Source organism: Sycon ciliatum, chromosome 10 (assembly GCF_964019385.1).
Source record: "Sycon ciliatum chromosome 10, ocSycCili1.1, whole genome shotgun sequence".
In the NCBI taxonomy this organism is placed as follows: Eukaryota; Metazoa; Porifera; class Calcarea; order Leucosolenida; family Sycettidae; genus Sycon; species Sycon ciliatum.
In genome coordinates this window covers 7,220,681-7,281,868 of record NC_088652.1, presented here as the reverse complement: position 1 = coordinate 7,281,868, position 61,188 = coordinate 7,220,681, and the positions used below count along the sequence as shown (strand labels likewise).

The 61,188-nt window shown below is 48.5% G+C and overlaps 3 protein-coding genes across 3 annotated transcripts in view; all 3 read right to left on the bottom strand.

The window, feature by feature from the left end:
- Positions 1 to 5,906: 5,906 nt before the first annotated feature.
- On the bottom strand, positions 5,907 to 40,166 carry LOC135826528 (serine-rich adhesin for platelets-like). The gene is made up of 16 exons (XM_065339136.1): positions 38,926 to 40,166; positions 31,913 to 32,106; positions 19,063 to 20,947; positions 17,773 to 18,077; positions 17,206 to 17,334; positions 16,624 to 16,701; positions 16,150 to 16,257; positions 14,094 to 14,199; positions 13,718 to 13,799; positions 11,870 to 11,969; positions 11,378 to 11,445; positions 10,625 to 10,703; positions 9,294 to 9,505; positions 8,985 to 9,081; positions 7,396 to 7,504; positions 5,907 to 6,638 (listed from the first exon to the last, which is right to left on the bottom strand). The coding sequence occupies exons 2-16, from the start codon at positions 31,964 to 31,966 to the stop codon at positions 6,337 to 6,339; spliced, it is 3,714 nt and encodes a 1,237-aa protein (XP_065195208.1). The 5' UTR covers positions 31,967 to 32,106; positions 38,926 to 40,166; the 3' UTR covers positions 5,907 to 6,336.
- Positions 40,167 to 44,870: 4,704 nt separating this feature from the next.
- Positions 44,871 to 49,900, bottom strand: LOC135826581 (uncharacterized). The gene is made up of 4 exons (XM_065339186.1): positions 47,330 to 49,900; positions 46,703 to 46,734; positions 45,686 to 45,736; positions 44,871 to 44,910 (listed from the first exon to the last, which is right to left on the bottom strand). Exons 1-4 carry the CDS (start codon positions 49,898 to 49,900, stop codon positions 44,871 to 44,873), a joined length of 2,694 nt encoding a protein of 897 aa, XP_065195258.1.
- Positions 49,901 to 56,199: 6,299 nt separating this feature from the next.
- Positions 56,200 to 61,188, bottom strand: part of LOC135826415 (IQ domain-containing protein H-like) — a 39,034-nt gene continuing 34,045 nt past the window's right edge. Inside the window, exons 31-35 of the mRNA XM_065339029.1 lie at positions 60,758 to 60,904; positions 59,808 to 59,984; positions 59,179 to 59,240; positions 57,256 to 57,364; positions 56,200 to 56,657 (exon numbers count right to left, since the gene is read on the bottom strand). Of these exons, the coding sequence (XP_065195101.1) occupies positions 56,574 to 56,657; positions 57,256 to 57,364; positions 59,179 to 59,240; positions 59,808 to 59,984; positions 60,758 to 60,904 (579 nt within the window). The 3' untranslated portion in view covers positions 56,200 to 56,573. The remainder of the gene's footprint in view (positions 56,658 to 57,255; positions 57,365 to 59,178; positions 59,241 to 59,807; positions 59,985 to 60,757; positions 60,905 to 61,188) is intronic.

Here is a 61,188-nt window from a genome sequence, read left to right as displayed (position 1 = left end):
CATGTTTGGTATGTGGATAAAAAAATGGAGCAGAATTCGAGGAATTGCCCGCCATATGGTTTGTATGATTCTGCCAATTTCACTGCTTTTCGAGCAGAATCTGCCACCTTTTTGAGCAGAATCCACCGGTCCCTAGACAGTAGTACATAACATGAAATAACATTCTGTGTTTCTCCTCCTCCTCAAAAAGAGAATTTCCAGACATGATACCACGACGGCATATGCATTGCTGGTCGAGTTTGCCTAGCCAGCGGCGGCACATTTGTAAAAGTAGTAATGGCTTGCAACTGAATACCATATTTTCTCGTTTATAAGTCGACCCCGGTTCAAAATCGAAGTCCCATACATGGGACCTCATTTTCCCCGGTTTAATGGCAGTTAAACCCCAACAGCAGCGGAAGCATGTATAGCACGGCTGTGCATGTTGTACGCGTATCTGTGTTATTATTATTATTATTGGGAACAGAAGATTTAGCAACAACAGGAACAATAACAATGACAACAACAACAATGGTAACAAATTACCATCAAGATCAAAGGAGGAGTCAACGAACAGAGGTTCAGCAACGTGAAGCGAGCCTGGGACCGATCAGTGGTGATGAGGAGAATGACACGGAGGACGACACTGAGGACGAGTTGGAAGATGAGACGGGGGACGAGGTTGCGGTTGGTGGAGACGAGGAATCGGATGGTGATTTAGATCGTAAGAAGTCTGCCGTTTTTCTTCATCTGTTGTCTCACCCTAAGTGTCTGCAGGTGTATGATGATTTTAGTTTTTCTGTTCTTTGTCGTGCACGGTACGCTAGTCAGTTGAAAGTACTTGAGGCTGTTTGTATTCGTTTGCATAAGCCTGATCTTTGTAAGCAGAAGAAACATGTAGTTGCGTTAAGATTGTTTTCGTAGGTGCACAGCATGATTGTTTGTCTCACTACACAGTTCTAGCGTTGCAATTAGTTCCTCACCCCTGTTGCACTTAGCTCTCACTTTACTTCTATTGTCTCACCTTCCCTCATTCTATTTTAGCACTTTGTTTTGTTCTCGTAACACATTATTGAATGTATATAAATTATTGATTTGGCATGGTTATTCTTCAGTCACGGCTTTCCACTGATGATTGTGACAAGAAAATCGATTTTGGTAAACCTTCATGACTTTGTTGTAGTGTGGCGATGACAGCGGAATTTGTTCTTTTTATAGCTATTATTATTATTATTATTATTATTTGAAACTCGGATGTTGAGCCATAAAAAAATGTAGAAGAGAAAAGGACATATGGATACGAGTTAAGAGTAACTCTCCATCACTGTAACATGATACTATATACAGTCAGAAAGTACAATAACTAGGCACAAAACCGACAGAGTACTGAGCTTTGTGAAATATCGTACTGGTCTCGTCATCGTCCAGTAACAATCGACATTCTTTGTTCCGTTGGGACTGTAGATTTTGCTCGTTTTCGTTGCGCTTGCCTTCCCCTCTTTGGTCTTTCCATAACCTTGAACCTTCCAAGTTGGAAGGCTGTCGGTTAGCGCTACGGAGATGTGTTGAAGCTAGGTGTCAGAACGTCGAATGTCTCAGTACTCTGTCAGTTTTGTGCCTAGTTATTGCACTTTCTGACTGTATATAGTATCATGTTACAGTGATGGAGAGTTACTCTTAACTCGTATCCATATGTCCTTTTCTCTTCTACATTATTATTATTATTATTATTATTATTAAAACCCGATAGTAAGTCGACTACCCTTTTTTATCGCAATCAAGAGAACAAGTTAAACGGACATGTGGCTACTTCATATAAACGTTGTCAATATGTGGAAAACATTTTGCATTAACAAGAGCTCATTGACGAGTTGAAGATGCTTGGCATTGCTGACACTGCACTTGCTTGGTTTGCAGCAGCAGGCCGGTCTGGAGAAGGGTAGGTACTAGGTAGTTAAATACATGTAGGTAGTAGTTAGTTAGAGAAGTGTATACGTATGTAGTATGGCTGCAAATATGTCTGCAAAAGGTAGTTCTAACCTAAGCCGCGGTTCAGGCACCCCCACCGCTTTGGAGTCACGTCGAAGGAAGGCAATCACCCCTCCCGCTGCCCTGCGCACAGCTACAGGAGGTTCGTACAGTGCCTCGTTGTCTTCAGGAAATCATGAGGCCCCCGTGGACATGATGAAGGAATTTAGGACGTGTATGTCCGAGTTGTTAGACGAACGGCTGGCAAACCTGGTGACACAGGTTGCAGACCTAACCACGGAGGTGACAGCTCTGAAGGCAAGACTTGGTGATCTGGAGCGGGAAAAGACGGACCTTGCCGCCACGGTACGGTTTTTGACAGACGACGCCAGCAATACAGCAGTGCAAGGCGGGCCAGTTGGTGCACCATTGACCTCTGACGCGGCAAATGCAGGACCGGTAGTTCAACTCGAACCATACAACCTCTCCGACATCATTGCAGAGGAGGTTGAGAGGTCCAACCGTACTACCAGCGTCATAGTACGAGGACTGCCTGCATCATGGAATGAAACCCTATCCCTGCATTGCAGTACTCTGTTCAAATGTTCGACCTCTGACCTGCTGGAAGTCGAACGTTTGCGCCCACGCGCTACTGAACATGAGACTCCAGCGCCAGGTCCAGCTCCTGTCAGGGTACGCTTTGGAAACAAGCGCCTCAAGGCGTCAGCGTACAAGGATCGCCTTGGCCTGAAAGTGAATGGACATGATGTGTACGTCAACAACGACCTCACTCGACAACAGCAAACGAAGCGGAAGGCAGTACTACCGAAGTATAAGCAACTTCGAGCCAAAAAGGTCAAGTGCTCTCTGCCTTATGACGTCATATTGGATGACAAAGGGACACCTCTCTCTGACAATGCCATCCAGGATCTGCTGTCTGCCCAATAGGACACATCAGGGAACCCCCAGCCAGACAACCGTGCCGTCCTCAAAGTTGCTCATATAAACATCTGCAGTCTACGAAACAAAGTTCATGAAATCCATCATATCCTGCATGCCAATAAAATTCACATCATGTCAATTAATGAAACCTGGCTAGACAGCTCAGTATCAGATTCCCTGCTGAACATCCCTGGATATCGGATATATCGGAACGACAGGAACTTGAGGGGCGGAGGTGTGTGCTTGTACGTCATGTCTAGTCTCCGCGCTCGTCTCATCATGCCCGCATCCAACACACATCTGGAGTCGTTGTTTGTGTCAGTTCGCATTGCACGGGAGCCAGATGCGTGTAAGCTCCTCGTGAGTTCAGTCTACCGCCCACCGAGCTCTGGTACAGAATTCTGGGAGCAGTACAGTGCCCAGTTGGATGGCATTTTCGTGGACAGCTCTGACCTGCTAGTTCTGGGAGATTTGAACACGGACATCTTACAACCGACTCTACATCATAATCATCATCTACTTAAGCTTTGTGCAGAGCACCAGCTGCAGAACATTGTCCACGCACCAACTAGAGCGCCGTCAAACACGTGTCTTGACCTGGCTCTGTTGAACACTACCTTTCCATTGCCCAATCCAACGATCATTCCCATGTCAGATCTTACTGATCACCACCTAGTCCGCCTTGATATTGTAATACCGGAATGGAAGCCCCCAGCAACCCAGAGAACTAAGGTTGTGAGAAAACCAGGAATAGCTACTATCAACTACTCTCAGTTTAATGCTGACCTGAATGATATGCTCGAGGACTCATCCTCATTTTCAACATTGGACAGTCAAACTTGCCATCTTCTAACGTCTATCGCTGCTGTTACTGATACGCATGCTCCATCTAAACAAGTTAGACTACCCCTCTGTCCCAAACCTAAGCCTCAACCGTGGGCAACACCAGAGTTACGGAAACTGCTGCAGCGCAGAACTACTCTGCATCGAAGAGTCCTTTCGCAGCCTGGGAATATGGTTCTTAAGCAACAATATCGTTCTGTCAGACGCGAGGGGACGCTTCTGAGTAGGAGACTGAAATCCCGTTTCCTGATGCACCAGTTCTCGGCACTCCGACGAAATCCTAGAGGTCAGTGGGCTCTTCTTAACAGTCTGTCTGGCAGGCGGAAAGTAAGAAATCAGCCAATTGCATCTCTCAGTAGTCTGACAGAGACATTTGCTAACATAGTGCACGATCCAAGCCGGCCTGCTGACATATGTTTACGCCCAGCCACCCAACAGCCAACTACTGCTGCTCGACTGTCCCATTTTCGACCCGTAACTGTGGCGCACATCACCACACTGCTCAAAGCAACAAACACAAGTAAGTCACCTGGCTCTGACAACATCTTACCAGCCGTACTGAAGCATGGTCGTGATTCCATAGCAGTTTCTCTCACTGATATTATCAATAAATCTCTGAGCACAGGGTGCGTACCAGATATTTTCAAGAATGCCACAGTCAGCCCAGTTTTCAAATCAGGCGATGCAGAAAGCTCTACTAATTACAGACCAGTCTCATTATTGCCCATATGCAGCAAGATATTAGAACGAGTTGTCTTGGAGCAGCTGATTGCATTCTTTAAGTTACACAACATCATGTACGTGCCTGACAATCAATTTGCCTACCGTACCAACAGCTCGTGTGAGGACTGCCTAGCGCTAGTGGTCGACGAATGGCTCCAAGCCCTTGATAACAACGAGTACTGCGGCATAGTGTTTGCGGATATGAGCAAAGCTTTTGACCGAGTTAAGCATCAAGAGCTCATTGACGAGTTGAAGATGCTTGGCATTGCTGACACTGCACTTGCTTGGTTTGCAAGCTACCTGACCAGACGCGTCCAGCGAGTAAGAGTAGGACAAGAGCTAGGTGGGGCCCGCCCTTGCACAAGAGGCGTCCCACAAGGCTCCGTGCTCGGCCCACTGCTATTTTGCATTTACACCCGTGATGCACCACAGTGCTTCCAACATGCATTGAATCAACTTTATGCCGATGATATCACACTCTATATCAGGCACAAGTCCATCCAGATCATCACAACCCAGCTGAGTGCTGACCTTGCCGCTCTGGATCGCTACCTAGATCAGAAGGGACTGGTGTTAAACCCGTCCAAGACTCAGTTTGTCCTGCTCAGGCGACCGGGCAAAGAGCTGCCACCTGGCACCGCAGTCAACTGCCGGGGCACTTCCATAGCCCCATCTGCTTACGCTCGGTACTTAGGAATACTGGTTGACGAACATCTGTCTTTCTCAACCCAAGTGGATGCAGTATGTGCAACTGTCAATAGGAAGGTCGGAGCATTTGTCCATGCAAAGCAGAATATCAGCATTTTTGGCAAACGACTTTTCTATTTATCGATCATTCAGTCCACATTTGAGTTTGGCAGCACTGCATATATTCATTGCTTATCACAAACCCTATATGACAAGCTTCTTACTGCCAGCCGCGTAGCATTAAAGAGAATATTTTCGTTGGATAGAATGACTCCCACCACTCTTCTATACAGTCATACTAACTTGTACGCCCTTGAGAAACGCCTCAACTTCAAAACCTATGTATTTGTTTACCGCTGCCTGAATGGACTTGCTAGTCCTCTTCTGCGAGACCGCTTTACCTTGCGCGCCCATGGTGCTCGCACTGCAGCCACCACCCGTGGCCAAGTCTCTGCTGCTCTTGTTCTGCCCCCCGCTAAAACCCGATATGGCTTTAGTGCAATTTCTTATTTGGGCGCTGCCAGGTGGAATACACTTCCACCGGCTTGCCGCATGTCTAGTTCACCAGCTGAATTTCGCTCATCCATCAAATTATACCTAGGGTTCCCTGTAAAAAGGCGCTGACGCCTGTTGGGAATTCCCTAGTAAAAGAAGAATAAATAATAATAATAATAATAATAACAAAAGCCTTTTTTAGTGCCATTTTAGGTCGTAAAAGGTCGACATATACCGTAAAGTACAGTTGATCCCCCCCCCCCCCCCACGCCATGTCGCTTCCCAGCTGGGCTTTCGGCAGGGGGCGGGAATTAGATCAAAGCTGTCAAGTGCAGTACGATGCACAACAACGTGGAGGATCAGACTCGATGTGTTGAATTATGCACATGTTCACCCTGCACTGGCACGTATTGTGTACAGCAGTGCATGTGTCGGTTCAACATCGTATTTCGTTGAATACGCCGAGGTCGCTTCATAGACAGAAAATCGACAGGGGGCGGCAATTTACGGTATAAAGCGGGATTCACAAAAGCTTTTTTGCGATGCGACACGCGATGCGACAGCCGCGAAACCGGGAAATCCCCAAATCGCAACCATCGCAGACCCCACGCAACTGCCGCAACAGGGCCATCGCGGAAGTTGAGCTTGGCTCAACTTCTGCGATGCGACAAGCGATTTGGCGTACGATGTTGGCCTTTTCTACAGCAAAGTTGTACAAAGGTTCAAGAGTTGCCTATAAATTTGTACAAGTTGTACCAAACCGCACGAATACCATGGTGACGTACCCAAATCAGCAAGACTTTGTCGCAACGCTGACTTCTTCTGTGAATGGTATTTCGCGAGTTCGCATCGCACGCGTCCATCGCAGATCGCGTCGCATCGCGTGTCGCATCGCAAAAAAAGCTTCTGTGAATCCCGCTTTAGGGGGAAAATCGGTACAGTGCCGTGTTCCCGTTTGCGTACCTTGACTTTTCCGTGCTTGATTATGAACATTTCACGACCTAGAGGCATCACAAACAAATCAGCAAGTAACAGACAAGCGAAGGCCAGTGATTGGTAGGAACATCACCATGGAAACAGCACTAGAACATATCAGCAGCAGCAGCAGCAGTAGAATAAAGCGACACAGCATGAGGCAAAAAAAAAAATTCACGGTTCGCGTGAGACTCGGCCAAAGGCCCAGTTTTCCGCATCCGCAGGAACGCCACCACCCTCTTGGATCAAGGCGCAGATGCAGCTCCTGAGCGGTGGGAGGTGAGTAGATCAGACCCAAGGAGGAGCAAAATTAATTATTCAGATGCAGTTATTAAGCGTCAGGTCGTTGAATGGTCAGTATCTCGGTCAGTGGTGTGCTAATAGTGTCACGTTCTCACTCAACAGTATCCTGCCTACGGCCATTAGTGTTGGACAAAACGGATAATTTAAACCTATGGACTCGGATGAAGAGCCAAGGTTAAATTTATAGTAAAGACAAAAAAAGGACCAAGAAACTACAAGTTGCGTGATAATGTCCACTAACACCACCAGTTACTATCCAATCAGCTCATGCGATAACATTGCACGACACTGACCGATGGTACTGGCGTTCTAAAAATTAACTGCCTGTCCCTTCTTTTTTCATTTTAATCTTTCCCTCGAGTGGGTCTATTGTTATTAGGCAATTGTCTGTTATATTCGCCACTATTAATAAAATCCAATCCCAAAAAATCTGAGTCTCAAATTAATTGCACTAATAGGAGAAAACTAGCTATTGCGTACCAACATCTCCCTGTCGAATGATGAAGTCACCGGGCGAAAAGATCTGCGAGCGCAGCTTCAGGACCAGTTCCTTCAGCACGTGCGTCTCGAAATTCTGAAAGATTTTCACCTGGACAAAGAGGAGAGCGGGCAGAAGTGTTACTCTCGTAGAAACAAAAGAGATGTTGCCTTTGCATTGGCACCCGATTATTGTTATTATTATTATTGCAAATAACGCTGAGTAATTACACGAATGTATAAAAACCAGCATTTGCTTCCGGGAAGGATTCACAAATATAAGATAAAAACACCGTGGCTCAATGTAACTGCACATATGGAAAGCTGCTTCTATTGTCAAGTCCGGGCACCCGATTAGGGAGTTAATTGCAGCAAGAGTCGAGAATAGCGGAAGAGAAATGGACCGAAAAGAAGTAGACAAGGACTTACACTCAAATCTGTGAATTACAAAAATTATGAAAATGGGAGAACTGAACAATTTTAATGGGGTATTCACACGACAGGCACTTGCACGTTTTACAGGGAGTGACATACGAGAAAAGTGACTGTGTGGATTCACACAGCTGCACTCGACGACAGGCACGTTTGCATTTTTGAATGCTTCACCGACCAGTTGCCATGGGTATTTCAAATTTTCAAAACACGCATACAATGATTATCATGTTCTATTAAAGAGCCGCGTAAAAAATTCAAGTCTTGTTTCGCGCTTTTTGGTGTAAACGTACTCGTGCACGCCACGATTATCGTGAAAGTGGGCCCCCAGCTCGCTTGCACGTTTCAGCCACTTTCAGTCACTTTTCTCGTTCTAGGGAAAAAATACCATAGCAACGTTCCAGTGCACGTGGATGTGCCTGTCGTGTGAATACCCCATAATGAGAGAGATAATGACAAAGGGCAACAAGAACAATAGCAAACCATCCGCCTTTGATTTTACGGTTCAACGTTTCAGAGCGATGACCATTAGAAGAACTACAGACAAAGGAGTAGCAGTGGCCAGGATTGTGTACATGCAGGGCCGGTGCCACTGGTACGGCCGGTACGGCCATGGCCGTACCAACTTCCCAAAAAGTCGGTCCACGTGGAACGTCCAAAACCGGGGAGAAAAAGTTTCGATGTATGATTTTGTACCGGGAGTCGCCCAGAGTGCAGGATTTGCCGTCTAAATTCCAAATATTTTCGGGGGGGAGGACCCCCAGACCCCCTTAAAAGATGGCTCTTCGGCCATACCGCTCCGCGGAAGCTGCCTCCGCCGGCCCTGGCATAAGTACATGTACACTCATACCACGGCTATCCGGATCCGAAAGTTACGGGCACTTCGGTCTTTGCGCGAGTTTCAGTGGAAATATTACTACTCTTTTAAATTCTTTTCTTACTTTCAGTGGAAACAGCGACAAACCATGCGATATCTCTGGCCCTTTCCCCATCAAAATGTGTGTGATTCACGGCATAGCTACGGACATTTCAAAGTTACGGGCAGTGCACAGTCCCGGACCGCCCAGATACATGAGGTATGAGCACTGGAAACTTCGGAACTGGGAGCGGGTGGGGGTTGGGGGATTTCCCCTAACACACGCACAGATCATTCACCTCACCTTGCTCAGCGTATCCATGTGGATGTGCACGGCGATTTCGGCACGCAGAGAGTCCGGTAACATACCCAGCAGCGTGGCTTCATCGAGAGCTTGCGTTCTGTACACCACACAATTCCATACATAGATATCACTAACTGGTCCCCTGTTAGCAGTTTTTAAGGGGGTGCACGATTGCATACAATGTATTTATAGGATGGCTGGTGCATGTCATTCATGGTCATAACGGGCATGATGAGCCTAGGTTGAAATGGGGGGGGGGGGGGGGGGGTGCACGTGCCCCATGCGAGCTACGCGCCTGAAACACCTCACCTTGACCAGGAGTAGTTGAACCAGCGCTTGACGCGGTGCTGCAGAGGCTCCGGCACGCTGCGATGATGCATGTACTGCTTTATGCTGTCGATGCGAGACTGGAAGTCGGCACGCGCCGCGTTGGTGTTGGCGATGACATCGTTGACGTTACCGACGACGGCGGCGAAGATCATGACACCGACTAGGAACAGAAAACCAGTGAAGATGTATTCCTACACGGCAGTGGGAGAATGTTTTTGTTTTTTTATAAAGTGAAAAAGAGAAGAAACACACGAGAACGAGTTATGCAGCAACTGTCCACGACTGTAACAAGATGATAAACAGTCAGAAAGTGCGATAATAGGGCACAAAACTGACAGGCTACTTAGACATTCAGCGAGCCTCAGTATCCGAGTTTAAATTTTTTATAAAAGACAGATTGTAGGAGCAAACACCAATGCATGTGCTAAGAATTAACTTGCAAATCAAACAGAACAGAGTGCCAGTACGAGTACGAACAGCAACAAAATCCCCTACAACTAACGGGCCCGTTTGGCGAGACACATCATGCTACTTGAACACCGGTGGTATCAGTCATTAATGAGGTATCTTAGAGCAGGCGGGGGACTGCACACTGTAGAACCACTGGGGTACCACAGATGGGTGTGTTTCGGCAATCTGTAGAATGGCGCTTCAAAGTAAAATGGCGCTCTGGATTTGTTATGTCACGTTGTACCTTTTTATTTATTTCTCTCGTAAATTTTTATTCGGTCTGAGGGCCTGGTCAGACTGCGGCAAATTTTGGTTGCCTGACAAAAACAGAACAGCGTCCAGAATTTGAATCGCGATCACACTACACATGTGGGGAGAGTGAACATTCAAACTTCATTTCGAGCGTCAAGTGGTAATCTCCACGAACGACGTCAAATTCCTTCACCTTGGGGATCGCCAACACCTTCAGTGCAATCCTTGCAACCATCCTTATGAGTTTTGTTGTTGTCCGTGGCCAATTAGCTCCTCGATATCGAGATGAAAAAATCAGTGATTATCGGCGTCAATGGCTTATCAGCGTCAAATCCTGTTTGGAGCGGAAAAGCGTGGTCCGTTCTTGCTTTTTTTGGAGCGTTACTATGGAGATTCGGATTATAATCCTAGGATTATTTCGATTTTGCCGCAGTCTGACCAGGCCCTTAGCGAACCGTGAAATTTTTTATATTTTTTTCCCCGGAACCAGAAAAACACGTTTTTCCTCCGGTGAGAAGGCAGACTTGGCGGTGCTCTAAACAAATTCAAATAAACGAAACAAACCAGTTCCATCCGTACTCCAGCTGCAGCTGTTGTATATGGCTTACAGTGTTGGTCTCTGGAACGGAGTTCTCTCCAATCGTCGTCAGCGTCATCATAGACCAATACACACAGCGGATGTACTTCCTAATTTGGCACGGGCAGAGGCATAAGTGATAAAGGCATACAGACCCAACCGATTCAGGCACAAAGCTTGTTATTCTTTTCCAGCATATCCTCACGGAAGCCGCAGCATAATCCACCACAGCACACACAGACAGACAGACAGACAGATGGATGGACAGACGGACGGAGGGAGAGGCAACTACATGTCCTTGCCAAAACATTTATGGAGATCAGAAAGAAATGGTGTTTCCGAAGTACGAGCCATATATTAACCCATGAAATTCTTTGTCAGTCAGAAGTGAATATCCCCAACAGTCAGAAGGGAATTCCCCATCAGTCATAAGGGAATCTCCCATCAGTCAGAAGTGAATATCCCCAACAGTCAAAAGGAAATTCCCCATCAGTCAGAAGGGAAACTTCCCATCTGTCGGAAGGAATTTTCTTATCAGTCAGAAGGGAAACTTCCCATCTGTCAGAAGGAATTTTCTTATCAGTCAGAAGGGGATTCCCCGATAAGTCAGAAGGGAAATGCCTTCCAGTCACATGACTCAAACGCAGGCTATTCTATTGGTTGTGAGCAACACTGGCTCACACTCAAATCACTGCTTTTCACCAGAAAAATATTTTATTTCAACGTTTCGGTCATGAAATAACCATCAGCAGGCTATTCTGTCGGTATAACTATGATGACCTACCTTGAAAGCAGGCTGTCTTCTCCAGAGAGCTCTGGGTATGTCCAGGAAGTGCTGCCGAAACCTTCAAACTGCGAATGGAGAAAAGACAGTGGCATAGGGTACGTGCATGATTCGGTCTGGTATAATATGCAAGAGTATATGTGGAGAGTGTGGGTGTTAGCCAACCACCACAGATATCTACAGCTGAGAGAACCGGGCAGATTTTCTGTGGTAAACTAACGTTGTAACGTTGCAAGTGGACTTTTTTCTTCATTCCTGCTCCCTGCTCCGTGCCATCTCCACACTCGGACCACACGCGAGATTTTTACATTGGGAAGACGATGTATTACGAGTAGACGACAGAAACACCACAATACGAAGACTGCTTTCACGCAACAGCAACACGTACACGCATCAACACCATTATCTAGTATACACAATTACACATGGCGTACACAAAATACCGTACTAGAGCAGTAAGCTCAGTAGGTTTTAAGAGAGTAAACCGCGTACCTCGGACACCATGTAGTAGAGGCATGCCGTGCTGTGTATGGCGCTGGCTATCATGGAGGACATCTTGACGGCACGGAACGCATTCACGAAGCTGGTGCGCCTGGGAGGGAGAACCCACGGCGACAGAAACGAGAGAAGATGTACACAGGTGAGCGAGTGTACGCAGTTAGGCAGAATATCAACATTGTGAAAACAAGCGTTCTGTTAAGAGTAGAGCCCACACGCTCTCTTCCATTAACACTGCAATAGTTCAACTCATTTCACAATGATTATTCCAACGTTTCGGCAGATTGCCTTCATCAGGTTCACAATGATGTGCAAGCTCCCAAACCAGCATTGATAAAGGCCACCTCCCCTGGAGCGTTCTGTGCACATGTCATTTGTCAATAGGTTGATGACACGGTGCAAAAGGTTTCGAACGGCCAAGGCATGCGAAGGCGACCAGGCAGCGGGACCTTCCCATTGCTCTCTCCAGTCAGCATGGAACACGTTCTGGAATAGTGTTGTGTCTTGTATTAAAGCCTCTCTCTCGTGATACAGAAGTCCGTTTTTGAATACAAGCCTGATTTTCAAAGATACACTGTCGGCACACAAGCCTGGTTGCAGTGTTGACATACATAGAAATACCTGCTTGCAGTGTTGACACACATAGAAATACCTGCTTGCAGTGTTGACACACATAGAAATACCTGCTTTGACTTTGAATACAAGACGGTTGTGACTAGAAGCCTAGCCCTGACATTTGCTTCCACAAGAAAACGCCCGGCTTTAATAATACCCGACATTACGGGTATTGGAATGGAACGTACATGTACACGATAGAGAGGGGGGGGGGGGGTGCAACACATTATAAGTGAAAAGGAAATTCGGTATTTGTTTAGGGCAGTAACAGAAAGTATTGCAAAGTGTGACCATAAGCTAACATACAGAACAATGATAACATTGAGTGGTTCCGATGGCGGGTTTCACGAAGGGGATTTCGAACAGAAAGCAGAGGTACGTGACGAGTGTGGGCAGCCGAGGGCTACGTGAAGTCAAGCAGCATAGCAAACAACGCTCGCTGTAAAGACTCCCCACTGTACAAGTCCCTAGAATACTACAATGCCCTCCCTGCTAGCATTCGTGACGTCTCCTCCCGACCTGCTTTCAAACAAGAAATCTGCTCACTGCTGATTAACTCAATCTGCTCCTGCAGCGCTCACCCTCTCCCTTACTTGTAAAATTCAAAGTGATGTAAATCACTTTCCAACTGCATAACCCACAGCCCCACCCACAGCATCTTACCTTCTCATAAATTTATCTGTTTAGGGGCCGTCCGTAAATATCGATGTTTTTTCAAGACGATATTTGTTCATTTCTTCCCAGACCCCTCCCTCCCCCCTCAAAACGAACATACACAATGTGACATGTTTAAGCAAGGGATCGATATTTTTTAATGAAGTTCAATTTCCTCATGAAACGTGACCAGCTGCCACTCTAATTTCACCATACACCTAGGTTTATGTTGCCACGGTCGCACAACCTTGCCATGGCTATGCTCACGAGGTTGACTTTCACTTTGTGTAGGTCATAGACTACATGTTCGAACAGCACCCGTCCATAGATAGAGTTCGATATTTTTTTCTGCAAAGACGAGACGAACAGGGCCCAAACCCCCTCCCCCCCCCCCCCCCCAAACGAACGAATATCTTCTCTAAAAAAACATCGATATTTGAGGACGACCCCTTATTGGCAATGATGCCATCGTGATAATAAAGAATTCAAACAACGCCAATCTAGCCCTATCCCTCACACGATGGCAACACCATGGCAACACCAAGGTCTAACGGTAGTTGGACCACAACTCACCCATCAACCATGTCAAAGAACTTGAAGGCGACGTGCAGCTTGACATGATTAATCATCCGTGAATACAGATATGTGACACGGTCTGCAGTAGAAGTGAGAGAGCAGGCAGTGCATAATAATGACGTCATTGCAGACGCAATTACTTCATCAACTTCTGGAATGGATGGGAAATAGTTGACATCTAGGTCGTGAGGATCAGTGATTATTGTGTCCAGGAATTCACCAGGATCACACTATATCAAGCCTGAGTCATGGATGTAGATTACGACATAATGCATGAATCATGAATGTAAATGATGACATCATGCATGAGCCATGTATGTAAATGATGACATCATGCACGAGTCATGGATGCAAGCGATCACATCGCGCTCACCGGTACTGAGATACATCAGGCAGTGGATGGGGAGCACCGCAATGATGTCATACATGAAGGCGCCGTTCGACATGTAGTTCTCTCGTAGCTTCTTGCGATCAGTGACCTGTGGGGGGAGATGGAGAGAAGACCTTGATGTAAGCCGATGATACGTTTGCCGCACGGAATGATACAACACCAGGCGTGTAGCCCGCATGCGGCACAGGGGGCACGCACGTGCACCCCCTCCTAAACATTTCGCCCCAGGCTCAGCACATAGCGGTAATGACCATGATGACATGCACCAGGCATCCTACACATACTTTAAGTGCATGCATGGTAGCACAACAGAGAGTCATTTACACTTTGCGTTCTGGGGATACCGTATAGCAGGAAATTTTCGGACGGCAATATTTTCGGACAAAGCCAAATTTCGACCTTTCGCGCGGATTTAATTTTCGTACTGTGCTGCACGCTAAATGCACATGGTTGCATGCAGTACGCATGTATAGTGTACATAACGTCACATGAACAAATTTTAGTACGGAACATATTTTAGTACAAAAGAGGCTGCGTACGAAATTGTACGAAAATAAATTCCGTCAGAAAATTTCCTGCTACAGTCTACTCGCGATAAGTCACGCACTTTTAAGTCACGCACTCGCGATAAGTCACGCACTTTTTCATCCGGGACACCCATCTCAAGAATTTTTTTATTTTTCGGGATTTTGTGGATTTCGTGAATATTTGCGAATGATGTGGTTTTCAATGATGGAGCTTGAATACTGTAAAGGTAAGAATATAATTATTATGTGCATATTGTATGAGAGCCTTCTCCCTCAGGATCACCCACGACAATCCAAGTTTGCCAGTCACAAACTTCTCCCTTCGAAGCAAAATATACTTAACTAGCCGCTCCTCAATTTTCCCGAACTGGAAACTTCTGTTGCGGACTCCCTGTGGACCAGACGGATTAGCATCGGCGAGCTTGCCAGCTTCAGCACCCCCCACTGCCTCAGCCAGCCGCGGAACATCGCCTCCGGAACATTGTTCAACTTCGCAAATTTTCGAGCGGAGGTTTTCCACTCTCACGATAGAGACGAACCAAACGCAGTCGATCAGCCACTGTTCGCTGTTCTTTCGTTTTCTTATGAGAATGCATCGTCAAGCAAAGGGAAGCGAAGTGTTTACACGACGGAAACAGAAGTGCGTCTTGTCAAATCCCTACCACCATTGCAAAAGTAACGGAACGTCGTTACTTGTCTTTCTCGATCATGCCTTCATATCGATCATGGCTTCACGCTGTGGTAGATCTACGTCTCGTGTACAGCAGTGTACAGTCAGTGTAGACTACAGACAGTGTACCGCGCGCATGCAGCTCAGTGCTTGTACGCGTGTTCAGCACACATAATTATATGCAGAAGAAAACATGATGGCTGTACATATGCATGACGTGGTGCATAATGTAAGGCGCGCACTCGCGGTAAGTCGCGCATTTTCTATTCCAGGACACTGTGCGTGACTTATCGCGAGTAGACTGTACACAGTATATGAACCAGTACTGATCCAGACCTACTTGTTGCTGTTTTCTGATGGCCGCTTGGTGCGTGAAACTCGGAGTAAAAACACTTTTTTCATCCTCTTATTATTGTTTGTATGATAGTACAGCTAGCTAGGGAACTACGGCCGTGCCCCCCCCCCCCCCCCACCACCACCACCACCCCTCTAAAAGGGGGACCAGCTATGCCCCCTGAACACGGAGAACATATTTTAGCACAAAAGAGGCTGCGTACGAAATTGTACGAAAATAAATTCGGTCCGAAAATTTCCTGCTATACAGTATATGAGCCAGTACTGATCCAGACTTACTTGTTACTGTTTTCTGATGACCGCTTGGTGCGTGAAACTCGGAGTAAAACACTTTTTCGTCCTCTTATTATTGTTTGTATGCTAGTACAGCTAGCAAGGGAACTACGGCCGTGCACCCCCCCCCCCCCCCACCACTCTAAAAGGGGGACCAGCTATGCCCCCTGAGCACGGAGGAAATAAATGAAAACGGGGAAGACCGGCTGCTTACCTTTATGCCGTCTTCCAAGTAGGTGATGTGGAAGTGAACGAGTATGTCCGCAAAGAAGATCACGTCCGTCAGCATGTCCAGTGCGAAGAAGAGGCCATCGATGAACGCCTGAGGTGAACAGAGCCGGGAGAAAGACGAAAACACGACAAATGCCGTGAGTACAGTGCGCCGGGGCTGCATGCTTCCCTATTAATTAAGGAAGCAGGGTCAGTCAGGAATGGTGGGTTGTGGCAAACTTTACAACAAGGTTGATTCTGGGTCGGTGGGACCAGTATGGTTGGTCCGGCCAACCCTACTCAGACACATTCTGAGCAGACACTGAGCAGTTACTGTACAAATACTGAGCAAATAGCCAAATACTGAGCAAATACTGAACAAATACTGAGCAGACACTGAGCATGTGCTTTAAGTCAGACTCAGCAGAATCTGAGCAGACATTGATCAAGTACATGAACACAATATACTGAAACTTACATCGTCTCTGAGCTCCGAGAAGGTTATGCGCATCAGCACCATCCAGATGTTGTAGAAGACAGCGACAGTCACGACTCCCTGTATGAGAGGACACAGACAAAATGTATTGTCATTATGAAGGGACGGCGCCACTGGTACGGCCGGTACGGCCATGGCCGTACCAACTTCCCAAAAAGTCGGTCCACGCGGAACGTCCAAAACCGGGGAGAAAAAGTTTCCATGTATGATTTTGTACAGGGAGTCGCCCAGAGTGCAGCATTTGCCATCTAAATTCCAACAATTTTCGGGGGGAGGACCCCCAGACCCCCCTTTAAGATGGCCCTTCGGTCGCACCGCTCCACGGAAGCTGCCTCCGGCCCTGTTATGGCTCCACAGCGAGAAATGGAACACACACACACACACACACACACACACACACACAAACACACGCACAAGCACACGTTCTGCCCCGCCCCCACTTCCATCCAATATGCCACCGCCCCGCTGTGCAGCATCTGATGGTTCTGTGGTATTCAGTAAAAAAATTAAAAAAAATGCACACACACATGCGCGCACACGCACGAGCACAAACATTGAACTCACCAGCCACGTGCAGTAGAAGCTGTCGTCCGGGTCGATGACGTCAACTTCGCCCGCTCTTTGCGCCGCGCCCGACACCAGCGCCTCTGCCATCTCCCCTAGCGATGCCTTACGCTCCGCAGACGCCACCATCTAATAGTTAGATGCAACAGATAACACACACACACACACACACACACCAAATACGCGTTTACAAAAAGGCATAGACACAAGCAACTAGTTCTACTGACTACAGTGGATATCTATGCTGAAAGTACTTTTTTAAACACAGAATCGGTATCGGATGAAAAATAGCATTGCTCGATGCAACTGGGAGACTGAGACACGTCTTGCCGGCTGGATTTCACAAACACGCACACAGGTGTGAGCTCACGCAAGCATTATACGAACGCTCGCAACCCAGCCACATACATACAGACATAAATAGACGGACACCCACACACACACACACACACACACACACACACATGCGTGCACACACACACACATACACACACACAAACACACACACACACAGGCAAACACACACACACACACCAAGTCTGACCATGCTGTGCAGCTGGGACATACCTCATCGTCGGAGGAGTCGGCTTCGATAGGCGGATTATCTGATGCAGCTTGGCTGAATGACGCAGGCGTGGCTGATGCTGGCGCATCGAGAGCTACGGGCGACGCAGATCTTGACACAGGTCGAGAAGAAGGGCGAGAAGAAGGGCGAGATGAAGGTCGGGATGATGGCCGGGACGTCGGACGGGATGAGGGTCGGGATGAGGGCCTGGAGAAAGGCCGTGATGAACCTCCAACCGCTGATGTTACCGTTTTCAGCTGCGTAAGCCGATCATCGTCGTTGTCACCTAACATTGATAGCTCTCCAGCTGTACCAAGAATAGGAAAGACAGACAAAGTACACAAATACCGCGGCTATTCGGACACCGAAGTTACGGGCACTTCGGTCTACTGGGCACCCTTCGGGCGAGTGTCAGTGGAAATATTACTACTCTTTGATAAACTTTTGTGGAAATACTCAAATAGTAACGTCGTATGCCATATGTATGGCCTTTCCCCCTTCGATATGTATGTGATTCCGAGGTATGGACATTTCAAAATAACGGGCAGTGCCCAGTCCCGGATCACCCGGAAAAACGGAGTATGAGAGTAGCACAGCAGAAGAGGTCCATCATGGACAGCGTGCCGTTGGACCCCTTCGACGGTGCCAGCCAACCCGGAAGCTTCGTTTTCGGCCTGCATTCTGCAGAGCAACGAAACTGCACCGTGCCAGCCCATCATTGGCCGTTGACACCCGGCGAGTAAACCAATGCACGCGCGGTAGAACTAGTCGGGTTACGGACCGACCAATCTTTTCAGACGCCGTTGTATTTCACGACCAAACTGGGATAGTTGTGGCCACAGTGCAGCACAATTCTCTGAGAGGTTTACCTGATTACCAGATCAATGGAAAACAGCATCCCACCCCCTGGTCCAGGAAATGCTCCCCCCCCCCCCACCCCTGGTCCAGGAAGTGCCCCCCCCCCCCCCCCCCCCAGGTCCAGGAAGTGCCCCCCCCCCCCATCCCACTACATGAACAGAATGACTGATCCCTTGTACTTGAAATATTGAAAACAATGTGCGTTTTCTCACTGGCTTTGTGTGGCATTCCTTTTTTTAGAGTGGAAGTTGAAAACCTGACCGAACCTGAAAGTACTTGTTGTCATCAGTGTCGCTGAAAACAAAGTTGTGTATCCAGTTGTGTACAGTGAAGAAATGTACCGATCAAATCTTGTTACAATTCTGGTGTTCAACAAAGGGCCATGCAGAACCATCAGCATATTGGACAGACTTAGATATCGGGACTCCACTTACCCTCCGCATCCAGATAGTTCACAGTCTGAAATGCCCTGCCTGCGCTTGCTAACGTGCTCTCGTTGTCCTCTGTGACCACATCGTCTTCGCCGGCGTTGTCACGACTTGGCTCGTCACCCACAACTCCATAGTCAGTAGCAGTAGCGTGGGTGTCGGCAGCGCGGTGGATTTCCACGTCGTCCTCGTCGTCATGGCGAAGCACGATCACCGGCACCGCCATTCGGGTCGCGTCGCCCGGCGTTACGCTCCTGTCGCCGTGCCGAAAGCTCCCCGTCAGCGGCTGTGACTGCCTGGAGGAGACGAGCGGCGGAGTGGGTGTGCTGCGGGTGGTGCGGGCGCGCACGCCCATCGCCATGTGCACCACGTCCGGGTGTATACTGTGCCGCTCCGACGTCTGCATTTGCTCGCCGCTGTCGGCAACTTGTGCCTCGCCGCGGTCGTCGGACCCCGGGTCGGTTTGCGCCGACGACGATGACGACGACAGTGACGACGATGACGTCATAACGGGGATTTCCCCCTGGGACTCTCGGTCGATCATCACCTGGGAGCCAACAGGACTGCTCGGCATGGACTTGCGTGTGCGATACATCTGATGAGCAGTGGGAGATGCCCAGCCTCTGACAGCAGCTCCATCGCCCGTATCAGACATTGTCGCGGCGTCACCACCGTATGCGCGATCGGGATGCGCGACATCCTCGTAAGAGCTCGTCGGCGCGTGGGGGATTGGGTCCGATTGGGCGAGTCGTCTCCGTGGCAACGGAGACCGAGGGCGACGTGCGTGTCCGCTGCTTCCGCTGCTCTCATTCCCGGACCCAGCAACGCACGATACCGCTACATGATTAGTAGTGGTGGTGTTGGAATACAGGTCGCGTTGCACACCGTTGCTTCCAGGCACATTGGCCTTCTCCCGCGTGTCCTGACCGTGCGAGAATCTCCGTAGTGGCGGTGACCAAGGGCCCGTGCCTGACTGTCTCCTTGCTTCGCTTGAGCCGAGCAGCAAGGCAGCCTGCGGACGTACACCATCCTCACTGGGCGACGTCTCGGGAACACGACGACGCATTGGAGAAGGCGAGCGAGCAAACCGGCGGGCGCGCTGGCCAAACGCGCTCAGGTGCGTGCCGGAACCGGCGCCTGCGGCTGCGGACGCTCGCTGTCCGGGACCGAGGGCCGCCGTGCCATCCCTGCCGGTGCTGCCGGGAGCACCGAGCAGTGCGTGATCGCTATGAGTGCGCCGTACCTGCGGTGGCCTCTCTCGGCGTCGCAGCTCATGCCCGGATGCGCTCGGCATCACACTACCATCTACTCCACCACCACCACTACCACCCTTCGGGTATGGGTCACGACTGGAGTTCCGCTCTTCGGCCACCGTGTGATGCAGTGCCGCATCGAGTTCGGCCGTAGAAACACCGCCTGAGCCGATGCTGGTAGTGGGCGTGGAAATACCCGACAACGGCGCCGTCCGAGGATGAAGACTCACAACGGCCAAGCTAGAGTCGAGCTCCTCCGGCGATATCCGCTCCGCCAGGGACGACGTCATCGGGTCACCGTTGCTATGGCGACGCGAGAGACGCGGCGACGGCATTGGCGACACCATGGGAACGACGCACAGCGAGTCCACGCACAGGGTCTGGCGCTTGGCCGCCGCCGGCTGCTGCTGCTGTGGACGCCGCTTTTCAGGCGATGCTCTCGCGGCCGCCTCAAGACTGCCGTTCGTGTGGCCGTGCGAGGGCACTGACAAATCCCTGTCCTCCTGGTGCCGACGTTGCTCGTGCGGTTTGCGAGGTCGAGTGACGACCACGGACGGCGGCTGAGGTTTTGCTTCTGGACTGCTGGCTGTTCTGTCATGTAGTGCAGTGAACAGGTCGTTGAGCGACTGCCTCTTGCTCTGCAGCAGCAACAGCAACAGCAACAAATCAATCACAAAGGAAAGGGTTGACAGATGGACATGCAGGTCCGATACACATGTAATACGAGTGCACATCTGGTACAGACAGACCATCATACACACAGACATACAGACAGACACACACAGACACACACACACACAGACACACACACTACTACTACTACTATTGACAGCTGCCAGAAATGGCCACGCCGCTCCCCAAAGGGAGGTACTGTCAGAGAGGTTAGGGGAGAGGTAGGCAGTGCTTCAAATGGCGCTCCAGGTCCTGTCGCCTCCGAAACTGGCGTTGACTACAGACTCGGCAATGATGTTCAAAGTGCTGGCGATCAGTCACTGTAGGGCGCTTCGGGCGGGGTCCACAGCGATGGCGCTTGAGGCCAGCGGTAGACTTGAAAGTACGCTGGCAGGCAGTACACACCGGGACCTCGGCAACAGGAGGAGCATCAAAAGGCGGTCGGTCGTCACAGTTGCCACTCCCTAGGCACTTATGCACTGCAAGCCCACCCCTGCTCCGGAGCCATCTACTGCAGGCAGGACACTGCACCGACCCAGGCTGCTGTGATACGGGGAGCTGTCGGACTGCTGTGCACTTGTGCCGGGCCATGTCGGCGCGCCGACGAAACAGGCGGCCGCAAACGTGGCACACAATCGTCTTCGGGGCAGGCTCCTTCACCCCCGCTGCTGCCGACACTATGTCACGCCACTCTCCGCGATCGTTGGCTGATTGGAACCAATTGTGCACACCGGCCACAGTCAGATCAGCCTGGACAACGTCCTTCCAGCGATGTCGGGGGCCGCAAAACGGGCGGGTTCGTGGAAGATGAGCGAAGAGCAACTGCTTGGGTAACCGATTGTTATCAAGCCGAGCTAGGTGCCCAAGCCACTCCAAGCGTCTTCGCTGTACCATGCACGACAGTGGAGTAGGGTCACCCCACTGTGTGCGTAGTTGCTCCGATGTAATGTGCTGCTCCCACTGGCGGCCGCGCGAAATGCCAAGGATTGACCGTAGGTTGGCGTGATGGAACCTGTCCAGCTTGTCCAAGTCCGACTTCAATGGGGTCCAACACTCCGAGCCATACAAAACCGTGGTGAGAACACATACCACATACAAATGCCGTCGAGTAGGCAGGTTCAGGCTCTGATCATGTAAAATCCGCCGAAGACAGCCAAAGGCCCTGGCACCCTTCGCAAGGCGGCTCTGGACATCGGCATGAGCTCGCGAATCCGGAGTTATAACAGATCCAAGATAGGGGAAGGAGGTAACAGCTTCAACCCTTTCATTGCCAACTGCCAGATCGGAACAATCAGCGGCAGCGACTCCATAGCCCGCGACCAGTAGCTTAGTCTTCGTCATGCTGACCGTGAGGCCAAAGCTGGATGCCACATCGCAGAAGGCGGACAGGGACAGGTCGGCTGCAGCACGAGTTGTTGCGAGTAGGACGGCGTCATCGGCAAACTCAAAATCATCAGCATGACCAGTCTGAGACTGTTGACGTCGCCCAGCTGCACGGGGAAACAACTGTCCATTAATCAAGAAGCTGAAATCCACACCAGACTCGATGCCGCGCTCCCTGAGAACAGACCTCCACCGCTCCATCACCAATCCGAAATACAGGTTGAACAGCACAGGAGCCATGACACACCCCTGCCGTAAACCATTTTGTACAGAGATCGGATCGGTACAACCACCAGCAACACGAACAGACGCCAACATGTCCGTATGGAACGACTTCACGAGAGCCACAGCCTGAGGGGGGACACCGAGCCGAAGAAATGCCTGCCACAGAGCCTCACGAGGCACAGAGTCGTATGCTTTGCGGAGGTCCACAAAGACGCAAAACAGCTTCGATCTATGCTCATATGATTTCTCTACCAGTTGGCGGACACACACACACACACACACACACACACACACACACACACAGACAGACACACACACACACACACACACAGACATACACACGGACAGTCCATGTGGGCAAAGAGTACTGGTATAAGCAGAAACAGATTAGGGGAACAGACAGATGGTAGCATGGTCATGGGGATGGAGAGATGTACGTGCAGACAGAGGTACGGAGAGCCTCTGCTCCTAACACACACATATGACGTTGCCCCATGCGACGGGAGATGCACTCAGAGCAAAAGCTGGAGACTTGCGGCCTTGCAGCGACATCACAGGTTGTGGGAATTCAGAATCCGGTGCTCTCTACCTGCACATGGCGAAATTCGGCGGATTGCGTGCGCGCGTATGTGGCGGATCTAACATTCTATATCGGGCGGATTTCAAAAAAAGGTCTCCTGCCAAATTAGGAACTTACAGACGAAACCAGAATGCATATTCTCCATCGTATTGCCACAAAGTATGCCACATCAAGGTAAAATGAGTCCCAGTGAGTCAAACCCCCTCTTACTGTGGAATCCAAAAAGAATGTCCCAAAACCATTACAAGGATGTGTGGGTGGGCGGTGCTACAAAAGATGGGCAGGCGCACAGATGGAAGAGTCGAATTTGTCCTAGTTCATTCAAAACAAAATCTTCGTCATTTGACCCCAGAACTCTGAACTTATAATGCACGTGTGTAGTTCATCTCAGCTCCATTAGCGACTGGGTTTTTGCCTTTTGTGAGACAAGCTTGTAGCCTTTACATGCAAAAACACGTTGTGCTGTGCATTGTCTCGTGGATTTTGCTGGCCCAGTACGCTCAAACTAATACTTGTTTGCGTGGTGGATTTACAACTCCTCAAATAACGAAATTAACGGGTTTGTCTTCGTGTCACTCCGTACTCTCACAACCCCTCAGCCTCGTCGTATGCGCCTCCAAATGAACAAACGATGCATTCCTTTCTAGTCTCGAGTTGGTTCACTCAGTCAGCGAGAAGACGAACAGCACGGGGATAGCAATAGGGTCGGATCGTCGGCATTTCGCCACGCTCCTTTTCGACAGGCGATCAGATTTCACCGGTAGCAACTCATCCTTGAATGAAGCACAAAACAAAGACAGCTAGCTGACAACTACGACTTACTTACAAGTCCACTGTTAGTTTACAGCGCTGCTGCAAATCCACTTTGTCGTTCGGACGAGAATTCTAAGACCTCAGATGACTTCCAGCACGAACAGCACTCATTGATTGGACAGGGCGATGTTCGGCCTTTCTGAGAAACATTTCCCTGCCCGCAGGCACACTCTCTCGTGCTCGCGCCGGCAGCCTTCCCACTATGTCGGCTTGAACACCAGTAGGAAAAGCAATGGCATGATTCAGGTGTGGGGAAACCCGGCATCATTTGAATAGACAAGAGCTGGGGACTATGATTCAAAGTTGGACAGGGCCAAGGCAAGGAACACATGACGTAGACTCCGGCTTTGCCGATCCGAAGGATTATTCTCGTGAATGGAACTCGGCTTCACTTTTGCTCGGACTCGGAGCCGCATTCGGAGATTCAGAGTCGTATATGGGCTCCCCGGCTAGAAGCAACAACGTCTTTGCTGTCAATTTTGGATCGGCTTTCCTTCGTTTTGCTCCCATCATCCGCCTCGGGGCCCTGTTTTTGACACATCCCTGTCTCCACGGCGCAGCCGTCAACCCTCCTAGGCTAGAGAAATCTGTATGTAGAGTAAACTGGCAAAGAATGGCACGTCGTTTGCTTGTACTAGCTGTTGCAGTAGATCTACAACCCAGTTTGGGGATCCTTGCCGTCCCCATCCGGCATCACTAAAACTCTGGTGAAAGAAACAAGCACTACACGACTTGTGCAGACGAGGGACAACCTCATTACGACATAGTTGTACTGGCTTGTACCTAGCCTCTCTAGGGATAGCGTGATTGTAGTTCTGATGGTATTACCACGTCCAGGAGGGCTCCAGGCCGAGAGAGCTATGAAAAAGGCTTCTGTCGAACTCGCGGATTCCTGGCCCGGTAGCCTTGTTTAGGCCTGAAGAGTCCCTGATTTCCGAGTCTTTGTGCAGACAATTTGTCTGCATTTCCCCCTTTTTGCCTCCCCGGCAAATGAATGTCCACTGAAATCACAACCATATGGACCAAACCAATTTCCAAGTCCAAGACATAGTCCGCAGCCTCAGGGGAGAGGGAGGCAACTACATGACATGCAGGTACTGAGTCGGAGGTAGCTTTCCTGGAGGAGGATGTGTGTAATCAAGCACGCTCAGGAGGTCACGATGGCTGAATCTAATTATAAGCCCGAGGGCTGCATGCATCCAAGCAGCCAAGGGCAAGATTTAGCCATCATGACCAACAGAGCGTGCTTGACTTGATTTCTTACAGCACGAAGCAACATATTAGGGAAGGTCAAAGGTCGAAAGGTCGAATTATTCACGAAATGACGTCAATCGGTCCTGATTGCCTGAATATGCCCAGGGCGGAAAGACCGCCTATTGGCCGCGGCATGGGCAACGATCACGTGTCATGTAAGAAAATACGGTCTCTGCTGGAATGACAGCTACACAGTAGCTTGTGCATGCAGGTCGTGGTGGGTCGTGTCATCGACTGTAGACAGGCCAGCTATGCCCGGCATTCATCAATCCACAATGGCATTTTGATCAACCTGGAGCAAATCTCGGCTGCGATGCAGTGCAGTCTCTATCGACCTGAGCGAAAGTACTACATGTAGTAGGTCTGCACAATACATAGTACAGTACATTGGCATTGCTAGGTGTCGATGTTGCCTGGCATTCCCGCGTTGAAGTAAACGGACGTCTTCACTTCTCTCCACGCCTCCAAGAGTCCAAGTAGTCCCCCCCCCCCCACCTCCCCGTGTATACCCTTTCAGAGAATGCTTCAAATGAAGAATTATGGGAGGGATTGAACGTCTGTGAAAAGCCATTGTTTTTCGCCATTCATTCATCCGTGTCCTATCTACATAATTATAGCTTTCTTTCTCCTCCTTCTCCCTCTCCCCTTTCTTCCCTTTTTCATGCCATATCGGTGCATCTAGCTCACTATGAAACGAAGACTTCAGGTCGGCCGAGTGCTCTAGGTCTCAGCACCCTTTTGCTCCTCAATGCCAATCAGATTGGAGCCCATGGGCAGTCTCGCAGAAAAAGAAAAGAAACAGAAAAGCTTCGCACATGCCAACTCTGATTGGGTGTGGCCCAAGCCAAGGCTTAGCCTGACGCCGATCCCAATGCAAAAGGGCTGATGATGAATTGATGACATGCCAACTACTGCCCAATTACATGATCAGTCATATAGTGCGAACTCCAATCACGTTGGGGATGGGGCACTGGTTCTACAATTGTAGTCAACGACTCTACCCAATAATGTTACTACGCATTGCCCCGTGGCCTAGCCGAAACCTTACAGCTTTATGCACCCTTTCACTCCACGGGAAACATGTTTTCCAGCACGGAGCATTCTGCAGGGGACATCCAGTTTGAACTAAACTACAATGTACATGTACTTATGGCATGTCACATGACAATAACCATGGAAGAAGCCAATCACGATGCATTTAGCAGGGCACGTACATGTATAACGTGTTCTTTGCCCTGAAAAGCGCTCAGTGCAGTGGGCAGATATTCGCACCCTCCTACGAGGGCAGATATACGATACCTTTTATACACACAACAACAAGGTTGTCAATTTCATAATACTAAAGGCTTTTCACCCCTTTTCATCAGTAGTTACATGGGAATGAGCAAGAACGAAAACGAAGCCAGAATTTATACTGGGGGTAGAGAATCAGCAAGAATATTCTTACGCGCCTCTAGTTCACACTACACTACCATAAGAGTGTATGGAGCAGTGGAAAAATGCGGGAAACAACACATGAAGGGAATGCAGTACCAGAACAAACACGTGATAAGATACATTAAATTTTCATATATTATTATCTATGTCATTCGGATCTTCCCAAGTTGTACATTGTACTGTTGAGATACCGAATTCAAATAAATCAATACCAAATACCATACATCCGCAGTTGCCAGCAGGACCTACACGTATAACACATGTACCGGTACATACGTAGTCTTTTCATGAAGTTGACAGTCACATCAAAATGATTATGTCTGATACATGTAGCATGCGTCGGTATCACCGCCAGCATAGCGATGTGTGCCTGTTGATCTCGTATAGGGTATGCCGGTTGGTCAGTTGTGTACTTACACGAATGCCGCTTCACACACTTCACGCGCAATTCAATACCGATTAGGCCACCATTGTTGCCTGCAGGCAACGGGGAAGATTCGCACAATAGGGACCAACACTGCGCCGATAACAAGCTGATTGTAAACGGTTGCGCGCCTCGCACAAGTACTGGTACTTTCTGGATGGGCAAAGGAAGTTGGGGTCATAGAGAACCTGTAATAGAGGAGTGCCGTCGGACGGATCGTGCGCCATTGTTCTCCTGTGCGTGATCGAAATACGACAACTGCAGGCGACGGAGAGGCCAAGCCACACAGTCCGCACTGACGAAAGGCGGTGGTTGGATAAAGTCAACTGACAGTACACTGCAGACACGTAATCCTGGGCGGATCCAGGACGAGACGTCGACGAGATGAGCAAGCATTTTAGACAACAATCGTACGTCGAAGTCCATAGTGCATGTATGTAGTATGTAAAAAAATTGAATGCAAAAAAAGTAGTATGTCTGACATGAAATTTCCCCACCCCCTGAAGGACGATAAAGTTGTCGCCATTCCGCTGTAGCACCTAGTCCTAATCAGGACTCCATGAGTGATTGTACGCTCTTTGCACGAGGCACCACTGACGCTACATGTATGCCGTGCCATTGAACCCCAAATGAAACCGTCTTCCAAGCCACCAACACCAATACAAACGTTAGTATGATGTTGTTGGAGGGCGCGCGATCCAATATCACCACCGGAGGGCCTGCTAGCCACAGCGGAAATGCAGCCAGATGGTTTTGTCAGAGGACAAGACACTCGGCTAAGTTATCAGGGTGTGTTAAACGTGGCCTGTTCAGGAGGGCAACAAGAGCAGGCGACGTGGACCGAACAGGAATGCAGGATAGAGTAGAGGCCCAACAGTCTATACGAATTTCACACAAAGAAGAGGAACTGGCACGGAGCGACTGCCTTGAACGAGTTGGCCGCGCTCTGAACGAGAGATGGCTGTTTGCTCATGAGCCAGAACTGGTGACCAGGTATGCAAACTTCCCAAAATACTACTCTCCAACGGCTACCGAAATCATCTGCAAAGCTAACTAATTCAAACCTACACAACAGATCCACGGCATGCATACTACTTGGGGGCGAATTGAATGAAGTGTAGGCTAATAGTGTCCGTAGGACTCACTCGGAGAACCCGCGTAGTTTCCGTTATGAGCTGAATAGGGATTCGCGAATCATGTTTGGCCGACATTGACCTGTTCACACCCAGACATTCTTGGCTGTGTTCCGTGTGTATTGTAGTGCTCGTGTGCCTCTCTTGCTTGCTAACATGTCAACTAGCTACATGGAATGGCTTGGTGAGGGTGTGGGTACAGAACATGGAGCTCGTGTGTGTCCGCTGTTCGATTGACTTACTGCGCCCCAGAATGGTACAAGGTTATCTTCCTGCCCGAGGAGATGATTGCCTCCCTGCTCCATAACCTAGTGGTGGAGACAGAGATCGGTTTCCACCATAAGTAACGAATTCCGATCCACCCGTTTCAATGCATGAATGCGCCAGAAGACGCGCAAAGCTAAAGGGGGAAAAGGCCGTATGACGTAACTCCAATGCCATGACCTTTCTAACCGAGGTACTCTCTATCCGAGATCGAATTACAGCATTGCCTTTAAAGTCGTGCTTTATATCCAATCGGAATCGGAATCGCTTAAAACTTATAATATATTATTGCATGTAATGATGTTGCCCGTCGGCTTGTCACAGCCCACACAATACAGGTGTGCTCGCGTAACGTTTGACCAATGTTCAGAGGCTGCTTGAGGTTTTCAAAGGGCATCCCCTATACCTGTGCCCTGTAGATGCTGAAGACAAGCGAAATCTTCTGCCTTTCTGTTCTCTTTCTGTTGCACCCGATCTCCCTCTGATGTACCCGATCTCCCTCTGATGTACCCCATCTCCCTCTGTTGTACCCGATCTCCCTCTGATGTACCGCTGACTCTACGCTGAAGATCTAAGTATTTTAATTCTCATTCTCATTATAATTTTCATATTCGCTTTCATGTTATTCGGTTCTATGCCCGTTTGAATTTGCGAATCTAAATAAATACAAACAAACAAACGACTTGAAGTGCTAAACTATAATTATTATATTTTCCTCTTCCTTTTTGTGTCATATCAGTATCGATCTTCACCACTTTGCGAGAACTGTGGTAATACGTCTACTGAGAAGGCAGATTTTGCCTGTGCCTATGACGAAGTAAAATAAAGCTAAACAAATAAACAAACTGCAAGAAACTACTGGTAACGTCAGGACGAACGGCCTTCCAAGGTCTGCTAAGCATTGTCTTCAAAGGCTGTATTAATTAATCCTGCCATCCGTGCCAATCACCAGTCATGCTGAAGTAGCGATGTTTTACTATTCAGTGACGGCGAAATGTCTCTCATCATTGCTTTGCACGTTTCACATAGACGAGGGGGGTTTCTGGACATCACCGGAAGGAAATAGTCGATCGCGTTGCTACTGCAGTCGCTCGTACAATGTGTATGCACTGCTACCACTACCTGGTATGCGGCACAATGAAGTACTGTACTTTCAAGTACATAACTTAACTTAAAAAACAATTATGTGTGCTATGTGTAACGGACGATAGGGACAACCGGTGTGTTAATTATTCACATCGATCTCCGCTGAGCTAATATTGCTAGTACCCGTGACCGCCTGGTTACATGCCAGGCGGTACAGAGCATGCAGGGCTTCCAGGCAATACTGTAGTGTAGTGTAGTGTAGTGTTGATGTTTCACCCATACACTATGCACCACGGGCTACACTGTACACGCTAGTACAGCGCTGGCAACTGAAATCCGACCCCCTTGCCGACGCGGCGCGCCAGCAAGGGGGGTCGGATTTCAGTTGCCAGCACTGTACATGTACTGTACTTGAGTGCAGTGTAGACGCTACACTGTAACACGTGACCTGTACAGTCATGTACATGTACATGTCCATGTACTTTAAAATATCGAACCTAGCCAAAGAACAAACAATAATCCACAGGTCAATGATGTACGACGATCAGCAACATCTTGTTGAGTGTGTGTTACTGTGGAGACAGAGATCATGATAAGGACTTTCTAAACCACTTGTTTTTCATGATCAATTGCTTCTTGCCTCCCCGGGCAATTTCCATCTAGCTGTTTCTGGCTAGTATCAGTTCTATCACACTTATTAATCGTCCTTACTGGCGTCACGCCATCGTGGAATAAAAGAATAATACTTGCTAATAAAGAGACCTTCCGCAGTTGTTATTATTATTTTTTCTTATTTTGTTAGGGATTTCCCCAGTTCACTACTGTGCAGATTCAAGACCAAACTCCTTGACTCCTTTATTCCAACCGTCTGCAGTATAATCAGTTCTACTTACAGGTACAGTGGTCCCTCTATAATCCGGCACCATTTGTGCCACGAAAATCTGCTGGATTAGGGAGGGTGCTGGATTAACAAATCTGATTTACTGCTGCAATGTGCATGAAGAGGACATTTTGGCTACTGAAAATTGTGCTGGTTTATCGAGGGTGCTGGATTATAAAGTGCCGGATTAGAGAGGGACGACTGTATACGACTGATGTTACCGTTGCCTTAGAATCGCTTTGCGTGAACTCTGGTGTTGAAACCAATTTTTTTTAATAAGGTTCCACCTTCTACTGTGCGCATGGTACGTGTACATGGGAATCCATTTTGCTACATTTGGAATAGTCGAAACTCTTGCGAACGTATCCTCTTCAGCCCACGTCCTCAGCAAAAGGGAAAACTCCCCAGAAAAGTCAAACAGCGACTATTCGGTCACCCCGCAGTGAGTGAAAAAGGTTGCTTGCATATCGGTGCTAGTATGTCGAGGTAAAAGATAGGACCAGGGTTCGTAGTGGCGCGTAGTGTCACCAGTCCGATGTCCGTGCATAATGCGTAATCATTGGGCAACCCTATCATGTATGCTTGGGTATCTGATGGCGTCCAGGAGGAAAACAGGAGTGGTGTAAGAAAAGGACGCGGAAATGGAATGCATTTCCAAGCGACTATAGTCGAGGCACAGCATCTACCATCCACTCGTAGGGCGAGTTGTGTATGTGGAGACCCACGGATGGCCACAAAACCCCAGGAGCATATCGACAGAACCTGTTGCTCCAGTAATATCATATACCTCAGCACCTCAGGCGTCGATTACAAGTGAGAGCAATCGAAGGAAAACACAATGAGCACACGCACACAGAAGCGTGCACAGCTCTCATGCAAACTTCTCTTCCACAAGACCTTACCTTACCTTACCTTATCGCATGTTACAAGTGTGTGTAGGGATTTTCATGTAATGAAGTGGCTGCAGTGGAGTTTGCGCACATTAAGAACATTAATTTTAATGCTTTGCCGTATGGTCCCGAGCGCTCGCTTCCATAGGAGTTGGTGACTGACAAGTGAGGTGTCCTTAGCAAAGTGTCCGTGTTGTAATTTGTATGATAGGTCCACCTCACTTGTTTTTCTCCTCAATCCTGATGATGGCTGGTGGCCGAAAATTTGATTGAAATATCGTAATTATTTGCAGCGAAGAGACCACTTGATTTTTAGGATGGTGTGTGTAGGGCTTTGCATAATAATTAAGTGGTCGCAGTGGAGCTTGCGCACATTTTAAGAAGTATCTAACAACGATAATAGTATTAGTCTCGGAGACAGGGTGGTTTAGGCTTCTGCTTATGGGAATCCCCCAATAATGTTAATAACACAGACACGTACAGATGCGCAGACGCACACACAAATACCGACACACACACACGCACGCTGACGCAATACGCGCACGCTAGCGTAAGTACCTACCTGTTTCCGCGAGTGGCGACGCTCGCCGCTCTTGCGTTCCGTCTCCTTCGACATGATGGCATCCGTGCTCCGCTCGGTTCTGTCAGCTTGTCAGTGTGTGCAAGGCGAGAAGAGAAGAGCCAATACGTTCACCTCACAAAGCCAGGTCTTCAACATCCAATAGGAGCAAGCGGGAAGTCAAGTCCAGATGCAAGCTACACAGGTAAAGAACAACATGACGAAAGAAAGCTATTTCAACCACATAGCATTAGTAGATCCCGTGAATTTCTCTCTCTCTCTCTCTCTCTCTCTCACGCGCGCACGTGATTGCATCGCATCGTTCCAATGATTTCCTGAACGAAGTGAAGAGAGAAGACGGCCGCTCACGGTATCGACCTAACCACTTGAAGTAGTCTGTACGGAACATGAAAAACAGCTGAAGTACCAAGCGGTTTTTTTTTATTGATTTATTTTATTTGAATTCGGTATCTCAACAGTACAATGTACAACTTGGGAAGATCCGAATGACATAGATACATAAACATAAAAGTGGTTCGAATTCGGCCCTCACGAAGCGTCTTAACTTTGCGACGGACAGGCTGTTGTTGTTCGTTGTTGTTTACTTATTTTCTATCGCCTGTCAAACGGGCAGTCCTACCCAATTCTATGAAAGCGATGACAATCAGTAAGAAGAGTCAGAAACGAAGAGAAAACAAAAAATAAGAAAATGAAAGTAACAATGAGTGGAGGCAGGGTGAAGACAATCAGAAAAATAGACCTCAAATTAGCAGAAGTCGGGTCATCGCAGGTACATTCCCTTGAACATTATACTAGTGTTCTCACCACGTTTTTTCCCTTAGACTTTCTGCGAAGGGAAAACTGTAAGTAGTAAGACTGTATGTGAATACGGCTGTATTCTCCGCGTCTCAACATTGCACTATTTACAAGACTCTGCGAGTAACAACATAGCGTCTGTCCACTGTGTTTTTCTGTCCGAACGGGACTAAAACTAGAAATGAAGAAGACCAACGCAGGCTTTAAATTCACCCACGATGCAGAGCAGCTACGTGTACAGAGTATACTAGTCCTGCTCAATATAATCCGATCAAGTGAGTCTAGCATACAATGTTCGCCCAGCGATGTGTAGCCCTAGATCTGCAAACACTGTGGTTTACTCTTGTACAGTGGAGGGCGCAAAGCCGATTCACTCGATCGGATTTCACCAAGCCGCTCTGTGTAGCTAGGCATACAGAAACTGGACGCGAAGCATTCCTTTCTCATCTCCCCGAGTGACCAAAGTGCCACCTACTTTTCGAGGCAGTTTCCGTCACGTTCACCGCGGATACCCACCTGGGGTTGACGGTGCCAATCTCCGACGCGTGAACTTCCTATCAACTACAACGCAAGTACAGTCAACTTCGCTTATAACGACACTCGGCGGGGCATCAGAAAGGTGTACTTATTCGCGAAGTGTCGTTATACCCGAAGTCTCATTATTATGTATTACAGTGGGATGGGACTTTGCTCTGGGCATGGAAAAGCTGTCGTTATTCGCGAATTGTCGTTATATCCGAAGTCGTTATTAGCCAAGTTGACTGTAACTTCCATGAGTTGGGAAAGCATTTCGGAAGTCGTAACAACGGCACGCACAGGTCGTTACTCATCAGGGTGTTAATACAACACCATAGGTTATTGGAGTGAAAGTCGTCAACGTCAGCAGCGGAACGAGCACACGGAATTCAAATGGCTAGACCCTCCTCATGGGAGAAAACTCAGCTAAAGGTGTAACACATCATCAGTCGGCGACCTAGCGCTGGGGTCTTCAGTCATTTGAGAACAGCACGTTTCGGGCATGAACAGAAGAAAATTAAATGTGTGAAACTCACTTCATTCCCTTCCCCTAACAAGTAATGAGGTAGAAGTATTTCACTTAGCTCCGCTACTAGCTTTACTTAAAACTGTACTTACTGCAAAAAGTGATCGCACACACATGTACGTAATACTACGTGTGGCTTGCCGTTCGCTGAGAGAATAGCTGATTCTATCTATCTCTCTCTCTTTCTCTCTCTCTATCTATCTATCTATCTCTATCTCTCTCTCTTCATGGCTAATCGTATGAGGTACATACTCGCATGCACTGGACCACTGTGGACGACGGTAGTCACTTCTACTGTATTGTCCTTATGAAGCACACTGAGTATCTCGTCACAGAAATACATGTAGACGGCGGCGCCATCGCCTGTTTGTGTTGGCACACGAGACAATCTATACGACCTGAATGGACAGGTGAAATCTACATGACTAGTAGTCGAGTCATGACTCAGTAGGCATATGCGGATAATGCCGGCAGAAACATTGGCAGAATTCGGTACTTTTTCTGGTAAGTGTCATGCATGTTTGGTATGTGGATAAAGAAATGGAGCAGAATTCGAGGAATTGCCCGCCATGAGGTTTCTATGGTTATAGTATAATGTAACTTTAAGTTTCACGCATTTCAGCGATCATGGGACAGCAGCATTCGCAGTGAATGCTGCTGTCCCATGATCGCTGAAATGCAGCTACATGTACATGTACACAGCCTTTCGCCTCTGTTGTGACTTGTGTGTGTGTATACTGCTCTGTAATGTACATTCGGGCATTGAGCACTCTACCTCGAGCTGCCTAGACCGGCCTTGTTTGCATAAGACAAATACAATGTCTGGTGTTTTTGAATGCGAGACAAAACGACCCGCAAAAAATAGCAAATAACGCAAAAACTCACTCATAAGCGCATGTGCCTTTTTTTCTTTTTTTTCTTTTTTTTTTTACTTGAAACCACGCACCCAATTCGTAAAAGAAGAAAGAAGCAGGAAATGACAAAACAACAGACTAACAAGACATTGACTGAATTCATGTGCATGTGTGTGCGTCATTGCGGTACAGATATTTGGCGCTGTTCCCTACCATGACGAGGACCTACAGTAAAGATACTGCGTACTGCGGCAAATCGCTGCTGCTATTGTGTTGCTGGCATGTTTATTGCGCATAAGCATGAATACGAGCAGCGAGCTATGGTATTCTTTTGCCTACACCCGGTACCCACGCGGTCAACTGGGTACAGTACTCACAACTCACAGACTCAGAGTGCTAGGGTCAGTAGTGAGGGTAACATGGATGCAGGTAAAGAGGTTTGTGAGATTCACCACCTCACCCTTGCCGCTAGGCGCTGCATCTGCCACATACATGTAGTCATTGGTATACCAGACATGGTGGTGGCCTGACACAAGCGAAACTTCCTAAGCTGCTTGTGTTCTTCAACACAATTGCATAGCCGGTGGTAACGCGCACGTGCAAGCTTTACTTTACCGAAGTTGACTAATATTTTAACTTCGATATGGACTGAAGATACATGAAGTACCAGTAATGGGAGGTATGGAACCGTGGCAGCGCTTGGCATTGCACTGGAGATCAGAATCAAACAAGAGTTACCTCCGCTCTTGCTGCACAGTACAGCGAGATGAAACATTTGTTATCATGCTCCTAAACTGGACTGATGTGGCAGGGTACCACTACCAGTAAGAATGGATTGCGAACGTCTAGTAATACTAGTAAATACTGTGATGACTAGACAAGCCCACCAGATCATGTCTGATACTCCTCGTAGATCTACGCCGTGTTACAACGTGATCCAGGGCCCATTCATCCCCGCAACGCAGCCCGATACACTGTACACCACCAGACGCACCTAGCCGGTCACCAGGTCACGCTCAGGTATGCGCATTGTCTGCAGTCTTGTTCTGTGTTCCCGGCGTGACACTTGACAAGGCTGATTGCCCAGAAAAAAACTTAGTATTCGTCATGCGTGGGTGAGCTGGGGAGAGTTATCTCACACGAAGACTACAAGTAGTACGTTCGTAACACGTTACTTACATGTACAATTAATATTATGAAGTAGTGGTTGCGACTTCGGCGATGATTTGTAAGAAATAGTTTGCTCCCCACACCGGAGCTCGCGCTATTCCGCCGACTTTACTTGACACTTGACTGACTCACGACTGCCATCCAGAGCACACGAGAAGTCCATCGAACCTTCGACTCGGCAAACCTGCAAGAAAGCACCACTCCCTGCTCAATATGGACTTCTCGTGTGCTCTGGATGGCAGTCGTGAGTCAGTCAAGTGTCAAGTAAAGTCGGCGGAATAGCGCGAGCTCCGGTGTGGGGAGCAAACTATTTCTTACAATTAATATTATTATTATTTAAATTTTGAATAGGGCAATCCACATAGTAGTAACGTTTCAACTACACCATGTACGACGACAATACATGCACATGTACATGACTGTACATTCAACCATGCCTACATCAGTACGTGGTTCCAATGGGGGAGTACTGGTTCGGGCTCTGAGCATACTGTTCTTGATTGCATTGCTGCACACTCATGCATCGCCTCATATCGGTCGTTGGCTGATAAGAAGCTGGTGTTCAGGCATAATAACCACACGAGCTCATAACGTTTTTTACAATAATTTCATTTAGTAGAATCCCATTTACGCCGTAGGGGTGTGCCGATAATGCTCGAAAAGGTGTCAGATTCTGCTCGAAAAGCAGTGAAATTGGCAGAACCATACAAACCTTATGGCGTGCAATTCCTCGAATTCTGCTCCATTTCTTTATCCACATACCAAACATGCATGAAACTTACCAGAAAAAGCACCGAATTCTCGGCCAATTTTTCTGCCCGCATTATCCGCATATGCCTAATTTACGGTCGCCTCCACGAAGGCAGTAGCCTGTTGCGATTCCGTATTTCGGTACACTCTGCTGCATGCAGTTACCACCACAACTAGAGTGCTGCAACTGAAATCCGACCACTGAGCGGTGGTGCGTTCACATTCTAGCGGTCTCTATTTTCGTGGTTTTTGTCCCATGTTGCGTCTTTGCGATGTGAGCGCACCGCTCAGGGGTCGGAATTCAGTTCACAGCACTGTACATGTATAAGTACTTTTGTTTTTGTTTTTTTTGTTTTTGTTTTGTTTTACTAAGTACAAAACCTACTCGTCAGAAGGGGAGAAGACAACAGAGTATACAATGACAAAACAGCAGGGAGAGTAGGGGCTGCAAAGCAAGCCTGTGCTGGTGAGGCAAGCACACAGTACTACATTAATTGAAGGACCTCTCGGTTCGCGGTTTGAAGCTGCAGGCATTTGCGTCTTTAGTGTACATGAGCTGTAGAAACTGCTGCACCACAAGACACCAGACACCAGTTTCATGTTTACGACCGATATGTGACCACCACCTGGCTTGGCTCAAGGCGATCTCGTTCCGCTCGAGTACGATGTTGGTCCTTTGAAAGTGCAAAGGGCAAAACTATGGCTTGCTGATGCTGCAGATTGTGTTTGTTCTGCCTCGAGGTGCCCGGCATATCCTGTGTGCAGGGTCATTGTGTGTACGGCCTTGTCAGGCTATGCCCACACTGTGGCCCAAAGGTGTTGTGTTATGCCTTATGGATGCAGCTTAAAACCAAGGAAGCACTAATCCACCATACACACACACACACACACACACACACACACACACACACACACACACACACTTCGTCAGACGCAGACGTCACGTTTTGCCTTTTTCACACTCAGGATATTTGCGGTAGCCTGACTGGTTACCCAGGCATCACTGACTGGTGGACGAGTCGATTTTGGTCTACACGTCTACGGTATTCCCACTGATATCCTCATGGCCTCTATACATGTAGCTATGCCAACCTCACTCACTCTACAAAATCAACGGTCTGGATTGAAGTGTTGCTTCACGTTTGCTGAACGTGCTCCGATACCAATCATGCCACGGGAGCAGAACTCAGTACAACTGACGGTACTATTAAGTATTAACACAGTGAGCAAAACATCTACATGTACATGTACATGCGAGCTGTTACGCAGAGTTCCAAATGCTGCTTTTATTTGACACTCTTTCTTTATGAAACCAACCGTGAGGAGACAGTAATTTATAACCGCAATCTTTATCCCTACACATTACTGCTTGTTTTCTCTGTGTGTTCTTCACTGCATGCTTACACATGTACATGTGTAAGCATGCAGTGAACGTCGCTTATAACGACTCCAGATATTTCGACAATTCGCGAATAACGACAGAATTTCCATGCCCAGAGCAAAGTCCCATCCCACTGTAATACATAATTATAATGAGGCTTCGGTTATAACGACACCATTCTGATGCCCCACCGAGTGTCGTTATAAGCAAAGTTGACTGTACATGATATTCTAACGTTATAAGCAAAGTTGACTGTACATGACATTCTTATGATTCTACACATGTGGCGTTTACCCAACTCAGAGCTACGGATCGGCATTAATAATGATAAGAATAATCCACATTTTGGTCTCTAAAAGTAACGGTTTGCCTTCGTGTATACATGTACGGTGTACATGTACATACACGAATGACTATGAACACAGCGGGTACATAATTAGATTAACATTCCAGCTACCCTACGTTCCAGCTACCCTGCGTTCTACATGAAGCCTTGCGCGCCACAACAAAAGCCTATTCTAAGGCAGCGACCAACGTCGTGCTTCAAACACCCGGAAGGTCCATCTGGGACGCGTCCAACGCAGGGCAAAAACCTGCAGCCCAAGAGGCAAGACCTTTCCAGCACGTGTCATTTCTATCATCACTGTCACACGGTGTGAAATACCAAGCGGCTAGCTTCTTATTCGAGTGGATTTTTAATTGCGGCGGTCAGTGAAAAGCTTCACTATCCCTGACCATTTCAAGCCTCTTGTGTGAGCAGGTACGGACCACAAGCGTAGCTCTTAATTAAGACCAACAAGGTGGATCATAATAATAATAATAATGGCCACGCCTGTATTACAATATGGCCCGCACACATGCATAATGACTTAGCACAAAATCGTAGTAGAGTCTCAGTCATAATAATACTACTCTGCACCAACCTAATCATGTCAGCAGTCCAGATTTGCAGTTTCATCGTGTTTATAATTACATGGCATGTTTAATGCGGCGACCTTCTCACCTTATCTGCGAAATCCACGAGTCGACGCGCCACTGCCTCCCTGGGGCACCGGGATAGACGTCGGCGCTTTCCACGTCCACCGAGGTGTGACCCTGTCGTCTGCCCCAGCTGGTCCGCACTCAAAATCCAGTTGACTCCACGGAGAGGAGTAGCGAACTCAGACGAACTCAGCACCATGTAGCACCGTTCGGGTTCAGGTGATAACTGAAACGTTAGAGAACCACACGCCGTTATATTATTGGAAGCGGACTATCTCCCAACACACACACACACACACACACACACACACACACACACACACGCGGATGGTCTGTCGGTCCTCACACTCTAGCTTGCTAACGCCTAGAGTTGTCCTTGTGGTAGTGTGCACAACCATGAGCTGGGGTTCGTCAGGACCTCGGGCACGAACGGGTGACAGCGTTAGGTTAGCGACTGCAGTAGTACTTCAAGAGCTGTTGGTCGGGTGCTCAGGCTATCCCAGTCTGGCGTCGTGTGCGCGTGCTGATCAAGAAACGTACACAGCGTGTTTCCGCTTTGCAGCCTGAACGCCAATCCTCTATACAGAGTGCTGCACTACAGCAGAGGACTGCCAGGACAATCGACGATCACTGACTCAGCGACTGGTCGTTGGAACGCGAAAGCAAAGCAGCTCGTAGCCTCGCTGTGAACAAGTTTCAGCACTGGCTGCACGCGACCCTTGCAGAATGCGCCTGAACTAAACCTGACGAGTACGTCCCTGGCACAACCGACCAGCGTCAGTAACTGTTTATCACGTCCAAGTCTGTGCTACCATCTCGGCCTGCCAAGGCGCTGAGAAGCTAGGGCGATTCCATGTTCCTACTCGGCTTCTGTTGAAAGGGTTGAGGGCTAGTGTTTGGGTCCAAGTCACTATGAAGCTTGGGCGATTCGATTTTCTAACGCAGCTTCTTTGGGTCGAGGCCAGAGTATGTGCCAGTGAAAGGCAATGAGAATTAAAGGTGGGCGATTCCGATACGAATTTCCTACTCCTCTTCTATTGATCGGCTTGACGGCTGGTATGCGTGAGTCCAAGGCACTGGGAGGCTAGGGAGATTCGATTTCCCTGGTTTTGTTGATGGGGCTACATTGACATTGTATGTGCGAGTGTTTATGTCCAGGGCACTGGCCTTCTGCCATTGCTTACCATCGTTTAGTACTGTGCTTCGAAATCTGTGCTGGTTCCGCCCCCGCCCCAGCCACGGCATCTGGTCAGGAATGGTCTGATGCCGTAGATCTACGGGTAACGCGTTCAGGGCACTGACGGTCTGCTGGACTAGATCATGGGAACACTTCTTTCGGACCGCTACATCTTGGCAGATAACAGTATTGCTGTTTAGCACCTTCAGGCTTCACGGAGAATCTGAGCAATACTGAGTCATGTCCGCGTGCCAGGTGAATGAAAGAGACTTTGCGGTCCGCTGCACGTGTCAAAAGTGACGGTACAGGCCCTAGGCCTGCCAGCAGTACGTTTGTGAGCCGGGAGACAGTTGACAAAATGGTGAATGTGCACAGTCGGGGGTCCGCAGACACCTCGACGCCTCGAGGCGATCACATGTGCCTCTTACATGTGCCGAGCATGCATCGCGCGCAGCGCGTTGTGTAATGTCAACAGTAGCAGCTTTCAAACGCCTGTCATCGCAGCGTTCTATTCAGATCTTGCTTGACAGCTGGTGTTCAATGTCACCTTGTCCTTGGCTCGAGTCACTCGAGTGCTTTCATGTCACGTGCCTAAACCTGCATTCTCTCACACGACAACCGTACAGTCGTGGCCAAAGAAATCAGATCCGAGAGTCAAACGTTGCGTGTAGCTATTACAATCACAAACGTGTCTGAAGTCCTTGCTGCACGTGACGTAGTGCTCAATACCTCAAAGGGCAGAGCGTACTACACAAGGCAGAACAACAGAGACCAAAAATCTTTCTCGTCTGATGAGTGTTTTGGAACACGAAACTCGGAGTAACGAGAAAGATGTTTGGTCTCTGTTGTTCTGGCTTGTGTAACTATTATTGTACATGTACATGTACAATCATGTACATGGTGTGCTCCCACATCGGCCGCGAAACCCATTTCAGCTCGGCTGACACCAGCGCCCCTCTTATGCGCGCTGAACTATAAGAGTGCTGAAATGCCAGTCGGCTGATATTGGCGGCGCTGAACTGGTTGACAATCATGTACATGTACAGGTACGTGTACGTCATGCAGGTTCCCATAACTAGGGGTGTGCGAGTAATGCTCGAAAAGGTCGCAGATTCTGCTCGAAAAGCAGTGAAATTGGCAGAACCATACAAACCTTATGGCGGGCAATTCCTCGAGTTCTGCTCCATTTCTTTATCCCTATACAAAACATGCATGAAACTTACCAGAAAATCTACCGAATTCTGGCCAATTTTTCTGCCGGCATTATCCGCATATGCCTACCCATAACTGATCCCAGCATCAAGAGCCGCAGAGGCCGCATGAGCCTTGGCGCTGCTTTCGGCACGTGGGTCGGATTTCTTTGGCCAAGCCTGTACAGCTGTACTAGGTCTACTTCTCCTGCGTCTGCGAAGTCAACTCAGGTGACAGTCAGGTCAGAGGTGCACGGGTACGGACAGACACATGTACATGACTGTACTGTTCAATCCTAATTATTAATTTTTTTAAGCTCGGAGTTGCACTGATCGATGAGGCCTCATTGGCCGAAACAGTCTGGCTGTCTGCATCATTGAGTATTATGTACTAGTACACGACTGTACACGTACATGACCGTACATAAGTCATTGTACATGTACATGACTGTACTACAATTGTAGTAGGAGGTATGTAATCAAGCACGCTCAGGAGGTCATGATGGCTGAATCTTGCCCGAGCCTGCAGCCCAAGGGCCGTAGGCCCGAGGGCTGCAGGCAAGGGCAAGATTCAGCCATCATGACAGACAGAGCGTGCTTGATTTGATTTCTTACAGCGCGAAGCAACATATTAGGGAAGGTCAAAGGTGGAAAGGTCGAAAGGTCGAAAACTTATTCCCGAAATGACGTCAAACGGTCCGAACATTCCCGAAATGACGTCAAACGGTCCTGATGGCCTGATTATGCCCGCGGCGGGAAGATCGCCTATTGGCCATGGCCCCGGCAACGATCACGTGTCATGTAAGAATACATTATTTGGCACGTATTGCACATGTTGAGGATACAAAGGGACCCATTGATACAAATGTGGGGATTACATAGGTTGGCAGTGAAACGTAAGCACTTCCACATACGGAAAAAAGTTCAAAACCCTCAAATTCGAAGCATTTGTGCTATAGGAACTCAAGCTAAAGGTGCCGGCCCGGTAGAGAGGCGTGCCCGTATCTGAGGCGTCCGGATAAGAGGCGTTTGAGTGTACATGTATACCATTCAATCGACCATAAGCATGCATGCACAGATTCAGTCTGCGGCGACATTCTCCATCACTGTCGCGGACATACATGTACATCAATGTCCCGCACCGGAGCCAAAGCTGACACTACTAATGTGACACGCGATTGACCTTTGTTTTGTGGCACTGCAGGGTTGTGAAGTCGCTTCTAACAGTGACCAGTACTCACTTGTTATACAGTAACAATGAACTTTATTGCAAATCTATGATAGCGTGATCGGAAGAATGATAAGAAAAAATAATTCAAAGTCAAAATTAATTTAAAAAAATGTTCACGGTTCGCGTGAGACTCGGCTGGAAACCGAGTTTTCCGCATCCGTAGGAACGCCACCACCCTTCAAGGATCAAGGCGCAGATGCAGCTCCTAAAGCGGTGGGAGGTGAGTAGATCAGCTCACCAGCAAGTGGTCAAAGACCGAAAATCCCATTCACTGCATCCATGTTCTCCTCGTGCCAGGCCACGAGTTCCCTGTGGGTCGCAGCACGGCTGGAAAAATCCTTCTGCTTCCAAGCAGGACTTGAACCTGGTACCCTCTGTTTCTCAATCATGGTCTTAGACCATCCCACTTTATATATATATTCTTTTATTCCACGATGGCGTGACGCCAATAAGGATGATTAATAAGTGCGATAGAACTGGTACTAGCCAGAAACAGCTAGATGGAAATTAACCGGGAGGCAAGAAGCAATGGATCATGAAAAACAAGCGGGGGCAATAACGTTAGCAGGGGTGATCGAGATAGTTAAGTACACGTTCGAGATATCAGAAACCAGGGGGATGCGCGGAGCAGGAGCAGGTACTGCTCAAAAGAAGACTGGGTGCATTGTTTCGGAAAGAATTTCTACGAGGTTGGGTTGTGATGTCGATAGGGAGTGAGTTGTAGAGGGTGAGGGCACTGTTGATGGGGGAATCTCGGTGCCTGTTCGTGTGTGTGTGTCCGATGGAGTAGGTCCTTGTCTGTCGAAGGGTGTATGGTTGGTGTTGACGTTGGGGTGCAAGATATGGTTGTTGCAGGTGTGGTGGGGAGGTTTGGTGGTGGATGTCCCATGCTAGTAGGGCTTGTTTTTAAAACAAGGAGTCGTGAGCTAAGGGTGGGGAGCTTTGCGTGATGGAGGAGGGAGCTGTGGTGAACTGGTGCAAAGAGGGGAATCCGAAGGCAGATGCGTATAGCACGGCGTTGAATTCTCTCCAGTGTGTCCCGCTGTTGCTGTGTGGTGTTGGAGAGGGCAAGGCTGCCATATTCGAGAACGGGTCGGATGTAGGTTGTGTATATTGACAATAGGCTGGAAGCGTTCATTGTGCCACGTGTCTTGTGGAGTTGGTGTAGTAGTTTTTTGGCTTTGTTGGTGGTTTCTATGATGTGTTGGGTCCATCGCAAATCGTCTTGGAGTGTAACACCAAGGTGCCTATGTTGGTGGACCTGCTGCAGCCGAGTCGAGTGGAGCGTGATGTGGATGGTGTGTTGGGGTTGGAAGGAAAGGACGACGGTTTTCGTGGTGTGGACGAGGAGATGCCAATCCTTCAACCATCGTCCTGCTGCGTCCACGGCACGTTGGAGGAATGCAGCTGACAAATCCCTCGTGTAATGCGTCGCGATGAGTGCCGTGTCATCGGCGAACTGGCTGCATTTAGTGTGAGAGTTTGTACATGCTGAGGGGAGGTCGATCGTGTACACCAGGAAAAGAAGAGGCCCCACTTTGCCTGCCTGCTTCAAAGTCAACATACTGTAAAAGCCATTAACGAGGCGCATATATACATGTAACAACTTCCCAAAATTGACTAGTTTACGTATACCAAAGGTAACGATTCTCACTCATTCTCAACGCTCAATAGGACAGTACATGTACATGTATATGTATCGATTTCTGTATAACGATTTCTATTTTAGCGGCAGATTTCTCCTCGTTAACTCGTTAGAGTTAGCACTTCGTTATTATAGCTTTTACAGTACATGTAGTACATGTATGCCAGCCCTTTCCCAAAGGTGCTCTTTTAATTCGCACTTAGTGCTTTTCGCGTCCCTCAAAATATGCTAAAAAGTGCTCTTTTTTTTAGTGAAAACAGGCAAAAAGTGCTCTTTTTCAGTGAATCATAGCCATGATACATGTTCAGATATGAACCCAAGCTGAGAAATGAATACGCCTTCTTCCATTTATGGGTCCACGAAAGGCAAAACAGGAAGTAAAGTTCAAAAAACCCACTTTTACAGCATTCTGTACACCACGTACATGTACATGTACAAGCTTCACCAACTTGTTGCCCCCGAAAATGCAAAAAAGCGGCGTGCCAAGGCCCATCGAGCACTCGGAAACTGTGATCGTATGCATGAGCAAACAGATTTTAGCACTTTTTCAGCTAAAAAAGCTCAAAAAGGGCGATATTCACCAAAAAACGCAATAAAGGGCGAGAGAAACCTGCTTTTCCAAAAATGTCCAAAAAGGGCGAAAAGAGGGCGAGCACCTTTGGGAAAGGGCTAATGACTGTATGCCCATGGTTTGTTCGTATTGAGCCTCAAAATAAACTACGGTTTATGGAGCCTGTTTCGTCACCATGGTAACCACGGCAGCGCTGTACAGCACGCGCGTACAGCACACATCAAGCACACACACATGGAAGGACATAGTACCTGGTGCAGAAGATGTGAGCTGCGCTGCGGACAGATCGCAGATCAGCGATACATGTATGTACTCCAACTTCTGGTTTGTAATTCAGAATCGAATGCTATCATCTGTGTAATAGCTAAGACTAGTAAGAGAACGCTGATACGAGTACGGAGTAGGCGAGTGCGGAGTAGGCGAGTGCGGAGTAGGCGAGTGCGGAGTAGGCGAGTACGGAGTAGGCGAGTGCGGAGTAGGCGAGTACGGAGTAGGCGCACAATCCCCATCGCTGCATCAGCTTATTCTAATCCAGTGCACACAGCTTTCCAGGTTCGCGCACAGATGGCATCAAACGCCAACTACTTGTCTTTAAACGCTCGAGGTAGGTGTGTAGATCGAGTGCAGAAGGTAGGAATGGAGGTACGACGTTCGCGGCACACACATCCTACATTTCACAGCCTGACACCCAAACTGTGAAGTGCCAGACGGTTTTAGAACGTAATCGACAGGTCCTGGTACGACTCCTAAGCTTTGCAGGTACCCGCAGCTCGATATTTGGGCCAGAGGAAGGCGAGAATGCGCGCAAGCCAGGCCGCGTTTCCTTGTCTTTTGCTGGAGCAAACAGCGGCGCGGGCGAAGCGGCAGCGCTCCAAAGTGCAGTGCGGTTCTACTGCGTGAAATATGAATTGTCAGAAGTGCACAGAAGTCGTGAATGCTGTGATACATGTACCTGCTTCATAGCTCACCTGAGCATGATGCCGTCATTTCCCCAAACACAACACAATGTCAATGACGTACTGCACATGTCCAATCACACAAGATTATACAATGTACATGTGAAGTGCTGGCAACTGAAATCCGACTCCCTGAGCGCTAGCGGTGCGCTCACATCGCAAAGAATGTGAACCCACCGCTCAGGGGGTCGGATTTCACTGTCATGTACATGTACAATGTCATGTAGATGTACATGCCAGATCGATAGCTACAATCAGTCATGTATCAGCATACAGCTACACATAGACGTTTGCTGTGTAGAGATACATGTATGCTGTCACTGTAGATTGACCAGGACAGCCAGGCACAGGTCTCCTTATTGATAATTCAATGACAATGGGCGCCGCTTTGTGCAATGCGGATGCAGAGACGCGATACATCGCCCAAAAGCATTTTCCTGGTGAAAAGGATTACTCCGTCAGCAAAAATGCAGGTCTGAGAGGCGAGTTGTCGGGAATTAATAGTGTGGGCGCGGCGTTATCGATTCATGTCATGTTTGAATGGTGAGTTCAGGCAACTAGTCTAGAGTCGTTCAGGTTTCATTCAACCGGCTATCAACCACAGGCCCATGTACCCCTCTCCCCCCCCCCCCCCCTCGCCCTCTTCTCCCCACGCACACACTACCCAAGTACACAATAGCAATAACTATTCTACAGGCAACCTCGAGAATAGCAACCTCGGATATAACAGCAACTTCGGATATAACAACCTCGGATATAACAACAACTTGCAAATACAACACTACCGTTGTTTTCAGACCAAGGAGCCGCTTGACCGCATACACGGCGGGGCAGAACAACAGAGACCAAAAATCTTTCTCGTAACTCCGAGCTTCGTGTTGACCGCATACATGCATTTTTACCTGTTTTCTGATGATCGCTTAGTGGGGTAAGTGCGTGAAACTCAGAGTTAAAACACTTTCTCTGTCCTCTTATTGTTTGTACTCTTAGCCTCGTGAGCACCGACAACTCACCTGAAAAAACTCTCACCCCCGATTGAGAGCCACTATTTTCAAGTGTGACTGTACACCATCATTGACACGTGCACACAAACACACACACACACACACACACACACACACACACACACACACACACTATGTACAACTGCCACAAAATGGCCACGTCGCTCCCAGAAGCGGGAGACAACAGCGAGAAAAAAGAAACAAGGAGAATAATTGAGGTGAAAGGGGACCGTTCTACACATAGCTAGTGTTTCTGTCTTCGGTGGCGGGTGAGGTCCTGCGGGCGGGAGAATCGTTCGTTACCTAGGCTGCATTGAATGGGCAGATTAGTCCTCTGATCCTTTCGCAGTCGTTTGCCTCGAGTACAATTATGGCGGTTAAAACCAGCCTGACTCTTCATGCAGCGATCACAGATCGAGCAATGGTGCTGGCAGCAGTCCAAATTCAGGCTGCATCTCGTTGAAACAGCTGGTATTTCGTCCGATGTCTGACGCTCCACACAACGATGAACTGCAAAACCGCCAGCGCTTTGAAACCAGCGGTCACAAACTCCACAGTGACGGGCCCCAGGCTGCTGGGCAACAGGTAAGGACCGCACAGCTGAGCACTTGTGACGGTGAATCCCACGAGCAGTGAATGATCGGTTGCAAACCTTGCAGGTGACTTTGTTGTTGTTACACTCCACGAGATCATCCGGAGTCTTTGCAATTGCCTCGCGCCATGCTGGGCGATCCTGAGCCAAAGTGAGCCAATTCACTATGCCACCGAAACGAAGATCACGTGCGACGAGGTCTTTCCATCGCAGTCGTGGCCCACAGGCTGGGCGTGGATCTGAGAAGAAGCTAAACAGTATCAGCTTCGGAAGCCGGTCATCTGGCATTCTGGCGACATGCCCAAGCCACTGCAGACGGCGGTGTCTGACGGTATCAGATGGCAGTGCCATATCACCCCAGCGTCTTCGCAGCTCCTGGTTGTTGACATGCTGCAGCTGTTGATCGAGCCGGGATACACCCAGAATGAACCTGAGGGAGCGGTGGTGGAAGTTGTTGATGGCAACCATGTCTCTCTTCAGCGGAGTCCAGCACTCACAGGCATAGAGCAATGTGGACAGAACGCAAACATCGTAAAGATGGCGCTTGGTGGCGATGGAAAGGTTTCGGTCAAGAAAGACACGGCGCATAAGGTCGAAAGCTGCCGCTGCCTTACCGAGTCTTCTGGCCACATCTGCAGATGAGCGGGTGTCAGCAGTTATCACAGAGCCAAGATACACAAAGGATTTGACACTTTCGATCTCCTCCGGACCAACAAAGAGCAGAAGGCGGTCAGCACATGATAAATTTGCACCAACGGCTATGAACTTGGTCTTCGCTGTACTCAGAGTCAAGCCGAAGGAAGAAGCAACGTTGCTGAACAGCTCCAAAGCCAGTTGAGCTGACTCACGGGATGGTGCAAGTAGTGCTGCATCATCTGCAAACTCCAGGTCGTTGACCGATGTCGTGCCAGTTTGACGGGTTCGCTTGGGAAATAGATTGCCACTTCCATGGATTGAAGATATCAGGGACACACCGTTAACACCAGCTGCTGCTATAGCTGAACGCCATGCTTCCAGCACAAGACCAAAGTACAGGTTAAACAACAGTGGGGCCATAACGCACCCTTGCCGCAAACCATTCTCAACTGAGATGTTCCCAGACACATCACCATCAACCCGAACAGCAGCCTGCATGCCTGAATGAAAGCCGTCAATCAGCTGGATGAGTGACCCAGGCACACCATACACCTCAAGGGCCAGCAACAGTGCAGCGCGCGGTACCGAGTCGTACGCCTTGCGGAGATCGATGAAAACGAGAAAGGCCTTACAGCGGTGCTCGAATGCCTTCTCGACTACCTGTCGCACGCAAAAGATGGCATCTGTGCAGGATCGCCCGCGCCGAAAACCACATTGGCTTTCAGGGAGATATGCCTCAGCAAGAGGTTGCAGCCGGTCCTGAATAACACGTGCGAGAAGCTTCCCGACGACGTCCAATAAGGCTATTCCCCTCCAGTTGTCACACTTGCTCAAGTCACCTTTTTTTGGAATAGGGACGAGCACAGCATCTTTCCACTCCTGAGGCACAGATGACGCTGACCAGCATGTGGAGAAGAGTGCATCCAGGTGTGGCCGAAGAACAGTAAAGCCGTGCTTCAACAGCTCCGCAACGATGAGAGACGAACCAGCCGACTTGCCGTTGGCCAGATGATGGAGAGCGCACTCAATATCCACAGCCGTTGGAGGGCATGCCAGGCTGTCGTCAACTTCCCGGCAGGACAACTGCTGGAAGACAGAGACATCGAACACACTAATGACATTGAGAACACGGGTGAAATGTTGCTGCCAGCAAACACGCTCTTCCTCCGCTGACACACACAGGGTTCCATCAGATTTGCGAATGGAATGAGAGGCCACAGGTTTCATACCATTGTAGCAGCGCTGGATGTCCCGAATGGCTGACCAGACGCGCTCCCCACTGAACTTGCCAGACTGTGCCATATCCGCCTTTCTTTGCAACCAGACACGCTTTGCCGTTCGAACTGCAGTACGCGCTGCACTACGGGCCTTGCGGAAAGCTGAAAGGTCAGCGGGATCAGCAGACTGAAGCCACTGGGCATAGGCACGGTTTTGATGTTGCAGCTTGGGTTCAAGGATTGTTGCGCTGTCTGCAAACCAGTCTGGCTGACGTCGAGATTTCCGTGCAGGGATGGAAGCTTCGGCAGCATCTAAAATCGCCGACTTGATAGGCTGCCAGGTGTCTTCATGGGTGACGTGACACGATTTCAGCCGATCACCAAGAGCACTTCGGTACACTGCCCTGTTGCACTCAACAACTTCCCGCTCCTCCTCACTCATACCCGTACACGTCTTCAATTGGCTTACATCGAACATGCTACGTTTCCCAGGGTTTCGCGGTGGCAGGCGCTGGCGGTGGACTGGTGCCGGAAGGCGATAGGTCAGACACACCAATCTGTGATCAGTGCTACACTCTGCACGGCGAACAACATGACAGTCCATGCAGTTGGTACGATCCGCTCGCCTAGTGAAGACAAAGTCGATACAGTGCCATGCCCGCGAGCGTGGGTGTTGCCATGTGTGCAGTTCTGCGTCCCGCTTCTTGAACCAGGTGTTACAGATTTGCAGACCATGCAGAGCCAAGAACAAGAGTAAACGTTCACCAGACTCATTCATAGCTCCAGTACCAAAAGGACCGCGAACTCTGTGCCACTCGTCATCACGCTGCCCTGAACCAACTCGAGCATTGAAGTCTCCGAGTAGACCCAGGTGCTCGAAGTCCGTACACTTTTACAGTGTGTGTTTGCCGAGCTGAAACTCACACTAGCAATGATCACTTGCCAGAATCCTGCTCGTGGATGGAAGGTATCTTGTCCAAGTTTGTTCTGAGGCCAGGCTCGATTGAACCAGGCCATCTTTCGATCCGATCTGTTTCTCTGGAGTTCGCTGATTTTTCATATCAAATTTTGGTGTCGCAGAGGGTACTCTAAGTCCGTACTGATCAGAGGTGACTCGAAATACACACATATTTCCGCTAATTGCTTACTTGCAATCCCTCGGTTACGACGAAAGCACCGAAGGGATATGTTTGGCATGTGCCTCCACCAGTATTTCTTGCAAAAGCGTAGTTTGTTGCCAAAATGCAAGCTGTTTTTAGTCGGCTCAGAGAAGAAGGCTGCGCTGTGAAAACCGCGGGAAAACAGTGGTGGAGATGCCAGGAGTGTCAACCTTTCTGCAAGGATTGGTGGTTCTCTGTAAATTCTTCTCCTCTGGCCATTGTCAGCTCTAAGCTGGCTCTTGATGATTGAGTGAAGGTCTGTTTGACGCTGTGTCCGTTCGAAATCGGTCTTGGCAAAGTTGATTTTTGCATGAAATGTAACCCAATTTGTATTTCGTATGGACACTCGAAAACCCACTCGCGTGGTATACTTCTGCTTATCGTAGATCCCTGAAAATTGGTACGCGATGAGAACATACCACACTGTCCCCTTCCTAAAATATTTGAGTCGAATACAATAACAGAACATGAAATTATGGGCGTACGAACTTAGGATACCATGTACGGACAAGTTCGAGCACCTGGGTCTACGATGAGTTTATCAGAGACCGGAATTGACAGAAGCACGTGTTCAAGCGAATTGAAAAATTTGAATTTTTCATCACGACTACTGCGGAAAGTGGGAGCGTAGCAAACAAGAACATGAACCCACTGCGACTTGCCAGACTCCAGAGCAAACTGCAACTTTACGACCATCACACGAGAAGACACAGCTGTCCACTGTCGGCCGCCTGCTGCAAACGCCAGCGCTGAGCGGCCCCGCATCACGAGCGCGACTCCCTCGCCACGAGCGAAATAGACCGATCCCCTTATTATACTGGGTTCGAGCACGGGGGCAACCTCACTCGCGATTGAGCTAGTTTTTGAACGTGACAGCATCTTTGACAGTGTGTTTCAGATTTGTTTTGGAATGTCTTCTGCTTAGTTCAAGTGGTTTGCGATGGCTTCGAGCGGTGCTGAACCTCCTGCTGGTAGGAGCAGAGTCTCCGAGAGAGACATGGACTGTGATGCAGCTGCAGGATTTTTTCAAGGCGCGGGAGGGAACGATCTCGGGCCACAAACAGGAGTTACTCCTGAGGTGAGTTTTTTTGTTGTTGAAATATTCGAATCGCGAATCGTGTTGTGAGACTTATTTTGTGCCTAGGCTACAGCAGATCGTATTTCTTTCTCCTTGAGATCGGTGCTGAAGATAATAGTAACCTTTTTCTGGTCTGCCTTTTCCTCTCCAGAGCCATCTTCTATGAAGGTAACCGTGGTGCTGCCAAGTCACCAAGTCGCGATCAGCAGCCCTGAAGTGGAAAAATCGATTTTCCAACGATCTGGTTGGACATCAGCCACTAAAGTACTTCTGATTTGCCTGTAGTGACAACAGCAGCCATCCTTGGACACCTTGCAAAGACAGGAAAAGCCACTGGTGGAAGCGACTGCTATGAGGTGACGATAGCAGTGGTGATCGCTGTTTTGTCAAGTCGAAGGGGTAGCCAACCCAGAGGAAGCATTAAAAAAAAACGATGAGCAGTGCGTGGTATTTGTTGAGCGTGAAGAGCTAGAGGAGGACAGTGCAAACACATGGAAGGAGTGGATGGTGTTTGAAGAACAGTGTGCTGTGTGCCGGCTGGTGGTGATGGTGGTCTTTGTCAGCATGTATTCGTGCTGCTTCTTGTGCTGGAACACTTCTCGCCCAGGAAGGCAGATTGCGTGCTCCCTGGCCGTCAGTCGGCAATGGGGCATTTGTTCCAGGAACATTACCCCAGAGCCAGTGATGAGCGTAGCGCAGTGGATTGCTCCCTCTTCGAAGTACGAGGGCCAAAGCTTGCCGCTGTCTGCAGCAAAGTGTGTGTGCGGTTCTTTCGAACCTATGAATATACCCCCCCCCCCCCTCTCTTAGGAAGACTTCATGTTCACAGTGAACTATTTTCTAGTTTATTTAATGCGAGACGGGCTGTTTACGCCCAAGATCAAGATACAGTTTTTTTCTGTTTCTATACCTTCCTAATAAAATACATTGTGACAGAGCTTTCGGTCATACTCCGCTGTACTACATCCTCAACCCGCCACCACCATGCGCTCTTGGCCGAACTAATGCACGAAGCATAAACACACCAGCACAGCAAGGACACTTCCGTTGACAGATATTGTTTACGCCTCCAGACAGCTGTTTCGTTTCTTCGAGCTCATCGTTAGAGGAGGATAGTAGCAGGATACTAATGATGATATAAGATGATAGACGGTTTATGGTCCGATATTGATGATTGGAGATCTAAGAAAGCAATGACAGTGATTGCGAAATGGATAATATTATCATGATTATATGCCAGTCTGGTAATGCGTTGTACTGGTGGACAGTATTGAAATCATCACTGCATTCGATGCAAATATTGGTATACCTTGGTTTCAGTATTGGAAAAAAAGAGTAACAGAACCTGGTTGATTTGGTTGCATCTGCGACTGGCTACCGGGTGTTGTGATCAGCAATGTTACCATGGGAGAAAATAAGAGCGCAAGGATCTGTTGGGTCTTGTTGTGCCGTGCCGGTGCGAGAACCCTAAGTGCATGGCAAAATAGAACTGTTTCATCCACAGTGCAGAATGTCTTGCGGTACATAGCATTGATGACTGAACATCTCGCCCAAATGGGGATCATGCCCAAACGGAGGAACAAGACATCTTTCCAGCTCAGCTAGCTATATACCGTGAAATGGATGATTAACTTGTGCCACGCATGCCAGCTTCTGTTCCATTCGGCCCAGGTTTAGACACATCAATGCCAATAGCAGCTGATCCTCCATTACATGCTCATTGGCGATTTACGGCCACCTCCAACTGTATCCGCCGTACCTCAGCTTCCGTCTTCGCAGATCTGGCGCGGCGCAGTACATTTTCTCGGCTAGGCTCAAAGAAGTCCCACAGAGCGGTCCAAACACCTGAAGGCAAACCAGTCAGAAACTGGAGCGGCTCAGAGTCTTTCTTTATGTTATTGTACGTAAGCTGTTTTTCGGCTTTCTTCACCCCAGTCCTCACATCGTCCAACTGCTCCACGAGACTCTGTACACGAGCTCTACTTGCTGCCAGCTCCTGATGCAGATGCTGCAATTTCATTACAGGACCAAACTGCACTAAGCCAGGTTCCTTTCCAACTCAAAGTACCGTTGCCTCTCAGCAAAATACTGATTTGGGAGCATGGGGAGCTCGTGATGCAGACGTTGCACTTCCATGACCGAACTGCACTAGGCTCAGCAAATACTGTTTTGCGAGCATGGGGAGCAGGGCGTCCAGACTCCACTCTCTTGCGAAAAGCAAACCTGGTACCGTAGGACAGCTGTTTCGTTTCCTGGACTCATCCTGCCCTTGTAGAGCTGGGCAAAACGATTTCGATTTCGGGATCGAAATGATCGCTGCAACTCAAATTATTCAGAGTGACCCTAAAACTACGTCCTTCCTCACGGGGCATAGCCTGGATCCGCTCGCTCCAGGCCGCTGTGGCTCCACACGAGGAAAGGAGTGAAATGACTTGTTTGCTTTGTCCTCCTGTTCTGACAGTGAGGAACGCAGCAATGATCCTGAGAAGGCATCCTGAAGTCGTAAAAAGGAAGACGTCTAAACAAAAAACAAAACAGCTCAAATCAAAAGTCCTTGTGACATTTTTTGTAGACAGGCTTGCACTGCATGTAGATTTCGCGTGCTCTGCACGTCGCGCATGCGAGAAGTCGCGCACAGCCGAGGTGAGGTTGGTCGCGTGTGTGCAGCAGGATCCCACGCGACTGCGGAGTTGCCCCCTTGCTCGAACCCAGACAATAATAAGGGGATCGGTCTATTTTCCACGGGTGTCGGTCGACCAGAAGCAACAACAACAGCATCCTCAACATTGTATACATTGTTTCCAAACCACTTCGTCTCTTGGAGTCCAAGGGTCTCGATACCAAGTCGTCGAGCTTCGCGAACGACGATGTTAATCTTCCTATCTTCCACGATGCAATTCACTTGGTTTGAATTTTTCAAATTCAAATTTCGAGTTGTCGCCGTCTCAACTGGGCCATCACAATTCACCAGACTGCGGACATTCCACGAGCCAAATTTTATCCACGACCTCCGTCTCCTCTTTCTCCTCGTCTCCTTTCTCGCCATTGTACTAAGGGCTTACTAGATAGACGTCCGAGTAGAGAGCCAATCTACACGAACGGGCGCGCGCAGGACGACGACAAGTGGTGGCAACAGGAAACCACCCAGTCTTGACGTCGTGAGCTCCCACGCGCGCAGTCAAGGGCCACCGCCCTTGGGACGACCCTGGAAGCCCAGAGTCGTCCCACGGAGAAAGAACTTTGGACGAAAAACTGCCAAAGGACGAGAGCTAAAAAGTTCAAACCGTCCCCAACACTGCCTGAGGACAACATACACACACACACACACACACACACACACACACACACACACACACACACACACACACACGCACATGTACATGTGCACACACGCACAGGCACACTCATAATGCTGCTTCTTGCACGTCGCCACCATTTCTCTGGTTATTGCTGCATCAACAGACAGTGTTGACGTGCATATATGACGGGTTTTTTTTTTCAAAGTTACTTCATCTACAACGTAGGTTGATCACGACGCATCGTCCATATACTGTATAGCAGGGAATTTTCGGACGGAATTTTAGGGTTCACGGCTTGCCACTAAAAGCACCCGTCACGTGCGCCTCCATTTTGGATTATGGACGCGCGCTACAGGCCGCGACAGCGCCTATCGAAGTAAAAAAATATCGACTCGAAGTCTAGCCGGAGAGCGTACTTTTTGAATTTTTCCTTGGCTTCAGTGGCTTCACTTCACTCGGGCTTTGCATTTTTCTGACTGACCTGGACTTGATGATGGCGGCGGTGGCGGTCTTGGCGAAAGATCCAGTTCCATCTGAGACACTCTGTCGTCTTTTCTTATCTGCTGAGGTTCTGGCAAAGCGCAGCTGCATCGAACCTGACTAGATGTAGCTGCACGCATCCTTTGTTTGCCCTGCAAATCTCGATCTGTTGCTGTTTGGCCGCTGATGCCATGGAAGAAAATATTCTTCCTGTAAAGAGGCCGGAACTGAGCTAGGGCACGTCAAGATATGTAGGGTATACAAAGAAAAAGAAATGTCATGGTCGTTTCAGCAGCTCACGACAGCCAACACGCTCCATCGTCGGGATTGGAAGTATCCAGCACGGCTGTTCCGAGCGCTGCTGCTCTTGTTATTCTTCTTCTTCAGAAATTCTCCACACCTTGTCGGCCAAAGTACGCGCGCGCGTGCACGGAAAATAGATGCGCTGAGCCGTTTCTTGTTCGATTTTGACAAACAATGGCTTGTTGTTTTGCTCTCGACCTTGGCTATCCTTCTACCGTTCAGTATTTTACGGAAACGCAACGGCTCCCCCTGTTTTTTTAGCCGAACTTTGGCCAAAGTTACTGGAAAACCCGGAACTCGTTTGAAAAAATACGAACGGTGGAAGTCTTGGAACGTCTTTCGTGCGTTTGGATTCAAAAATTCAGGCAGTTTGAGCCAACCGTAATGAATCCCGTAGAGTTGAAAGTGAGTGATATTGATGGGAAAATGCGATTTGAGCACTGACCGATTGTGTGGGACAGTATATGCACGCGCCTGTCACGTGCATGATGTAGCTGGCGACGCTAGCATGCCAATCCGTGAACCCTAAATTTATTTTCGTACGATTTCGTACACAGCCTCTTTTGTACTAAAATTAATTCCGTACTAAAATTTGTTCATGTGAAAATATGTACACTACGAGTATAGCGTGCACACTGCTTGCGAACACGTGTATTTAGAATGCAGCATAGCTAGCACTGTGCGAAAATAATTATAATCCGCACGAAAGGTCGAAACCGAAAATATTTCCGCCCGAAAATTTCCTTCTATACCGTAGTCCATGGAGAAGTACATGTACAGGAGAATTGGCCCGAGTCAACAAACTGATACTCTAACTCTAAGTGGTCCTGGTCTTGCAATCAAGCGTATCAAGGCAGCTGCATGTGTAGAATACAGAGCTGTCCATGTGGGATGGAGAATACGCAGTACACACATATAGCTGGACAATGCTATATACAGCAGGGGACTACGGGTACACAGGGAACACAATGCAGTCGTCAAGGCAACGCATACACGGATATTACAATGTCTTCAGAATGCTCTTGGCTACTTTAAACATCCGAAATCTTGGAGAAAAAAAACCGACAACGGAAGTGTGTCCACGAGGATTGCCGACACATTGCTCTAGGCACACTTGTCTGCTCGTTGTGTCTAGTCGTGTTCCTCTGCTCCGTGTTCCTCTGCCTCATTTGCATCAGTCTCGCTGATGATAGCTTCCAGTGCATTGATCATGGCCTACATAGACACCAAGAGCAGTAGGCAATCAGAGCAGTAGGCAATCAGAGCAGTATGCAATCAGAGCGGCATGGAATCGCGTGTGGAGTACCTGGAGTGCGATGGTAGGGGGCTGCAGGCCCCCGGGGTGCAATAGCTGTGGACTGCTGGGCCGAGGGCAGGTGGTGCCTACCATCTTTGTCGCATGCCGGCATACAATATGCTAGCACAAGACGTTAGACGATGCCTGGCATATCCTGGTGTACACCCCGGCCCAGCCAGATATCACACGGCTCAGGCCATTAAACACGAACACAACGTACACCAAGATCAAGCAACACGCCCATGTGATGTAGGCCCAGATGAATAATAGAACAGCTCCAGCACACACACACACACACACACACACACACACACACACACACACACACACACACACCCACGCACGCACATGCACGCACGCGCACGCACGCACACGCGCACGCACTCTCACGCACGCTCACGCACACACACACACGCACGCACACGCACACGTATACACACACACACACACACACACACACACACACGCGCACACACACACAAACACACACGCACACACACGCACACACTCGCTTACAGTGAAGTTCTGGCGACCGTCTCGGCCGCGAGGCGCAATCTCCTGGTGTATAGTGCTGAGGTTGCTGGTGAACATCTTCAGTGCACCCGGCAGTGTCTCGTCAATACAGCTAGTATCACAATGAGAATAACATCACACATGTACCATCATGATGTACACCAGTACAGTCTGCGAGGTACAGGAATTTTCCTGAGTACTCTAATTTCAGAAATTTTCGGTGCTCAATATTTTCAGTATGAGGGCAAAAGGCCAGGTTAGGTGAACAGAAGCTTTAGGTACAGAGAAGCAGTTCCCTATTGGATTATGTGTGTTAGTGTTTGTTCGGTGTATTGAAATTTTAGGTGTGAAACAGACGCACCGAGAGTACCGAAAATAAAAGTACACCAAAAAATTGTGATTTTACAGTACTGTAAAGGCAGAAAATTTCGTCGGTCAATAATTTCGTCCAACTCTAAAGAAAGGGAGTGCGTCCGGCTGTAAATTTCGTCCATGGATCACAAGAGTGTATTGAAGAACTGGACAAATCGACATTGCTCCGGCATTCAGTAGTCCAAAAGCTCCTTGGACGAAAAGGACGAAATTAAATTCCACACGAAAATTTGTGAAATTACAGTATACGCCACACTGCAGTACAATCCGCACCGAGATATTTGTTGTCACGAGAACCAGACAGTTACTCTGTACAACTATCACAGCTCATTTGGCCATCGCAGCATAAGCCGCACCGCACCGACTTTAAAAAAGAAAAGAATAATATATTATGAGTGTTTAAAGTGCAGCTCGCACTCTAGAAAATACGATACCCGCTACACTGCCATCACTCATCACATGAGAACCTTGCAAGACGCATGTGACGTACATCGTCACTGTACCGCGGGCGGAATGATTCTTAAACTCAAATGAATGGACTCGGATGGAGAGCCAAGGTTTAATTTATACAAAAGAGAAAGGACCAAAGGAACTACAAGTTATGCTATTTCCACTAACATCACCAGTTACTAAACAATCAGCTCATGCGATAACATAGCTCGACACTGACCGACGGGACTGACGTTCTTCGACTAACTGGCTAACAGCTCTAGCACATCTTGAATGCGCACTCTAACAGCCTTCCAACTTGGAAGGTTCTAAGTTATAGATATAAATTATCTTGGCTGCGCTCACCTTTCCCTCCTTATGTGATTTCTATAACTTAGACCTTCCAAGTTGGAAGGCGGTTGGAGTGCGCATCCAAGATGTGCTAGAGCTGTTAGCCAGTTAGTTGTAGAACGTCAGTACCGTCGGTCAGTGTAGTGCAATGTTATCGCAGGAGCTGATTGTTCAGTAACTGGTGGTGTTAGTGGACATTATAGCGTAACTTGTAGTTCCTTGGTCCAACTCACAGGAAGTGCCGAATACCAGGTGGTACAGTGCTCTCACAGAGAAGACAGACCAGGAGCTTTTTTTGCAAATCAGAACGTCACGCTACATGCGAGCTTCAAACAAAATGAGCAGCAATTTGATAAGCTCAGCTCTTAGAGTCGACAGAAATTGCAGTTGTATGCCATATATGGTGGTATGGCACCAACGAGAAGAAGCACCCAGGAGGTGATATCAATGTATCCATGATGTAGCAGAGTCCAATGGACTTTTGGTCTGGTCTGAAAAGGACATAATGTCTACCGGCTAGGGGCTTATACAGGAACCACCCTGCTGCGCTAATTTGTAACAAAAACTGTCTTTTTACTGTCAGCAGTTACCTGGTGCTCAGAATCTATTTAACGTGGAACCAAAACAAGTTCACCCTCGGCTACGCCTCTGTTCTAAGAGACATTTTGGCAAAATTCTTGGCGTGACAATGACCGGGTGTCACCAACACGTATGCTTATCATCATGGAGTACTAATATACCAGTATTTCACTACTCCCTGCCTATCACACTCACATCATGCCCATTGCGTGACGCTTGACTGAGTCTGTGAGTTGTAGCACTGTACCGGTTCCTTGCTGTGAGGCATGAAAACACACAGACACACACACACGCACAGACACACACACGCACATACACACACGCACGCACACACACACACACACACACACACACACACACACACACACACACACACACACACACACACACACACACATAAGGACTTTCGGACAGACACTAGGCAAAGTTGCCGATCACAAGCTTTCGGAGAATGCTGCAAATCAAGTATGAATGAATGAGTGAAAAATGAGACCCCCCCCCCCCCCCGCCCTCCCCCCCCCCCCAACCCGGGAGGTCCTTCTTTACATTGTATACTAGTTAAGCCCTGAACAGCTTGTTGTCCACAGCATTGGGTATTGTGCTCCTCGAAATTCGTCTTCTCGAGCACTCCTGGTAGGCTGCTCTAGTGCTGCTGCATTACGCAATGCCTGCTACTTTTCGAAGTTTGAGCACTCTGGCGCTAGAGCGACGAGCTATCTTTTAAAATGTCTGTGGTGCCTCATTTGCACCATGGCCGGTAGCTCTGTGGCCGAAACAGCTTGCTGTCTACAGCGTTCAGTGTACCAGTTATGTCATTCCCGTACCTCGACCTTGTAGCCGATGCGATGTCCCTTGCACATCTGAAAGAACACGGAGTATTGGGTGAGTACCATGTTGCTATTGCGCAGCAAGTTGCTCATCACGACGTAGCGCATCGGCGTGGTGTCACTCGGTACTAGCATGATGTTGCCCTGGTCCACGGCGGTTGGGCCAAAAACGTCCTGTGATCGCAAGGAGAGAAAAGGCGAGAACACAAACTGTGTGAAATGCCAGAGAAAGCGATATTATGGCAAGCTGTTCACACTGTGAACCGTCTCCACTTTAAACAAATACATCTCCACGGAACATGGAATTTGGACAAGCGCCGCCACATTCACTTCAAACCTACCTTTTCTTGCAGTCGTGCCATGGCTGAATACGAATGCAAGCAAACGCCTGAAAGTATTTGTCTGTACTCCGAATCTGCCGGGCAAGATGCTACTATACACCTTCAAAATCATTTGCAACGGCTGATCAAAGCCGAGCATGCTCAATGCACGCTAGGAAATGTGTGAAGAAAAAAGTAGAAATATTAAAACTTGTACACATAGACACGCACGTACGGGCATACATGCATACGCGAGCGCACACACGCACACACGCACACACACACACACACACTCAGACTCAGACATGCCCATTGCGGAAGGGATGAAAGCGAACAGCTATGTTAGACATAGCAACTTGTGCTGGGATTACACCATTCAACAGCTTGCAAGGCTGATGAACTGACCGCCACTAATTCTAGCCTGGTATCCACCACACAGCTGATTGAAGTGGCTTTTTCTGGAGAGTGAATCCCTATTTTCCATTTTCTTTACACACACACACACACACACACACACACACACACACACACACACACACACACACACACGCACAAACACACATACACACACACAAAACACACAAAACACACCCACCCGCACATGCACGCATGCCATGCGCTCCTTACCCTCTTGACTGGCGCGGGTTTCTTCAGTCTCAGGCAGCCAGTTCGCGGGTTGAACACCGTGGCGGACATGGCCATAGCTAGCTTGGACAAGGACAGACTATTGCCGTAGTGAAACTTAAGATCCGTGCCCCAAATTACTTGCTCGTCCTGGAGGGAATATCATCAGTAGGTGCAAAACAAACGCATGAACAAAACGTCAAACAAAACTCGTTTTTTCTTGCCATACATGTAATTATACTATAAAAGAGGTTTCCTCTCATTCTTAGTAAACATGTAGATACTGAATCTGCGGACAGAATTGTTTCGTCCTAGATACAGATAAACTAGATAAACGTGTACATACAAATACTTCGAAGTAGGAGTCATAGTGGCCATGTAGTATCAAGTCACTATCAGCCTACACCAGTAAACAACACAATGGCTAGTTAAAC

Excerpts from the sequence above, each read along its gene's own strand:
- LOC135826528 (XM_065339136.1), bottom strand. The coding sequence starts at position 31,966 with ATGTCGAAGGAGACGGAACGCAAGAGCGGCGAGCGTCGCCACTCGCGG. Across the intron at positions 20,948-31,912 it reads GTCGCCACTCGCGGAAACAG|AGCAAGAGGCAGTCGCTCAA; the intron begins GTAGGTACTTAC and ends TTGCTGCTGCAG. Across the intron at positions 13,800-14,093 it reads CCTGATGTATCTCAGTACCG|ACCGTGTCACATATCTGTAT; the intron begins GTGAGCGCGATG and ends CTTCTACTGCAG.
- LOC135826581 (XM_065339186.1), bottom strand. The coding sequence starts at position 49,900 with ATGAATGAGTCTGGTGAACGTTTACTCTTGTTCTTGGCTCTGCATGGT. Across the intron at positions 46,735-47,329 it reads ACAACAAAGTCACCTGCAAG|TCACACTTGAAAATAGTGGC; the intron begins GTTTGCAACCGA and ends GATGGTGTACAG. Across the intron at positions 44,911-45,685 it reads AATGACGGCATCATGCTCAG|CGCTGCCGTGGTTACCATGG; the intron begins GTGAGCTATGAA and ends CGTGCTGTACAG.